Source organism: Elgaria multicarinata, chromosome 3 (assembly GCF_023053635.1).
Source record: "Elgaria multicarinata webbii isolate HBS135686 ecotype San Diego chromosome 3, rElgMul1.1.pri, whole genome shotgun sequence".
Classification (NCBI taxonomy): domain Eukaryota; kingdom Metazoa; phylum Chordata; class Lepidosauria; order Squamata; family Anguidae; genus Elgaria; species Elgaria multicarinata.
In genome coordinates, this window is record NC_086173.1 from 160,417,613 (window position 1) to 160,468,770 (window position 51,158).

General features: G+C 46.7%; 3 protein-coding genes across 5 annotated transcripts; 2 read left to right on the forward strand and 1 right to left on the reverse strand.

The window, feature by feature from the left end:
* Positions 1-961: 961 nt before the first annotated feature.
* LOC134396237 (zinc finger protein 501-like) lies at positions 962-9,337 on the forward strand. 3 transcript variants are annotated; one of them, XM_063122657.1, is made up of 3 exons: positions 962-1,014; positions 5,047-5,185; positions 8,037-9,337. In XM_063122657.1, the coding sequence occupies exons 2-3, from the start codon at positions 5,113-5,115 to the stop codon at positions 9,155-9,157; spliced, it is 1,194 nt and encodes a 397-aa protein (XP_062978727.1). In that variant the 5' UTR covers positions 962-1,014; positions 5,047-5,112; the 3' UTR covers positions 9,158-9,337. The 3 variants fall into 3 exon arrangements, 2 of the variants coding, with proteins under 2 accessions (XP_062978727.1, XP_062978728.1); XM_063122658.1 differs by lacking the exon at positions 962-1,014 and adding an exon at positions 1,299-1,332; XR_010025255.1 differs by lacking the exon at positions 962-1,014 and having other exon boundaries at positions 5,103-5,255; positions 8,037-8,070.
* Positions 9,338-19,846: 10,509 nt separating this feature from the next.
* Positions 19,847-29,077, reverse strand: LOC134396181 (zinc finger and SCAN domain-containing protein 21-like). The gene is made up of 4 exons (XM_063122585.1): positions 29,043-29,077; positions 27,292-28,100; positions 23,391-23,517; positions 19,847-21,016 (listed from the first exon to the last, which is right to left on the reverse strand). Exons 2-4 carry the CDS (start codon positions 28,087-28,089, stop codon positions 20,001-20,003), a joined length of 1,941 nt encoding a protein of 646 aa, XP_062978655.1. The 5' UTR covers positions 28,090-28,100; positions 29,043-29,077; the 3' UTR covers positions 19,847-20,000.
* A 5,586-nt stretch (positions 29,078-34,663) lies between these two features.
* Positions 34,664-49,756, forward strand: LOC134396194 (zinc finger protein 436-like). The gene is made up of 6 exons (XM_063122600.1): positions 34,664-34,745; positions 37,716-38,326; positions 41,807-41,936; positions 45,254-45,336; positions 47,056-47,176; positions 48,728-49,756. Exons 2-6 carry the CDS (start codon positions 37,853-37,855, stop codon positions 49,726-49,728), a joined length of 1,809 nt encoding a protein of 602 aa, XP_062978670.1. The 5' UTR covers positions 34,664-34,745; positions 37,716-37,852; the 3' UTR covers positions 49,729-49,756.
* Positions 49,757-51,158: the final 1,402 nt, after the last annotated feature.

Sequence of the window (51,158 nt, forward strand, 5' to 3'; positions counted from 1 at the left end):
GTGGACTTCTCCAAGTCATACATCTCTATGGCTGGGAGAGGTCTTGTATAAGTTGCGTGAGCATCGTTCCCAAACCAAAAGATTAATTTTTGCACAATGCATTTAAAGCCCTAAACGGCTAGGGGCCAGGCTATCTGAAGGAATGCCTCCTCCTGTATGTACCTGCCCGGACCCGAAGGTCATCCTCAGGGGTCCTTCTCCGCGAGCCCCTGCCAAAGGAAGTGAGGCAGGTGGCTACCAGGAGCAGGGCCTTCTCTGCTGTGGCACCCCGGCTGTGGAATGAGCTCCCTAAGGAGGTTCGCCTGGCACCTACACTATATTCTTTCAGATGCCAGGTGAAGACCGTTTTATTCTCTCAGCGTTTTAACAGTCTATAAATTCAATTTTAACTTTGCTGTTTTAAATTTGTATTTTAATTTTTTTTTATTTCTGCACTGCGGCTGATTTTTATCCTGGGTGTGCTTTTATATTGTATTTTATATCGTGTTTTTTAATACTGTTTTGTTTTATACTTTGAATGCTTTTAATTCGTGCGAACCGCCCAGAGAGCTTCGGCTATTGGGTGGTATAGAATCATAGAATAGCAGAGTTGGAAGGGGCCTACAAGGCCATCGAGTCCAACCCCCTGCTCAATGCAGGAATCCATAAAAATGCAATAAATAAATACATATTAAATCAATACATCAATAAATTATTGAACACCAGGGACCGATGAAGCTGAGAAGCTCCCCCTGGTGTGGGGTGGGTGTTTTTGGGTTTTTTAAGCATTGAGACAAATAAGGGTTAAATCGACAGAGTTCGAAAGCCTAGAGGGGCTTGGCAAAGAACCACCACCATATAGACCCGCACAAAAAAACCAACCCCACACCTATCTGAAAGAGGCGGGGAGATGCAAATAGTGATGTCCCTTCCTGTTCTGTTATTGGGCGGAGCTCCAGCCACTGGTTCTAGCCCGGAGGAGCAGCTGTAGCATCTGCAAACGTTTAAAGAATTGGTGGCCATCTCAAAGAAGGGGTGGGTGTGAGTTAAATGGGTGCAAGGGGAAGGGTTTGCTCTGCTGATCCTCGCAAAAACTGGGTGTTGGGGGGGCCTGTGATTTCATTTCCCCATTCATCCTTCCCCCACCTTGCTCACTGTGACTTATGAGACGGTCAGGAAGAATGATTATGCTACTTTAAGGGTTGCAACTTTTAAAATTTATTACACCCCTATTAAATCTGGGGTGGGGACACGTGTGTTAATCATGCTTGACATTTGTATGGTAGCTCTTTGAGTGTTCAAAAGCGCATCGCGTGCATTTTCTGCGTGTAATCTCTACAACAACCTTGCAAGGTAGGTCAGTACGATTATCCTCCGCAGTGCAAATGAGGAACCTGGGGGTGAGGAGGGGTTGGGTAGGGTGACCCTATGAAAAGGAGGGCAGGGCTTCTGTATCTTTAACAGTTGCATAGAAATAGGGTGACCCTATGAAAAGGAGGGCAGGGATCCTGTATCTTTAACAGTTGCATAGAAATAGGGTGACCCTATGAAAAGGAGGGCAGGGCTCCTGTATCTTTAACAGTTGCATAGAAATAGGGTGACCCTATGAAAAGGAGGACAGGGCTCCTGTTTCTTTAACAGTTGCATAGAAATAGGGTGACCCTATGAAAAGGAGGGCAGGGATCCTGTATCTTTAACAGTTGCATAGAAATAGGGTGACCCTATGAAAAGGAGGTCAGGGCTCCTGTATCTTTAACAGTTGCATAGAAATAGAGTGACCATATGAAAAGGAGGACAGGGCTCCTGTTTCTTTAACAGTTGCATAGAAAAGGGAATTTCAGCAGGTGTCATTTGTATATATGGAGAACCTGGGGAAATTCCCTCTTCATCACCACAGTTAAAGCTGCAGGAGCTGAGCAGGGGGTTGGACTCGATGGCCTTGTAGGTCCCTTCCAACTCTGCTATTCTATGATTCTAGAGTGACCAGTTTTAAAAGAGGGCAGGGCACCTGCAGCTTTAACTGTGGTGATGAAGAGGGAATTTCACCAGGTTCCCCATATATACAAATGACACCTGCTGAAATTCCCTTTTTGATACAACTGTTAAAGAGACAGGAGCCCTGTCCTCCTTTTCAGAGGGTCACCCTAGGGTTGGGTTCATTTCAGAGGTGAGATATGAACTGTTTTAAAAATTATTTTTGATGTTTAATATTGTATTATGCTGATACTTTTGTTGTGTGTGTGTGTGAGAGAGGGAGAGGAGTGGAGTGGAGTGTGTGTTTTAAAAATTAATTTATTGGGGGAGTTTATTGCTCATTTTTAGTTCTAGGATCGTAAACTTCTGAGAGTATTTGCCAGCTGGGTGGTGTACAAATACAATTGCTAAATACACTGGGCACTTTCCAATTCACGACTCAGTCTCATGTAGTGCAATCTTTTATGAGTCTACTCAGAAGTAAGTCCCAATAAATTTAATGGGACTTATTCCCGGGTAAATAGGTAGAGGATTGTAGCCTTAGGGTGCGATCCTATGCATGTTTAGGCAGAAAAAGTCATTTTATTTATTCCATATTTATACTGCCCAACAGCCTAAGCTGTCTGGGCAGTTTAACAACTAAAACCATAAAATCCAGATTAAAATTTTAAAATGTCATAAAACCAGAATAAATTACAGTCCAGGGAAGGCTTGTTTAAAAAGATATGTTTTTGGGAGGCGTTTAAAAGTTTATTACATTTTCCGCCTCCTTAACCGCACGAGGGAGGGTTTTCCAGAGGGTGGGGGCGGCGACAGAGAAGGCCATGTTGGGATGACGAGCAGGGCCTCCTCTGAAGTTTGTAAATGACGCCTGGGTGTATATAAGGGAAGGTGGTCTGCTATGTCCTACAACTCCCAGCATTCCTCAGCTGGCCCTGTTGGCTGGGAAATGCTGGGAGTTGTAAGACTTGTTGCTTGCTGGGGAATGCTGGGAGTTGTAGGACTTGTTCCTGACTGGGGAATCCTGGGAGTTGTAGGACTTGTTCCTGACTGGGGAATGCTGGGAGTTGTAGGAATTGTTCCTGACTGGGGTTTCAAGAAAGCTGATTTTAATCCACGCAGAGACTTGTGTGGTAGAGCAAATTAGGGGTAGGCCATCGGTGCCTTCCAGATGATTTGGACTACAACTCCCATCAGCTCTAGCCAGCATAGCCAAGGGTGAGCAATTCTGGGAGTTGCAGTCGAAAAAAATTTGCATGTTCCTGGGAGAAACGAACAAGGAAGGGAGACCAAAATGGTGGAGAGTTCTGATCTTCAAATAGGAGGATCTGGGAACCCTAAGAACATCAGAAGAGCCCTGCTGGATCAGACCAAGGGTCCAGCTAGTCCAGCATCCTGTTCACACAGGGGCCAACTGACTGCCCATGAGGAACCCACAAGCAGGACATGAGTGCAACAGCACCCTATGGTCCATGTTCCCCAGTAATTGGTTTACATAGGTAGACTGCCTCTGATACTGGAGGTTGCATGTAGCCATCAGGACTAGCAGCCATTGACAGCCTTGTCCTCCTTGAATTTGTTTAACCCCCTTTGCAAGCCATCCAAATTGGGGGCCATCGCCACATCTTGTGTTAGCAAATTCCATAGTTTAGCTCTGTGCTGTGTGAAGAAGTCGTTCCTTTGATCTGTCCTGAATCTCCCACCCATCAGCTTCATGAGGTGACCCCTTTGAGTTCTAGTATTATAAGAAAATGCCTCCCTCGCCACATTCTCCACTCCAGGCATAATTTTGTACCCCTCTATCAGGTCTCCCCTTAGGCTCCTTTTTTCCGAGCTAAACAATCCCAGCTGTTCTAACCTTTCCTCATAAGTGAGATGTTTTTAAAGCCCTCTTAAAACCAGCCCTCAGGGGAGCCAATCGTATATCTCTTTGTGGATGGGGAATCCACATAGGGCAGGCGCTAACACAGAGAATGCCCTGTCTCTATTCACCACCAACTTCCTGATCTTGGTGGTGGGCCATGTAGTAGAGCTTCCGAAGATGACCTTAAAATCCAGGAAGCTTCATAGTTGGTGGTCCTTCAGAAACCTGGTGCAGGGTTTCTGAAGGTTTCTGAAGGTGCAGGGAACGCTTATCAAATTTGCAGATGACACAAAATTGGGTGGGATAGCTAATACCCTGGAAGACAGAAACAAATTTCAAAGCGATCTTGATAGGCTGGAGTGCTGGGCTGAAAACAACAGAATGAAATTTAATAGGGATAAATGCCAAGTTCTACATTTAGGAAATAGAAACCAAAGGCACAGTTACAAGATGGGGGATACTTGGCTCAGCAATACTACAAACGAGAAGGATCTTGGAATTGTTGTAGATCACAAGCTGAATAAGAGTCAACAGTGCGATATGGCTGCAAGAAAGGCCAATGCTATTTTGGGCTGCATTAATAGAAGTATAGCTTCCAAATCATGTGAGGTAATGGTTCCTCTCTATTCGGCCCTGGTTAGGCCTCATCTAGAGTATTGCGTCCAGTTCTGGGCTCCACAATTCAAGAAGGATGCAGACAAGCTGGAGCGTGTTCAGAGGAGGGCAACCAGGATGATCAGGGGTCTGGAAACAAAGCCCTATGGAGAGAGACTGAAAGAACTGGGCATGTTTAGCCTGGAGAAGAGAAGATTGAGGGGAGACATGATAGCACTCTTCAAATACTTGAAAGGTTGTCACACAGAGGAGGGCCAGGATCACTTCTCGATCCTCCCAGAGTGCAGGACACGGAATAACGGGCTCAAGTTAAAGGAAGCCAGATTCCAGCTGGACATCAGGAAAAACTTCCTGACTGTTAGAGCAGTACGACAATGGAATCAGTTACCTAGGGAGGTTGTGGGCTCCCCCACACTAGAGGCCTTCAAGAGGCCGCTGGACAACCATCTGTCAGGGATGTTTTAGGGTGGATTCCTGCATTGGACTGGATGGCCTTGTAGGCCCCTTCCAACTCTGCTATTCTATGATTCTATGATTCAATGAACCTTCAAGCACAGAATGTTCTGTAAGATTAATTCAATTAATTCAATTTAATTAATTAATTACCATTTCAGGAGGTCGTTTTCATTTTGCCCAGGTGGAGTGTTCTACGTACACTTTGCAGCTGAACCAAAGAGGTCATGCAGGAGAATTTGGAGACTGCCACCATTCCAGGTCCAGATTCTTTACAGCGCTCTGCACATGCTGAAAGAGGTATGCAGAAAACTGAAACTTTCTGGGCCAAAGGAGACAGAAAAAGAAATGGGTTCACCAAACTTTTTAGGTTGGTGTGCACAATTTGGAATTTTTGAGTGAGTGTCGTGGGTGCGCTCACAAAATGGCTGCCATGGGGGAGGGCATGCCGTTCATAAAATGGCTGCCGGGGTGGTCACGGCTGGTCACAAAACACTAATTTCACAGAAGGCAAACTGCTGAGACTAAAAGGAAAACAATTATGTAACGCACAGGACACACAACTACTAAACTTATAATAATATACAAAACTGGGGTGAGAGGGTTTTTAAAAAAATCTTTTATCACATTCCTGCATTGAGCAGGGGGTTGGACTAGATGGCCTTGTAGGCCCCTTCCAAATCTGCTATTCTATGATTCTATGATTTTTTTTTATCGCCTATAACAATTATTTAAATTCTATACACCTCCCCTACAAGGGAAGGTTACATCAACTGGGATTGTGTAGCTTGGAAAAAGGAGGCTAAGGGGAGAAGTGACAGAGGTGTACAAAATTATGCAAGGGGTGGAGAATGTGGACAGGGAGACATTTTCCTCCCTCTCTCAAAATACTAGAACCCCAAGGGGTCATCCCATGAAGCTGATGGGTGGGAAATCCAGGACAAATAAAAAGGAAGGACTTCTTCACACAGTGCAGAGTTAAGCTATGGAACTCACTACCACAAGATGTAGTGATGGCCACCCATTTGGATGGCTTTAAAAGGGGGTTGGATAAATTCCTGAAGGCAAAGGCTATCTATGGCTACTAGCCCTGATGGTTGTGTGCTATCTCCAGCATTGGAGGCAGTAAGCCTGTGTGCACCAGTTGCTGGGGAACATGGGTGAGGAGGGTGCTGTTGCACCATGTCCTGCTTGTTCATCCCTGGCTTTAAAAGGGGGTTGGATAAATTCCTGGAGGAGAAGGGTATCAATGGCTACTAGCCCTGATGGCTGTGTGCTATCTACAGTATTCGAGGCAGTAAGCCTGTGTGCACCAGTTGCTGGGGAACATGGGTGGGAGGGTGCTGCTGCACCATGTCCTGCTTTGTTGTTCCCTGGCCGACAGCTTTTTGGCCACTGTGTGAACAGAGTGCTGGACTAGATGGACCCTTGGTCTGATCCAGCTGGGCCCTTCTGATGTTCTTAACATCATCACTGAGGCTGAGATAACATCATTACAGATACGGCTGAATAAGAAGTGTTCCCTCACCCCCAGTTTTGTATGTTATTATAAGTTTAGCACTTGTGTGCCCTGTGCATTACATAATTGTTTGACTTTGTCAACTGCTGCCTCCTACATTGTTTTCTGAGGCCAAAAGGAAGCCAACTTGCCCCAGAGCCTAAATTCAAACCAGGCTTGGGGTTTCAGGTCCAAAACACAATGCAACTCCTTAGAACCCAAATAAAGATGACACTTCCTTAATTAAAATTGTATTAATTGGAAAAAAAAGTTAAATAAAATGAAAATCAAGAAAGACAGAGAGTGTGTTGGGGACCAAGATAGTGTTTGCGTGCATATTGTGCAACACGTTGGAAATCTGTGTAATAAGGACACAAGAAGCGCCATGTTGGATCAGACCAAAGGCCTAGCTACTCCAGCTTTCGGTTGCCATAGTGACCAACCAGCTGCCCCAATGGGAGGCCCACAAGCTAGGCATGAGTGCAACAGCACCCTCCCAACCATGTTCCCCAACAATTGATGTACACAGGCATACTGCTTCTGATGCTGAAGGTAGTGCATAGCCATCAGGGCTACTAGCCATTGATAGCCTTCTCCTCCAGGAATTTATCCAACCCCCTTTTACAGCCATCCAAGATGGTGGCCATCACTACATCTTGTGGTAGTGAGTTCCATAGGTTAGCTGTGGAGATGAATGAAATCGGCTGCATCGTTTGTTCATTCATCTTTTCCCTTCACTGATAAAGCAGGCATGGGGTTCTTTTTTAACCAGGGATGGGGGTTGGACGTTGTCAACACACAATGCAAAATGGGTTTAAGAGAGCCTGTAAATTCAGATGGAGCTACCGTAAAACAAACTTTAAAAACATATGATAAAATAACTAATCCGTATTACAAAACGTAAAACAGTAATTGTAAAGATTTAGTTATATAGCAAACAGTCAAACCATTGGTACATTTTTTTTAAAAAAAAAATCAGTTTATAACAATGTTGGAGGGATGGCTAACCTGAGGTCTTTTTCTTGAGCTGCTTGTTTTCTCAGTGCAGGGAATTCTGTTAATATTGGGAGAGCATTCAAATCCTTCGCCGCACCCAGTCTGAATAGGACTGTCTGGAAATTAACATGTTGCACAGGACAGCTGATGGTGCGTTTTGTTTCTTAAGCTAGTGAACATCTCAAGGTCTGATGGGAGAAAATTCCATAGGCAAATGACGCAGTTGATGAAAAAACTTTACTTCTTTTTTGCCACTCCTGAATGTATGGCCAATCAGCTTCATTGAGAAGAAACGCCCTTCCCCTTGCCACCGAAATCCGGCCTATCCATTGCAGGAAAATGTGCTATTCCTTCAAAAGTGTGATTTGTGCCCTATTTTCACACTAGCATGTCCTTTGTTTATTTGATTATTTGGTGTACGTCCTCTGGATTCTGTGTACAGCTCTTAAAAAAATAATTAATTAGGGACAAAGGATGGGCATTTAGACCTCCATGTGGAAAACTAGCATATTGGGGGAGAAAGCTCAAAATCTTTCCCCTGACATGCTAGCTTTCTGCCTGCAGGGATTTAATTTATTTTTAGCAAGGGCGAAAACAGAGTCTGAAGAAAAGCAGACGTGGATTTGGCGCATTATTTCTTTTCTTTTCTTATTCTAGTGGAAGTGGACCCCCTTGAAACGTTCAGAGGAGGGTGCCCTGAAGAGAAAGTGACCTTTCTTCCTCAGCAAAAGCCAGAGACACAGCAGAGAAGCCATCTGTTGGAGGGGGTGGGAAAATCTCTACCTTGCTGGGGAAGCTCTGAGGGCCTTAGTGAACCTACTGTCCAACAGAGAATCCCCACAGGAGAGATCCAAGAGAAGCAAACTGAGAGCAGTAAAGACCACAGCTGGCGGCCCGACTTTGTGATAAGCAGGAGACACCCTAAAAAACGGGACAAGCCGTATAAATGCTCTGAGTGCGGCAAAAGTTTTAGTGTGAGCTCGGACATTATCCGGCATCAGAGAATCCACACGGGAGAGAAGCCGTACAAATGCCTGACGTGCGGGAAAGGCTTCAACCAGAACTCCCACCTCACTGCACATCAGAGAACCCACACGGGCGAGAAACCATACAAATGCTGGGAGTGCGGGAAGAGCTTCAGCCTGAGCTCAGACTTCACCAGGCACCAGAGAATCCACACAGGAGCAAAGCCGTATAAATGCTCTGAGTGTGGGAAGGGTTTCATTCAGAAGTCGCACTACATTACGCACACAAGGAACCACACGGGGGAAAACCCGTTCAAATGCCCCGAGTGCGGGAGAGGATTCACTTCCAGTACACTCCTCATCAGACACCAGAGAATCCACACGGGCGAGAAGCCATTCAAATGCTCCTTCTGCGACAAGAGGTTCTGTGCCAGTTCGAACCTGGTCACACACATGCGGACACATACTGGGGAGAAGCCCTTTAAGTGCCTGGAGTGCGGGAAGAGCTTCAGTCAGAAATCCACCCTGATCGCTCACGAGAGAACGCACACGGGCGAGAAACCGTACAAGTGCTGGTGCGGTAAAATGTTCAGCAAGAGCTCCGACCTCCTCGCTCACGAGAGAACCCACACGGGAGAGAAGCCGTACATCTGCCCGAGCTGCGGCAAAAATTTCCGGATGAGCTCACACCTCATCAGGCACCAACGGATTCACACGGGAGAGAAACCGTATAAGTGTTCGGAGTGCGGAAGGAGCTTCAGCGCCAGTTCTCACCTTATCAGACATCAGAAAATCCACCTGGGAGGAAACTGACAAACAAGCAAAGGCCCAATTCTACCACCCTGCTCCAAAATAAAATATCCCACCGCTGACACAAGGCAGGATGCAATTTTGCGCAATTTCTTGGAAGTTCCATTCATTGAAGTCAATGGAGTTTACTTCCAAATTAGCATATTTTTGGATTGCTGTATTGGGGTGTGCTGGGCCGCAATCTTCCCCCCCCTCCCCAATCTGTGGGCTTGTATTAATAAGGTGAATGTGTTATGTAGAGTGTGGGAAGAACTTTGGACAGATATCTGTCCTAATTTCACACCTGGGGAGAGAAAACATACCCAGGATCTGCCTTCCGTAAGGAAGGGTTCAGTTTGTGGAATGTCGCTTGGCCCAGTTTTGGAGGGACCCCCTTGCCCCACACCACAACTCACCTCATTCAGTAGGGGGCCCTGACTCTCTAGTTTTTTTAGGGGACTGGAGGGGTTGTCCTGGGCAGGAGGGTGCCAGGAAGCCCACTTCCTCTAGTATAAATCTGGATCAACCTGTTCATACGGGTGAGCCCCATACCTAGAATCCTAGAATAGTAGAGTTGGAAGTGGCCTATAAGGCCTTCGAGTCCAACTCCCTGTTCAATGCAGGAATCCACCTTAACACAATTAGGGTGCTTAGCCCTCAACCACAAAAACTCACATTTAAAGTGGAAAATAAACGAACATTTTTATATATTTCTGCTGTGGGTGAATCATATTTGCAACAGCCCTCCGTATGCTGCCTGAAGATACTATTATATAATGGTCGTAATCAAACAATGCAAAAAAATTAATATGCTCCTCTTGTTGATACACAACCTTGAACGCGTAGAAATAAAGCTGTTGAATCCACGCTTTAACGCAGTAAAGCAAAGCCTCCAACAAGGCGGAAGCCTTCAATGCGTAGGTAAATCAAAAATAGATCATACCGGAATAATATACAATATAGACATTAATAAAAGGAAAGTAGACAGATTCACAGAGGATAAGGTGATAGTTGCCTGTATACGCTATACCTCCAGAATCAGATTTTGGGGATGCCGGGGAGCAACATTGGGAAAGGTCTTTGGCTTATATTCTGCTTGTGGGCTTCATGGAATCATAGAATAGCAGAGTTGGAAGGGGCCTATAAGGCCATCCAACCCCCTGCTCAATGCAGGAATCCACCCTAAAGCATCCCTGACAGATGGTTGTCCAGCTGCCTCTAGAAGGCCTCTAGTGTGGGAGAGCCAACTTCCCTAGGTAACTGATTCCATTGTCGTACTGCTCTAACAATCAGGAAGTTTTTCCTGATATCCAGCTTCATGGAATCATAGAATAGCAGAGTTGGAAGGGGCCCACAAGGCCATCAAGTCCAACCCCCTGCTCAATGCAGGAATCCACCCTAAAGCATCCCCGACAGATGGTTGTCCTGCTGCCTCTTGAAGGCCTCTAGGGTGGGAGAGCCCACCACCTCCCTAGGGAACTGGTTCCACCTCGGTATCTTCCCCAAATGTGGCAGACCCAAGGCCTATCCAGTCCAGCATTTTGTTCCCACAACGGCCAACCAAGTGCCCCAGCGGGAAACCCACCGATAGGACCTGAGCCCCACAGCGTCCTCCTGCTCCTGTTTACCAGCAACTGTTAGACAGGGACAAACTGCCTCTGATACTGGAGGTCATATTTAACCATCAGGATCTGTATAATAGCCGCTGACAGCCCTCTCCCCCATGAATTTATGCAATCCCCATCACTAGCCCTCCCAAGTATTATTATTATTTATGTAGCACCATCAGTGTACATGGTGCTGTACAGAGTAAAACAATAAAATAGCAAGACCCTGCCGCATAGGCTTACATTCTAATTAAATCGTAATAAAACAATTAGAAAGGGAAGAGAATGCACCAAACAGGCACAGGGTAGAGTAACAGTATAAAAGTCAGATCAAAATCAAGTTCTAAAAGCTTTAGAAAAAAAAGTTTTTAGCTGAGCTTTAAAAACTGCGATTGAACTTGTAGTTCTCAAATGTTCTGGAAGAGCGTTCCAGGCGTAAGGGGCAGCGGAAGAAAATGGACGAAGCCGAGCAAGGGAAGGAGAGACCCTTGGGCAGGTGAGAAACATGGCATCAGAGGAGCGAAGAGCACGAGCGGGGCAATAGTGTGAGATGAGAGAGGATGTAGATGGCCATCACTATTTATTTATTTAAAACATTTATATCCTGCCCTATATCATTAAGATCTCAGAGCGGCGTACAGATAAAAGCATACAGTATGAAACAATAAATATGCACAGTTAAAAACAAATTTAACCATGATCCAAGTTAAAACAATATATAATTTAAAAGCAGTTAAAACCATGTGCCATCTTAGTGAGTTTAACCATCAAAGGTTTTGTTAAAAAGCCGTGTTTTTACTTGGCGTCGAAATGAAAACAGTGTTGGTGCCAATCGGGCCTCCACTAAATCTTCATGAAGCTCTCTGGGTCACCTTGGACCAGTTCATCTCTGTCTCTCAGCTTAACCCACCTTGCAGGGTCGTTTTGAAGATGGAGTGGGAGAACTCTGTATTCCACCTGAGGTCCTTCGGAGGAAGAGTGGGATAAAAAGAAGGAAAGATAATGTATCGGTGTTAAACTAGGAACGTAGGAAGCTGCCTTATTACACGGAGTCAGAACGTTGGTCCATCTAGCCTAGGATTGTCGACACTGACTGGAAGCCGTGGTTCTCCCGGGTTTCAGGCAGGGATTTTTCCAGCCCTGCTTGGCGACGCTGGGGTTGGAACCTAGCACGGGTTCTATTGCTGAGTTATTGCCCCTTACTTTAAAATAAAGTAAGGTTCCAGTCCTCATCGTTCTGGATTAAGGGGCTGAATTAAATTTGAAACACAGAAAGCTGCCTTCGACTGTCAGAGCCTTCGTCCATTGGTGACACTGACTGGCAGCCGCTCGCCAGAGTTTGAGGCAGAAATTTTTTCAGCCCTACTCGGAGATGGCAGGGATCGAACCCATGACCTCCAAATGCAAATCAGAGACTTTACCATTGAACCACAGGCCCTCCCCTTTTTGCAGCCGTCCTATAGCAGTTTCACTCTGGAGAAACCATGAAGTGACCACTCTGGGAAACCTACATACAATGTTCTGTGTCCCCATCGGTGGTTTAAAAAATTAAATAAATAGAAACTTGGGTTGGGGTGTTTTGCTTTGTTGAACCCTGTATGAACACATCAGTTCCGAATGAAAAGAAATCCCTCCCACCCCCTGCAAAATCCCCATATGTAGCAGAAAGCAGTTATTTTGACAATCACCCAAATTTCCCTAGGGGAAGCCAGACAAATTTATATATAAATGGAGAAAAACAAACTCCATAGTAGGGTTGGAGAGCAGAGAGCTTCAGCTATTGGGCAGTACAGGAATGTAATAAAATAAATAAACTTATGGCCCCTCTATGTGTTTTTGAGCTCCAACTCCCATCTGCCCCATTTTGATGGGGAGTATGGGAGTTGTAATCCATCTAGAGCTGTTGGTCAACAGGTTGTCCACCCTTACCCTATTTGTATTCAACTCCACACACCTCCACTTCCAGTTTACTTCAGTGTTAAATAAGCTGTTTCTTCATTTGCAGGTTTGGACATTTTATTCGGTTTTCTGGATTATAAAAAGAACTGCCATTTCTCTCCCTGTTTGTGGAAAAGGTGGATTTCCTTACGTTTGGGAACCTGAAACAAACTAGATGACGCCTAGGAAGTATTGACATGTATTTATTTTATCAATTCATGAATCACCTTTCGACCTTAATAGGATTGCCCTAGGCGACTTACAGTTAAAACTTAAAAACGTTTAAAAAGAGCTCATTTACTCTGCAGTAAGTATATAATTATTGCCTTGCTCGATCCTCGCAAAGGTTCATCTAGCCCCGGCTTCCCCACTCTGATAGCCACACTGGCTGGGGATAATGGGAGTTGTAGTCCAAGACACTTCGAGGGGAAGGCTGGGCCTAGAAAGTGGTTGGGTGGACAATGACAATGTGTGGCTCTCCAAAAGTTGACTTGACTACAACTCCCATCAACCCTAGCCAGCATGCCCAATAATGAGGGATGATGGGTGTTGCGGTATCTGGGCGGCCACACATTCTCCATCTCTGTGCTATTTGGGAAAGCCCTGTATTCTGATGGGCGTGATTTGGGATGTGTCTTCTGGGTAGGCATGGTGGGGCACCTATTGAGGGCCCACACCCCGGCAGTAGTTGTGAGGAGATGCTGCAGCCATCTTGCTCACTGGCTCTCTACCTGCCACGATGTAGGCAAGGGTCTGGCCATCCCTTCATTGTCTTCATAAGAACATCATAAGTGCCCTGCTGGATCAGACCAGGGGTCCGTCTAGTCCAGCACTCTGTTCACACAGGGGCCAAACAGCTGTCGACCAGGGACCAACAAAGCACACCACGGTGCAACAGCACCCTCCCACCCATGTTCCCCAGCAACTGGTGCACACAGGCTTTCTGCCTCGAATACTGGAGATAGTACATAACCATCAGGGCTAGTAGGCATTGATGGCCTTCGCCTCCAGGAATTTATCCAACCCCCTTTTAAATCCATCCAAATTGGCAGCCATCACTCCATCCTGTGGTAGGGAGTTCCATAATGTGTCATGAGTGGGCAATGGATGGACACCAGCCTAGGGCAGGCCCACACCCCAGCAGTGTCCCTCTGACTACTACAGACCACTGGACTTGGTCCTCTTTGCCATGGCAACCAGCTTCTCCTGCCCTCTCTCTCCGACCCAAATAATGGTAGTGAGGAGGCGAAGGAGCACCATGGCCTCCTTGCTCACCTATCAAGCAAGTGCGACCAAGGAGGAGAGTTGAGCAGCAATGTGAACACAGACTCACTGAGGGATGGAGGCTTGTTGGGGGTGTTTTGCCCTCGGGCCCTCGGAAACCTGCCTCCGAGCCCGATTCTCCCCCTCCCCCCCCCCTCCAGTCTCACCTCTGTCCTTTCAACGTCGAGATGATTTGTGGGCGACTCGCCATCCTTCCTTTTTCAGGTCACGAAAACACAGTGTTAGGAAATGTTGCTGTTTAGTTTAACACAGCGATTTTCTTTCTTTCTTTCCTTTGTCTTCCACACTCATGGAGGCCAAAAGACCAGACACATCAGCTCACCGTTTGGCAATGCTCTGTAGCTGACTGTTCCGTACGGTTAACCCTATGGAAAGGAGGACAGGGCACCTGTAGCTTTAACAGTTGCATAGAAAAGGCAATTTCAGCAGGTGTCATTTGTATATATGGAGAACCTGGTCAAATTTCCTCTTCATCACAACAGTTAAAGCTGCAGGAGCCCTGCCTAGCATGACCAGATACCAAAGAGGGCAGAGCTGCTGCAGTTTTAACTGTTGGGATGAAGAGGGAATTTTACCAGCTGCTGCATGCCTACAAGGGACACCTGCTGAAATCCCTTTTTCTATGCAACTGTTAAAGATACAGGAGCCCTGTCTTCCTTTCCATAGGGTCACCCTATCATTCAGCATTCAATAGCAGCATTATTATTAAATAGTCGTAAAGCAGCCCACATTCGCTGCACTGTTCATTATTCACTTTAAGAACATCAGCAGAGCCCTGCTGGATCAGACCGAGGGTCCATCTAGTCCAGTACTCTGTTCACACAGTGGTCAACCAGCCATCAGGCCAGGGACCAATAAGCAGGACATGGTGCAACAGCACCCTCCCGCCCATGTTCCCCAGCAACTGGTGCACACAGGCTTACTGCCTCGAATACTGGAAGTTAGGGTGACCACATGGAAAGGAGGACAGTGCTCCTGTATCTTTAACACTTGCATAGAAAAGAGAATTTCAGCAGGTGTCATTTGTATATATGGAGAACCTGGAGAAATTTCCTCTTCATCACAACAGTTAAAGCTGCAGGAGCCATGCCCTCTTTTAATTCTGGTCACTCCAGTATAGCTCCTGCAGCTTTAACTGCTGTGATGAAGAGGAAATTTCTCCAGGTTCTCCATATATACAAATGACTCCTGCTGGAATTCCCTTTTCTATGCAACTGTTAAAGATACAGGAGCACAGTCCTCCTTTTCATATGGTCACCCTACTGGAAGTAGCACACAACCACCAGGGCTAGCATTTTAACTATTTAGAAATCTTTCTAGACTGCCTGCCATATATCCAGGTGGAGCACAGTATAAAAATATTAATCTACATTATCAATAAAACCAATCAGCTATAAGAGTCTTCCTGAATCTAATGCCCTCCTGATGTTTTGGACTACAAGTCCCAGCATGCCTAACCATTGACCATGCTGCCTGCAGCTGAAGGGAGTTGAGGTCCAAAAAGGTTGGAGACTCCTGTCTTAGACAGGCTTTTTAAAACACGTACACTGCTGTAAAATTCTATAGTACGTGTGATATAAAAAAAATCTTTTCATTACAATGAATATAATTGCCTGCCAGAGACAAGTGGCAGACAGCAGTGTCTCATGTGTGTTTACTCAGAAGTAAGTCTCATTGTGTTTCCCGAGGCTTTCTTCCAGGTAAGTGTGGATAGCACTGCAGTTAATTCCATATTCGTATGGCTTTCATCCTTGGAAAACACATACACACACGTTTTTACTGCTACCACCTTTGGCTTTCTTGCAAAATTGGCCCTTATTTTCATCATTCGATGGCTGACCTTTCCCCCTCAGCAAGTAGCGAGTGTTGATGAATATTCCATGTCCCCAAACAGAGAAAGTCTTCTAAGGTGCTTGAAAAAAAAACCCTCAATATATATCAATACAACATTCCCAACTGTTTTAATATTTGCTTGCACTCTGTATTATTTCTCGTTGTGGTGAATATTACCACTAATACAGTTTTGCTTCATTCCGAATTTATTTTGCAACCATCGACGAGGTGGACTTAACATCCGTCCACAAAGAAGCGTTTCCCCTGTCAAATTCATGCTTTTCCGGAAAATTCTGCTTTTGAGTTTCTGAAGTCTCCGGAAGGATTGTTCCCCACAATTTCTACAGAAACAGGCCGTCGTTACGTTTCTCAGTCGTGAGAGTCACATGCAGAAGGCGTCCTCACCTGCAGCTGGTTGCACATACATGTTTATTTATTATTACATTTATATCCCATCGTGTTTTCCCCCTCTTGCAAAGAACCCTAGGTGGCTTGCACAATCCTCCACTTTGTTTTATCCTCACAACAACCCTGTGAGGTAGGTGAGGATGAGAGTCAGCGACTGGCCCAACGTCACCCAGTCAGATTCCATGACCGAGCAGAGACTAGAACTTGGACGTAAGAACTACAGCCGGAACTTGGTTAAGTAAAAAGCAGCCTCCCCTTGTCAGAAGCAAAACAAGTGTCTCAAATATAACACAACTCTTGGCCCAAAACATTGCAATCCCTTCAACTCATGCCCTGGGATGTGTCATGTTATGTGACCTGTGGTGCTGTTAGCACTCAATCCTGATTCTTGTGGTGAATGTGAAGTCCACGGCACTCCCCCATTTAAAGAAACTATTCTTTGGGTTGTTTTTGCCATGTGGCCACAGGAAATCTAAATCTGTTCAAAGCGAGATTTAGTTATTTATTTATTACATTTATATACCGCCCCACAGCCAAAGCTCTCTGGGCGGTTCACAATAGCTAAAAACAGAAAACATTTACTGTTCAGAGCAAGATTGGAGGAGGAAGAGGAGGAAAGAAGTAATTAACTCTGCGAGATCGCCTTCTCCTATACAATCTGCCCTGCACGCTCAGGTCCTCTGGGAAGCCAAAATTAGGCTGACAGGTATTACCCAGATGACCTTCTCTTCTGCTGCTCCCAGACTGTGGAACAGCCTGCCGGAGGAGATTCATCAACTTAACAGTCTTTTAGCATTTAAGAAAGCGATAAAGACTGAGCTCTTCCGGCAGGCCTACCCAGTGGAATTTTAGGATGCTTTTAGGATGTTTTAACAGTGTATACTGTTTTTAATCAGTATTTTATGTATTTTATACTTGCTGTTGTTCTCTGCCTCAATCAAAATGGAGAGGCGGGTAAGGAATAAAATAATAATAATTTCCCTGCCATGTATGTTCACTAAAAATTAGCCACTCCGAATTGCTTCTCTCCCCCAAGGGGGGAACAAAAAGACAAGTTGACCACTGGGGCAGCTTGTAGAAGAGTCTTATCCCAAGTTTGTAGGGAAGCAGTTAAGTAGGGTGACCATATGAAAAAGAGGACAGGGCTCCTGTATCTTTAACAGTTGTACAGAAAAGGGAATTTCAGCAGGTGTCATTTGTATGCCTGCAGCACCTGGTGAAATTCCCTCTTCAGCGCACCAGTGAAAGCTGCAGGAGCCCTGCCCTCTGTTCTACTTTTCTATCTGGTCAAGAGGGAAGGGCTCCTGCAGCTTTCACTGGTGCGATGAAGAGGGAGTTTCACCAGTTGCTGCAGGCGTACAAATGACACGTGCGGAAATTCCCCTTTTCTATGCAACTATTAAAGATGTAGGAGCCTGGTCCTCCTTTTCACAGGGTCACCTTAGGTTAAGCACTCTCACATTGCTACACTGATCAAATTCAGAGCCACGGCTGCATTAAACTAAAAACAAAACGAAGCGAACCACAAGAAATGCCAAGGAACACCACCTTCACAATCTCGCCCCCTGCCCTAAGTTCGCAAATCTCCCCCAAACCAACACGAAGATGCCTTTAGAAAAGGAATTGGTCAGAGGGGAGTTATGACCCAAAAGAATCAGTAGCACTGCTGGTCCTCGTCCACCTCTTCGGTCCCCTTTTTATAGTATTGGTCTCTGGCCCCACCTCTTCCTTTCCTGATTGGCTCTCCTGACAACTTCCCCCTGGATTTTAATGCCCATCTAGTTTCTCCACCCTCCCCTATACTCAACTGCTCTGCCTACCATTCCTTCCACATGAAGGTGATGCTGTCATGCCATAGCCTTCAGATTTCATTGCAATACGACGTGTGGGCGGGAACTAGAGAAGAGAGAATCCCTAAAATGCCCTAAAACAGCCTTGCGGCTGGACAGCCATCTGTCAGGGATACTTGAAGGTGGATTCCTGCATTGAGTAGGGGGTTGGACTTGATGGCCTTAGAGGCCCCTTCCAACTCTACTATTCTGTGATTCTATTCTTCTATGAACTCGCCTGGTCACCACAGGCGTACAGGAATTCCATGCAGGTGACTGAGCAGGATAACAGAGGAAGAGCAGATCACTGCGTCCTTTCTCCCCATGGCAGGAGACACATTTTCTTCAAGCCTGCCAAGACACGAGCAGCCTGCATTTCCAAGCTGAGCAGAGAACGGAGCTCTCCTTCCTCCCTGGTCAGGATGGAAACGCCAGGGACTACCCTCTTTGCAGGCTAGAAAAAGAGTTTGCAAGCTAGTAATTCTCGTGGGTTTATTGACAAGGCTAAGCTAAAATGAAAGTTTATCTAGACCGCTGCATTCTGGACATATTCTCCGTCAGGGGGCCCCAGTGAAACAGAACCATTTGTATTTTTGGCATGCTCTGTTGCAGGGGTAGGCAAGTAAACAGGAAGTCGGGACCTACCCGTTGATCAAGGGATGATTATCAGTAAGTCAGCTAGGCTTTATGACTTCCAGTTACCTCCCACCATGGCAAAACAACTCCTTAAATAAGCAGCCAGAATCTCTGATCTGTAGTAACTCGGATACAGATTGGCATTAGAAGATGATTCCATTGTAGGGCATATCAGGTGCAGTAAGGAACTGGCCCCGCCCCTCCGCCCCCACCATTTTCACCTGGCCCCGCCCCCTTCAGACCTGCCATTTTATACCTGGACCCACTTCAAGTCTCCACTTTGCATATGCCCCGGTGCTAATTGATGGATGTTAGCATTCCAGTGAAAACGCAGGCGTCAGACCCTTTTCAGACGGCCGGCCGAATCCCATTCCGGAGCTCTTGAGGGCAGCATTCCAGTGGCTGGGCTTCCAGCTTTTACCGCCAGTAATGAAGCCTTAGGACAGGTGTTTCACCCTTTTACGACGGGAACAAACTCCATGAAAGCTGGCAACCCACTGAAAGATCAGAGTTCAGGAAAGGCACTGGGGCCTTCTGGGTCTCTCTGGACAGCCGGGTTTGACAACGAAAGCCAAGTCGATCCCACAGGGCTGAAGTCCACACAGGCCAAAGAGATTCACCAATGGAATCACTCTGTTCCGCTCTCTATCCCAAATGTGTCGAGACCGAATAATTTATATTTCACTGTACTTTCTCACCCGTAGGGCCTTCCCCTTCCTTTCTCCTTCGCTTGTAGTTTGGGGAATTTGCGTTCGCCCCTTTTCATCGCTTGCCTCAAGGTCAGGGCTGTCCTTAACAAAATAATAATAATTCTTTGCCCCAATAAAATTATGCAAAATTGTTACGTTTGGCGTACCAGTATTCTATTTCGGTCATTGGGAAAGGATCTACATCCCCTGGGTGGTGTAAATCCTGCTCAGCCTCACACACCTGTCCTGTTCACTCTGCCTCTACCCCTGGTTGGCTTCCGATATTTCACCCAAAACTGAGTATGTATGTTCAAACCTATCAGGGCAGCGACGTTCAAACCTATCAGCGATGAGGACTAGAAACTTGCTTTAAAACAAACAAACAAACAAAGAACAACGAATAGGAGGCTCCCAAAATGCTGAATTCTGCATCAAATTCCAATTTCGGCATATAGTGTAAAAATCATTAGTCCACGCAAAAACATTAGTGAGTATATGTGGGCAAGCAGGCTATGTTAGTCCTTTATAGAGTGAAGAGAAAAAGAGAGAGACACAATCCGTTTTTTAAAAACTCCCCCTGCCGCTCGCCTGCGGCGAGTTAAGAATTGTCTCCAAGTGACCATGCGTTCACAAACAAGCTTGACTATAAGTAACCCCACTCGGTGTGGAGAAGGACGCACATGTGCCCCATTCTCATGTCCTTCTGGGTCACAAGCCTTTGAGCAGTTTCGGCCGTTTCATCCTTCACAGGAAGCCCGATCTCGGCCCCGGCAAAGCTGTTCCCATTATCTGAGTGTTGCGGGTACAGTTTCTGCCTCATGTGCCTTCTCTCGTGCGTGCTGCAGTGGGACCTCTGGCTGAAGCTTTTGCCGCAGTCGAGGCATGTGAACGGCTTCTCCCCCGTATGGGTCCTCCGGTGTCGGACGAGATCCGAGCGGTGGCGGAAGGTCTTCCCGCAGTCCGAGCAATTGTACGGCCTCTCTTTCGCGTGCATCCGCTGGTGCCGGCCCAGGAGCGAGGGTTCACTGAACTTCCGGCCGCAATCCGGACACCGGTATGGCTTGTCGCTCGCCGTGTGGGTCCTCTTGTGTACGACCAGGTTGGAGCTGTCGCTGAAACCCCGGCCGCAATAGGAGCACTTGTACGGCTTCTCGCCTGTGTGAGTCCTCCGGTGGCGGACCAGGTAGGAGTTCTGACAAAAGCTTTTCCCGCAGTCCAAGCACTGGTAGGGCTTCTTGTCGGCGTGAATTCTCCGGTGTGCAATGAGGTTGGAGCGGTCACTGAAGCTCCTCCCGCAATGGAGGCACTGGAATGGCCTCTCCCCAGTGTGGGTTCTCCGATGTTTAAGGAGGTCGGAGCTCCGGCCAAATGACTTCCCACACTCGGTACAGACTTTTTTCCTCCGGTCCTTGTGGATCCTCTCCTGGGCAATGGTTTCGCCAAATTCCCGCCCGAGTCCAGGACAAGAAACCGGTTTACACTCTCCCTCCCCTAAGTGGCCGTCGTACCGATTCTCCGATTTGCGTTCATTCTCAAAAGCGTCCAGCTGTTCCTGGCACAGAAAAGCCGTCTCTCCAAAGGCCCCGGACGGCTCCATTTTCTCCGAACATTTCAGTTGAGGTTTCTCCTCCTCGTTCTCACTCACCCACCCCTCTCCTGCTGGAAATATGGAAAAGGGGGAGAGAGACAGACACGCACTAGTCATTCCTCGTAACAAAGCTGAAAAATCTGGCCACAGCGATACATACCCTCGTAATTGGATTACCACAATACTCTGTATATGGGGCTGCCCTTGAAAGGCGTGTTTGGAAAACACCACAGCTAGTTTGCTCTCTGGCTTACACATTTTAAACCAAATTGCACCGCTCTTATGTCAACTGCACCAGTTTCAGATTCATTTCCGGGCCCAATTCAAGGTCCTGGTGCTTACCTATAAAGCCCTAAATGGCTTAAGACCAGGATACTGGAAAGACTGCTTACTTCCATATGAACTTCCCTACAGGTAGAGATCACCTGTGGAGGTCCTGCTTTGAAATTCTACTATCCAAACCACTTTTGGTGTTAGGACATGCCACAGGGCCTTTTCTGTGGCAGCCCCCATTTATAGAATTCCTCCTCAAAGGAGGTGAGACTAGCCACATCCCTGGTGGCGTTTAGGCCGGCAGTGAAAACATTTCGACTACTTGCCTAGTAATAGCTTTTAAAATCTTTAATTCCATCTCTTTTGTTTCGCAGGCTTTAAATTTTTTGTTACTTGGTGACGTGTTGTGTTATTTGATGATGATGCACAGGCACAACATTGGAGAATCCAGAGTTTATTAGTATGTATGGGGTTGACAACCTTTTTGGGGTGTGGGCACCACCACAAAATAGTTGCCATGGGAGGCACGGCAAAGGGAAAATAACCTGCCCAAAAGACTGAGTTCAATGCAGAGGTGGGGGCTGAGCCCCCTGCAGACTAAACCAGTGAACCCCAACGTGGCGCCCACAGATGCTTCCAAGAGTACCCACGAAGTTCTCCACTCCCTGTCCCCTTTAAATCATTTTTTGGGGATAAAAACCTTGGAAAATCTTAGGGCAGTCCTCTTTCTCAAAGCCTCTAGCCTTGCCCTTTCTCTTTGCCTTCCTGTTCCCGCCTCCATCCCAGCCTCTAGCTTTGCTAATCTTTCTCACTACCTCTTTACCTAGGGTGACCATAGGGAAAGGAGGACAGGGCTCCTGTATCTTGAACAGTCGCATAAAAAAGGGAATTTCAGCAAGTGTCATTTGTATGCGCGCAGCACTTGGTGAAATTCCCTCTTCATCGCAACCGTGAAAGCTGCAAGGGCCCTACCCTCTTTTGTAACTGGTCCCTCTGGGCAGGGCTCCTGCAGCTTTCACGGTTGGGATGTAGAGGGAATTTCACCAGGTGCTGCATGCCTACAAATGACACCTGCTGAAATTCCCTTTTCTACACAACTGCTGTTTCTGCCCCTGTGCTTTGACGCGGACAGCCCCTTTGGACTTTCTACCTGCTACTAGCGGCGGCTTACCTGAAGGCAGAAATCAGAATTAGCTTTGAGAAGCGCCTTGCCTCAAGGCCGGAATTAGATCACTTGGCAGAAGCACTGTACAAATGGCCCCAGTCCTGTTGCAAACAACAGGACGTAAACTTTTGACTCCTCACCGGAGTCTCCGTACGAAGAGCCCTGCTGGATCAGACCACGGTTCCATCTAGCCCAGCATTCTGTTCACACAGAGGCCCACCAGATGCCCCATGGGAAATCCACAAGCAGGACATGAGTGCAATAGCACACTCCCACCCATGTTCCCCAGCAACTGGTGAATGCAGGCATACTGCCTCTGATACTGGATGTAGCACATAGCTATCAGGGCTAGTAGCCGCTGAGAGCCTTCTCCTCTAGGAATTTCTCCAACCCCCTTTGAAAGCCATCCAAAGCGGTGGCCATCACTACATCCTGTGGTAATGAATTCCATAGTTTAACTCTGCACTATGTGAAGAAGTCCTTCCTTTGACCTGTCCTGAATCTCCCACCCATCAGCTTCCTGACATGACACCTAGTATTGTGAGAGAAGGAAAAATATGCCTCCCTATCTACTTTTTCCACAACATGCATCATTTTGTACACCTCTATTATGTCTCCCCTCATTTACCTCTTTTCTAAGCTAAACAATCCCAGCAGGGTGCAAAGTTTTCTCACAGAACTGTTGCTATTATTTATTTATTTATTTATTATTGCATTTATATCCCCGCCTTTTTCCTGCAAGGAGCCCAAGGCGGCGTACATAATCCTCCTCCTCTCCACTTTATCCTCACAACAACAACCCTGTGAGGTAGGCTGGGTGAGAGAGTCTGTGACTGGCCCAAAGTCACCCAGTGGGTTTCCATGGCCGAGTGGGGACTAGAACCCAGGTCTCCCGACTCCCAGTCTGACACTCTAGCCACTACACCACACTGGCTCTATGCCAGTAGCGACATGGATTTTTCAACCCCCTGCAGGAGAAGGCCTCAGGTATCATAAGAAATACTTACCCAGGGAACTGTTATCTGCATCACTATCCTGCTTGGCCTCTCGGTAGACTTGCCATTGCCCACTGCCTGATGGGACCCGTTCTGCCTTGGGGACGTTCCCAGGCGTTTCCGGAAAAGGTCGTGACACCTAGAATGACAATGAGTAAATAGCCACAGGTAGCGTTTCATTTACACCTGGAGCCAGTGAGGCCAGGTGAAAATTCTTCCACAGAAAAGTTTTTCAGTGGCCCCATTCAGAAGGCACCTTAAACCATGGCTTTAACCATGGTGGTTAAGCCAGAAAGCCAGGCCGTGTTCACAAGACACCTTAAACCATGGTTTGAACCATGGTGGTTAAGCCAGAAAGCCAGGCCATGTTCAGAAGACACCTTAAACCATGGCTTGAACCATGGTGGTTAAGCCAGAAAGCCAGGCCATGTTCAGAAGACACCTTAAACCCCGGCTTCAACCATGGTGGTTAAGCCAGAAAGCCAGGCCATGTTCAGAAGACACCTTAAACCATGGCTTGAACCATTGTGGTTAAGCCAGAAAGCCAGGCCATGTTCAGAAGATACCTTAAACCATGGCTTGAACCATGGTGGTTAAGCCAGAAAGCCAGGCCATGTTCAGAAGACACCTTAAACCATGGCTTGAACCATGGTGGTTAAGCCAGAAAGCCAGGCCATGTTCAGAAGACACCTTAAACCCCGGCTTCAACCATGGTGAATAAAACAAAAAGCCTTATTCACCGTGGTTAAAGCCATGGTTTAAGGTGCCTTCTGAACACGGCCTGGCTTTCTGGCTTAACCACCATGGTTCAAGCCATGGTTTAAGGTGCCTTCTGAATGGGCCCAGTGCTTTATTTTTCCACAGAATTCTTTTGTTTCCTTGTTCCAAAGTTCATTAGCAACGAGGAATGAACGAGTCTCTCTCAGCATATCACACAGAGTTCTTTGGGTTCCTAGAATTGTGTCAACAGCTTTTTTAGTACGTTTACTTTTTCCTGAAATTCAAACATTCAAAGGGAGGGAGGTACGTGCTCTTGTCTTCAAAAGTTTACAAGTATTCCAGTAAAGAAAGTCTACCTCATGTAACACTTAAATCACTTTAAGGCTGCAATCCTACAAGAATGGAAGAACTGGATCAGACCAAGGGTCCATCTAATTCACACAGTGGATAACCAACTGTCTACAGGAAACCCATGAGCAGGACATGGGTGCAACAGCACTCTCCTGCCCATGCTCCCCAGCAACTGGTGTACAAAGGCACGCTGCCTCTGATACTGGAGGTAGCATGTAGCCATCAGGACTCATAGCCATGGATAGGCTTCTCTTCCAATAATTTGTCCAACCCCCTTTGAAATCCATCCAAACTGGTGTTCATCGCTACATCTTGTGGTAGTGAGTTCCACAGTTTGCACTATGTGAAGAAGATGTCCTTCCCTCTCCCTGTTCTGAATTTCCCACCTCTCAGTTTCAAGGGATTATTATTATTATTATTATTATTATTATTATTATTATTATTATTATTTTATATAGCACCATCAATGTACACGGTGCTGTACAGAGTAAAACAATAAATAGCAAGACCCTGCCGCATAGGCTTACATTCTAATAAAATCACAATAAAACAATAAGGAGGGGAAGAGAATGCACCAAACAGGCAGTATAAAAGTCAGAGCAAAATCAAGTTTTAAAAGCTTTAGGAAAAAGAAAAGTTTTTAGCTGAGCTTTAAAAGCTGCGATTGAACTTGTAGTTCTCAAATGTTCTGGAAGAGCGTTCCAGGCGTAAGGGGCAGCCGAAGAAAATGGACGAAGCCGAGCAAGGGAAGTGGAGACCCTTGGGCAGGCGAGAAGCATGGCATCAGAGGAGCGGAAAGCACAAGCGGGGGAATAGTGTGAGATGAGAGAGGAGAGATAGGAAGGAGCTAGACCGTGAAAAGCTTTGTAGGTCAACAGGAGAAGTTTATATTGGATTCTGAAGTGAATTGGAAGCCAATGAAGAGATTTCAGAAGTGGAGTAACATGGTGAGAGCGGCGAGCCAAGAAGATGATCTTAGCAGCAGAGTGGTGAACAGAAACCAATGGACTGATGTGAGAAGAAGGAAGGCCAGTGAGAAGAAGGTTGCAGTAGTCTAACCGAGAAATAACCAATGCATGAACAAGAGTCTTGGCAGAAGAGACAGACAAAAATGATCGAATCCTGGCAATATTATACAGGAAAAAACGACAGGATTTAGCTACTGCCTCGATATGAGGAATAAAGGAGAGCGAGGAATCAAATATAAAGCCAAGACTACGAGCTTCCTTGACTGGAGTAAGCTTCCTTGACTGGATGACCTCTTTGGGTTCTAGTATTGTGAGAGGCGGAGGGAAACGTCTCCCTGTCTGAGACACTCACGCCCATGTTCCCCCAGCAGCTGGTGTACAAGGGCCAAACTTAGTTTCAGAAGAGCTCTTCGGAGGTACATTCAGGTGGTGGGAGGGGCCAAAGGGAAAAAGGGTGAAGCCAAAACAGCAGCTTATTTTAGCTTAATGTTCTTCTTGCTAGTAACTAGACCTTAGATAGTAGAAACGTTTCAGCCTTTGAGGACTACCAAATGATTGGCGGTCCGGGGAAAGGGGATGAGGTTATGGACATCTGGGAAACCTGGTAGGCCACATTTGGTATCCGGGAGGGCCGGATTTGGCCCACGGCCCTGAGGTTCAACACCTCTGAGAGAATGCATCTGTACCGTAGAGTGACCCTATGGAAAGGAGGACAAGGGCTCTGTGGCGTTACACCCCACAAGTCAATTCCAAATGTATGTCTGCGGTTTGTAAGTCTGTGGTTTTTAGAATGTTGGCCTGAGTGGGCGGAGTTAGAATGTCTGGGGAGGGGGAGGAGTCATATATAAGGGAAGGATTGAGGGGGACTTGTTAGGTACTCTTAGAGTCTTTAGTGCTCTCTGTGTGTAGAGTACTTAAGTTCTGGGAAATTTGAGAGTCAGCGTAGTGAGTGGTGTCTAGAGTGTGGTGTGCACGTAGTGGATGTATATTAAACAATACTGATAATAAAGAAAGTTCAAGAGTGATTGTGTGAGAAAAAGGAAAGCGCGAATGTGAATGAGTGACCGGATTGTATGAAAGGTTTCAAAAAGGGGTTTTAAATGTTGTTATTTGAAACAAAGCTTATGAACTTTTAAAAATAAATTTTGATTGTTTGTTTTAAAACTACCACAAAAATCCCACGTGTCTGTTTGGCATTTATCATCTTAAGTTTACACATTCAGCACCCACTTCTGACAATCATTCACCTAAGCAGATATAACTCACAGCGCATTATTGTATATATTAAAATCCATTCTCCATTTTAAACCCCTTTCTCCACATAGTTTGGAGGAAGGTGGGTTTTATCCCTTGCCTCAGGCGTATCAAGCGGTGGTGCTTGGCTTGAGCAGGGAGTAGCCTCGGCCGGGTCTGGTGTTCAGAGCCTGTGTCGCCCCAGGCTCCTGTACCTTTAACAGTTGCGTAGAAAAGGGAATTTCAGCTGGTGTCATTTGCAGGCGTGCAGCACCTGGTGAAATTCCCTCTTCACCACAACAGTTAAAGCTGCAGGAGCCCTGCCCTCTTTTGTATCTGGTCACTCTAGCTATACCCCTGCAGCTTGAAGTGTTGGGATGAAGAGGGATTTCACCAGCTGCTCCTTGCTGCTGTTGCCATTTCCCGGAGAAGGCAGGGGAAGGGCGACTAGGTTGGCAGGTAAGATTTGTGGGACACAGGGGCCCCTGACAAGTGCCCAAGGCTGCCGACTCCTTTGCCGGCGCCACAATATTTCAGAGCCGGCCGTCTACTTTGGGTGGTACGTTCGTGGCGTCACTGCCGTGGCCCCCTTGTGCCTAAAAAGTTTCCCCACCTAAGATGTTGGGTGAAGATCCTCTCACCTGCTGCTCCCAGTCCTTGGGCTCTCGCTGCCTCCTCAGGAACTCCTCCGCCAGGACCACCGCCTGGGAGCTGGTCCCTGGACCGCCTTCCCGGACCCAGCCCTGCATCTCCGTGGGCAGGACAGCCAGGAACTGCTCCAGGAGCACAAGCTCCAGGATCTGCTCCTTGGTGCGTCTCTCTGGTTCCAGCCACTGGCGGCAAAGGGCTCTAAGTCGGAGGCAGGCCTCGCGGGGGCCCTCGGCCTCCCGGTAGCAGAACTGCCGGAAACGCCGGCGCTGGGCCTCGGCGCCCAGCCTCGAGACCTCCGCCTTCAACTTCCCGCCGTCTCCCCTGTCTCCAGCCTCCGGGCTGTGGGAGGGCTGTTGCACTTCTCCTGTTAAGGGCCGTGCCGCCCAGTCCCCCCTCGGCCATATCCAAGCATCGCCGGCGCCCTCAAAGGGGCTGGCAAATGCCTTGCTGTTCTCTTCCCACGGCGTGGGGGCGGGCAGCTGTGGGTTTCCCCATCCGGGGTGAGGCGACTGGACCGCCTTCAGGAACTCCTGCCACGGGCCGTCCCAGGCCTGCGGCATCCCTTCGGCTGGCTCCTGCTTCACCTGCTGAGGGGCTGCCCACGGCAGGAGCTCCTTGGCCACCCCCACCTCGAGCGCTTGGCCTGCCCTTCTGGCGTCCTTGCTTGGCTTGGGGCTGGTCGGGTCGTCCTGTCCTCCCGCTTTCCTTCCGGGCTGGGCCCCTTGCTCCAGCACAGCCTGGAAATGTAGGCCTAGGGAGGTCACCGCAGCGCTTCCCACGGCAGCCATTTTCTCTCCACCTGGAAACAGAAGAACGCCACAATTGCCTTTCCAGATCAGACCAAAGGCCTTGCTAACCCAGTTCTCAGCCTCCAATGGAGGCCAGCCTAAAGTCCCTGAAAAAGTCAAACCAGGGGCTAAAGGTAACGGCTATCCCTAATCTTTCGTCCTTTCCAGCATCTAAGATAACTTGCATTTGGACAGGGAAGCCTGTCACGGCCGTTTGGCATCAATAAACCCATTCTCCTTCAGAACAGATTTAGTTTTGGGTTGGGACATATATAGAGATCAGGAGAAAATTGCCAATATTTCTCCCCCCTCTTCTCCCTGCCAGGGTGCCTGTGCTGTCAGTGGCTGCACAGTGGGGCAGGCTTGGTTTTCCTTCCCTGCATCTGAGGGCAGGAGGACAGGACTCCTGGGATCTAGATCAGTTCCCCCCCTACATCAAACCCTCTAGATGTTTTGGACTACAACTCCCACCACATCAGGATGATGGGGTTTGTAGTACAATACATCTGGAGGACACCAGGTTGGGGAAGATAAGCATAGAAGAAGGAGAGAGAAAAAGCTGCAACTCTTAAACTCCCCTCTTTTACAATCACAGGAGCCCCAGTTCTTCTGCTGCACCTGTTGAGCTTCTGCCTGCCAGACTATTCTTTTTTTTCTTTTAAAGACACAGGAACCCCATGGAGGGGGGGGTTGATGTTAGCAGCTGGAGATGGGAGGAAGGTCAGCTGCACAAGCACCTCCACCTCCCAGCCTGCAAGGGATGTGGGTGACTCTTTTCAGCCCCCCCACCCCACCCTCTGCACCCCACCATTAGCTGCTTGTCTCTGCTAACTCTCTAGGGGGGGATTTCTCTAGCCACCCCATTTTGCAGATCTAAAGGTGCTGCTTGCTTCTCCTCCTCCCCCTGTTCCCCCTTGATGGTCCCACACAGCGGCCCCTACTTTCAAGCTCACCCCCTGCCAGACAGCTTCCCCCACGTGGGAGGCAGGGGGCGTGGCAGGAAGGAAGGAAGCCCCTCTATTTACCTACCTTTACTGCTCCCAAGGTTCCCACGCCTCCTCTAGGCATTGCAGCTCTCTATCGCTTTAACTCCTTTGGTGCCATGTAACGTGTGGACGTGGCTAGGCTGGATTTTTTTTTAAAAAAAAACCCTTTGACTATTTTCTTGATCTGCTGCTGCATCTTTCCTTATTGTGATTTTCTTTCCACGATTCGTTGTTCTTGATGATGATGATGATGATGATGATGATAATAGAATGTATAATAATATTATGCATAAATAATGATGGACTTGTAATGCATTTTAATAATTTAACAATTATGCAATATCAGTTAATTAATAGTCTTAAGTAGGGTGACCATATGAAAAGGAGGACAGGGCTCCTGTGTCTTTAACAGTTGTATTGAAAAGGGAATTTCTGCTGGTATCATTTGTATATATGGAGAACCTGGTGAAATTCCCTCTTCATCACAACCGTTAAAGCTGCAGGAGCTATACTAGAGTGATGATGATGATGATGATGATGATGATGATGATAATAATAGAATGTATAATAATATTATGCATAAATAATGATGGACTTGTAATGCTTTTTAATAATTTAACAATTATGCAATATCAGTTAATTAATAGTCTTAAGTAGGGTGACCATATGAAAAGGAGGACAGGGCACCTGTATCTTTAACAGTTGCATAGAAAATGGAATTTCAGCAGGTGTCATTTGTATATATGGAGAACCTGGTGAAATTTCCTCTTCATCACAACAGTTAAAGCTGCAGGTGACCTGCCCTCTTTTAAAATGGTCACTCTAGTATAGCTCCTGCAGCTTTAACTGTTGTGATGAAGAGGGAATTTCACCAGGTTCCCCATATATACAAATGACACCTGCTGGAATTCCCTTTTCCATGCAACTGCTAATGATACAGGAGCCCTGTCCTCCTTTTCATATGGTCACCCTACTTAATGGTGATCTCCAGGGGAATTTTAAGATGTTTTTAGGATATTTTAACAATGTATAATTATGTTCTTAATTCAGTTTTATGTATTTTATATTTACTGTTGTTCCCCGCCTCGATCAAAATGGAGAGGAGGATAAGAAATTATTATTATTATTATTATTATTATTATTATTATTATTATTATTTTATTAACAATAATAATAATAGAATGCATAATGTTATGCATTAATAATGATGGAATTATAATACATTTTAATCATTTAACAGTTAATGTCTTAATGGTGATTTTATTATTATTAACAATAATAGAATGCACAATATTATGCATTAATAATGATGGAATTATAATGCATTTTAATAATTTAACAGTTATGCAATATCATGATTATTAAACGGTTAAATTAAGGGTTTAATGGTGATTTTATTGTTATTAACAATGATAATAGAATGCACAATATTATGCATTAATAATGATGGAATTATAATGCATTTTAATAATTTAACAATTATGCAATATCATGATTATTAAACAGTTAAATTAATATGTGTTAATGGTGATTTTATTATTAACAACAATAATAGGATGCTTGTGGCTTTGCTTTCTCACTACTGACCATCAACTATATGATTTCTGGGAGTTGTAGGACTTTTTATTCCATCTAAATTTATTATTTATTTATTACATTTTTATACCGCCCAATAGCCGAAGCTCTCTGGGCGGTTCACAGAAATTAAAACCATAATAAAACAACCAACAGTTTAAAAACACAAAAACAAAATACAGTATAAAAAGCACAACCAGGATAAAACCACGCAGCAAAAAATGATATAAGATTAAAATACAGAGTTAGAAGAATAAAATTTAAATTTAAGTTAAAATTAAATGTTAAAATACTGAGAGAATAAAAAGGTCTTCAGCTGGCGACGAAAGGAGTACAGTGTAGGCGCCAGGCGGACCTCTCTGGGGAGCTCATTCCACAGCCGGGGTGCCACAGCGGAGAAGGCCCTCCTCCTAGTAGACACCTGCCTCACTTCCTTTGGCATACAAAGGATTGGCGTTAATGGTCTATTTCACCTTTCTGCTAAAAATAGTTGTGCTCAAATGACTAACAAGAAAATAAGTAAATGTATAATTAAAACTCAAATAAAAACACACAAATAAAATCATATTAAATAAGTAAGAAATAATAGCACCCACTAGATTAAAACCTATTTCAGCAGTAAATTAGCTTAAACATTTACCTTTATTTCTATTATGATTAATATGTTAGATTAATATCAGATATATTAACTGTTTAATCATCATCATCATCTTACGTAAGTTACATCATTCCTATTGACAAGTTATGTCACACTGCTTCAAACTATTTAAAATATTGTTTATAATTCCTAACCAATCACATCAGTATACAAACACATGTCATATCACAAAATTAAACAAAATACTTATAGCCAATTATTATATTTCAAAAGTATATCTATGTATTGGTGGCGTGTAGTATACATTAGTAGTAATCAAAATAAAGTACATCCATATGATGAAAACAATTATACATCGTGTGGTAATTCAATGACATTCATAAAATCATAGAATCATAGAATAGTAGAGTTGGAAGGGGCCTACAAGGCCATCAAGTCCAACCCCCTGCTCAATGCAGGAATCCACCCTAAAGCATCCCTGACAGGTGGTTGTCCAGCTGCCTCTTGAAGGCCTCTAGTGTGGGAGAGCCCACAACCATCCTAGGTAACTGGTTCCATTGTCGTACTGCTCTAACAGTCAGGAAATTTTTCCTGATGTCCAGCTGGAATCTGGCTTCCTTTAACTTGAGCCCGTTATTCCGTGTCCTGCACTCTGGGAGGATCGAGAAGAGATCCTGGCCCTCCTCTGTGTGACAGCCTTTTAAGTATTTGAAGAGTGCTCTCATGTCTCCCCTCAATCTTCTCTTCTCCAGGCTAAACATTCATATGATGAAAGTAATTATACAGAGTGTGGTAATTCAATGAACAGGAGTCTGGTACACAAGACCTGTTTCGCTGGGAATGCTTCCTCAGGACACGTTTTTTTTTAGGACAAATCCAAGACCATTCACAAAGTCTCCCAGTATATGCAATCCGATCTGTTTCTGGCCAGAGTCTCAAGGCTGCAGGATCCTTGCCCTCTTTTGTATCTGGTCACACTAGGCAGGGCTCCCGCAGCTTTCACTGTGGTGATGAAGAGGGAATTTCTCCAGGTGTTGCATGCATAACAATGGCACCTGCTGCAATTCCCCTTTCAATACAGCTGTTAAAGATACAGGAGCCTTGTTCTCCTCTTCATATGGTCACCCTAAGTAGGACTAAGTAGGACAGGGGTGGGGGGAGTCCTACAACTCCCAGCATTCTCCAGCTAGCCAGGCACCCTAAAGGATGTTTCCCCAGGGTAGGGAACTGGGTGATCAATGCCCAGCCTTAGCTGCCTCTCTAGGAGTCAGTCATCTCTTATTTTAACCATATGACAGTTGGGCAACACCTTTATTAAAACCAACCATTATTTGCCCCTGCCCTCAAATGTGCAAGCTGTCAGGTTCTGCAGGACTCTTAATCAGGATCGAGTGGTACAATAAACATGGAACTAGGGAGTTGAATCATACTAGATTCAACTAGTCATTTTTCTCCATCTCTCATAATGCTAGAACCCAAAGGGGTCATCCCATGAAGCTGATGGGTGGGAGATTCAGGATAAATAAATAAATAAAAGGAAGGACTTCTGCACACAGCGCAGAGTTAAACTATGGAATTCCCTACCACAAGATGTAGTGATGGCCACCATTTTGGATAGCTTTAAAAGGTGTGTGTGTGTGTGTGAGATTAAATTCATGGAGGAGACAGTTATCAATGGCTATTAGTCCTGATGGCTATAGGCTACTTCCAGTACCAGAGGCAGTACACCAGTTGCTGGGGAACATGGGTAGGAGGGTGCTGTTGTGTGTTTCCCATGGGTAGCTGGTCGGTCTGATCCATCAGGGCTCTTTCTTATGTCCTTATGTTCATTCAGCACATAGTTAAACAACAGTAGCTAGTGCAAGACGTAGTAATGGCTACCGCTTTGGATGGCTTTAAATTGGACAAATTCGTAGAGGAGAAGGCTATAGATGTCTACTAGTTCTCATGGCCATGTGCTACCTCCCATATCAAAAGCAGTATGTCTATGTACATCAGTTGATGGGGAACATGGGTGGGAGGGTGCTGTTCCTGCATAGGTAGGGTTGCCATATGTCCCGGAAAACAGGAAATGTCACAGTTTCCAAGCATTTCCAAAATGTCCCGGCCAGTCAGTCAAGAATCCCGGATTCCTGTTCCAGCCGACCAGAAAAATTCCAACCTCCAAAATGGTGCCTTGAGCCTGCTCAGTGGAGTGTAAGTCTCCATATTGAAGCCTCCTCTAGCTTTTGGGAATGAGTGGACAAATATAATTTAGTGTCATTTTTTTCAGTTTGTTTGCTTAAACTGTTCTTTGCCTATTATTTATTTGCAGGTGCTTAAGTGCTTTAGGCTGCAATCCTATGCATACTTACTTGTAGGGTAGGGTGACCATATGAAAAGGAGGACAGGGCTCCTGTATCTTTAACAGTAACGTAGAAAAGGGAATTGCAACAGATGTCAATTGAAGTGGGTGAAATGCCCTCTTCATCACAACAGTTAAAGCTACACTAGCTGCAGTAGAGTGGCCAGATACAAAAGAGGGCAGGGCTTCTGCAGCTTTAACTGTGTTGATGAAGAGAGAATTTCACCCTCTTCAATTGACACCTGCTGAAATTCCCTTTTCTACGTTACAGTTAAAGATACAGGAGCCCTGTCCTCCTTTTCATAGGGTGACCATATGGAAAGGAGGACAGGGCTCCTGTATCTTTAACAGTTGCATAGAAAAAGGAATTTCAGCAGGTGTCATTTGTATATATGGAGAACCTGGTGAAATTCCCTCTTCATCACACAACAGTTAAAGCTGCAGGTGCCTTGCCCTCTTTTAAATTTGGTCACAGTATAGTTGCGGTATAGCTCCTGCAGCTTTAACTGTTGCGATGAAGAGGAAATTTCACCAGGTGCTGCATGCATACAAATGACACCTGCTGAAATTCCCTTTTCTATGCAACTGTTAAAGATACAGGAGCCTTGTCCTCCTTTTCACATGGTCACCCTACTTACCTGGGAATAAGTCCTATTTAACTTAATAGGATTTGTTTCTGAGCAGACACACATAGGATTGCAGTGTTAGATAACTAAAGCTTAGATAGCTTTCTTTCTTTCCCTAGACCTTTACATATTGCTCAGGGTTTTCTTTAAAAAAAATCCTACCCCCACCCCCCAAAAAAACACCCCTGTCCTGGTTTTGTGGATTCAGAATATGGCGTAGGGCTTTATGGGGAGTGGGGCTGGTTGCCACTGTGTGACCAGAGCTCTGGACTAGATGGACCCCTGGTCTGACCCAGCAGGGCTCTTGTGCACCAGGCAATACTCTTTTATTTGGAGAGAAAATACTCTTTTATTTGGAGAGAGAGAGAGAGAGAGAGAGAGAGAGAGAGAGAGAGAGAGAGACCAGCTGTCTAAGGGTTAAAGCCACCGGGCTCTGCAGTCCTAGGGAAGCCTCTGTAGGCAAAACCACTTCCTTTCCTCCTCCTCCTCCTCCTCCTGTTCCTTGGGAAAGCTAAGGGGGGAATCTGGTGAGTGTGATGTGGGTCTGGGGATGCCCCCTTTGCAAGGAAGAAGGGGGGACTGCATGGAGGGGTACCCTCCTTTGCAAGCAGCAGGGTCCTGACATGGACCCATGGATCTCTCGGGAGCTGGGAAACGCCCGTCTCAGTCACTGCAAACCTGGTGCCAATGGGGTAGATAGAAGTTTCTTTGGGGCAGGGACCAGAGCCTGGGGGTAGACCATGAAGAACTACCCCCCTTCCCCGGTGAAATCCCCAGTAGTGCAAAGACTACGGTGGGTACAGATTTATAGAGCAAGGGTGGCGAACCTGTTTCCCTCCAAAACATTTTGGACTCCAACTCCCATCAGCCACAGCACAGCTAGTGGTCCGGGAGGATAGGAGTTATTGTCTCCCTCCCCCCAACAACAACATCTGGAGGATGTTTTCTTTTTAGAGGAGGTCTAGGGAACTGGTGGCTTCCTGAATGATGTGGGACTCCAGCTCACATCATCCCTAGTCAGGAGGGCCAAAGGCCACTTAAGGTGGGAGTTGTAGTCCAGGAGGGAGTCTGCAAGGCTCGCAGGTGCTATGGTGACCTTATCAAAAGGAGCACAGGGCTCCTGTATCTAACAGTTGCATAGGAAAGGGAATCTCAGCTGGTGTCATTTGTATGCATTTGTATACATTTAAAACTGCAGGAGCCCTGCCCTCTTTTGTATCTGGTCACTCTCACTATAATCCTACAGCTTTAACTGTTGTGATGAAGAGGGAATTTCATCAGGTGCTGCATGCCTACAAATGACACCTGATGAAATTCCCTTTTCAATGCAAAGATACAGGAGCCCTGTCCTCCTTTCCATATGGTCCCCTTACCCAGTGCCACTCTATTTGAGATCCTAAACACAAAGATGTTTTAGTCCCAGGAGCCGCTATCCCCGGAGCTGCAGCCTCTCATCTTTGTAAATATGTAGAATATTATTATTATTAATAATAATACGTGGCCTTTTCTCCAGAGAAACTTGATGTACTAAAAATGTGGGCACCACACCCACCCTGTGGCACACCAGTTGTTTTGGACTACAACTCTCCTTAAGCCCCAGCCAGCATGGCCGAAGGTCAGCTATTTTGCAAGTTGTACATTATTACATAAAAACCTTCATTCTTCCTATTTTGAGTGAGGAAGGGCGCAATCCTATGGGAGGCTTCTGTGTATCTAACAGTGCCGTACCGGGCTGAAGCTAACAGTGCGGAGGAGCAGCAGAGGTGATCTTCACCACCCCATCGTCAAATCGTTGGATTTTTTCACTAGATGGGCATTTTTTGCCCATCTAGCAACAGGTTTTGAAGTGGAAGGGAGGGAAGCTGGAGGACGCTCAGGATAACTTGTATCCTGGCCTCTCCAGCCTTCTCTCTGACCAGACCACCCCCTGTTTCCCCTCTCTGAGGTTGATTTTTTTTACTGATACTGTGTATGACTCTGGATATGCTAAGCCACAGTAGTGGAGCATTTTGAGCTAATCATGGCTTGGCATGTTGTATAGGGTGACCATATGAAAAGGAGGACCAGGCTCCTGTATCTTTAACAGTTGCATAGAAAAGGGAATTTCAGCAGGTGTCGTTTGTATATATGGGGAACCTGGTGAAATTTCCTCTTCATCACAGCAGTTAAAGCTGCAGGTGCCCTGCCCTCTTTTAAATCTGGTCACTCTAGTATAGCTCCTGCAGCTTTAACTGTTGTGATGAAGAGGGAATTTCACCAGGTTCCCCATATATACAAATACAGGAGCCCTGTCCTCCTTTTCATATGGACACCCTAATGTCATGTGAACCATGACTTAGCGTGTCGTGTGAACCATTCCTAACCACGGTGGCTACATATCCCCGGTTTAAACACGAACACTAACTACTTGCTCCAAAAGAGTTAGCGGCCTAACCATGGTTTAGTGTGTCGTCTGAACAGGGTCATACAGTAAAAGAATAGATTGGACTTAATGAGGTTGGCGTGCAAGCTTTTTGGACATGTGGGTGTGTTTGGGAATTTGAAAAACTGCTGTAGGCACCACCATAAAATGCCTAATCGGTGGTTTGCCGCGTTAGGGTGACCGGGGGCGGATCCGCATGTTGGCCCCAGAGCGCATTTATGTGACTCTAGGGCACCCCAGAAAAGATAGTCTGTACTTGCCTGTAAAAAGAAACTAGGAAGAGACGGAGACGCCAACACCGACACCCGGCTCTCCCCGGCCGGCTCCTCGACCGGGACGGAGAGTTCGGCGGAAGAAGGTTGGGTGGACAGCGGAAGAAGCTCTCTACTCCCGCCTTCTTCAAAAAGAGCTCTCTGAGCCGGCCGGGGAGAGCTGGGTGGCGTCGGCGTCTCCGTCTCTTCCTAGTTTCTTTTTACAGGCAAGTACAGACTATCGTTTCTGGGGTGCCCTAGAGTCGCATAAATGCGCTCTGGGGCCGACTTGCGGATCTGCCGCATATGAAAAGGAGGACAGGGCTCCTGTATCTTTAACAGTTGCATAGAAAAGGGAATTTCAGCAGCTGTCATTTGTATATATGGAGAACCTGCTGAAATTCCCTCTTCAACACAACAGTTAAAGCTGCAGATGCCCTGCCCTCTTTAAATATTGTCACTCTTGTATAGCTCCTGCAGCTTTAACTGTTGTGATGAAGAGGGAATTTCAGCAGGTTCCCCATATATACAAAAGACACCTGCTGAAATTCCCTTTTCTGTGCAACTGTTAAAGATGCAGGAGCCCTGTCCTCCTTTTCATATGGTCACCCTAGCTTTGGGGCCTATTAGTCACATCTGTGTACCTTAGGCCGCGTCGTATTCAGCGAAAACGTGTGTTTCATGTCTCTTGCACATGGCAAGTTTCACAAGGAAATTAAAAAAGAAATACTGATGAGAAGGAAGGAGTTCGTTTGAGGTGAAATGTTTTGGTTTGTGTCACCCTCTGACTCCTAAGTCCAGCTGTTTTATTTTCTTTCCCTCAGGGACCAGCTCAAATTGACTTTGAACCGGAACATCCAGTTTTGCTCGTAAAAGATCTGCTGGTCTGGAGACCAGGAGAATTTTTAACGTGACTTCGCAAAGAACTTGTTGGCCTCGTGAGAAACTCAGCTCAGCGGCAATGAAGGTAGCCTTGGAGCAAGGGCATCTTCTGGACCCGTTTGGAGCAGCACTTCCACGCAGAGAGAAAATGGACGCCGTGAGGAAAGGGGCAGCAAGAGGCCCTCGCTGTGTTGAGGCCGGGAGCAGTGGAGCATTCTGGGAAAGAACCGCCCGGAGGAACCTGGCCAAGGAGAAGGGCAGCTCAGACACCGAGCGCCAACGCTTCAGGGCGTTCCGCTACCAGGAGGCCAAGCGGCCTCGGGAGGTTTGCAGCCAACTTCACATCCTTTGCCGCCAGTGGCTCAAGCCGGAGCACCACACGACAACTCAGATCCTGGACCTGGTGGTCCTCGAACAGTTTCTGGCTATCCTGCCCCCGGAGATGGAGAACTGGGTCAGAGAGAGTGGAGCAGAGACCATTTCCCGGGCCGTGGCCCTGGCGGAAGGCTTCCTCCTGCGCCAGGAACAAGAGAAGAAGCCGGACGAGCAGCAGGTGAGAGCGTTTAACTCCTGGTAGCTCCAAGGAGTAAGGAAGGCATGAAAGAACCTAAGATGAGCCATGCCGAATCAGTCCAGCATTCTGTTCCCACAGTGGTGAGCCAGCTGCCCACGGGAAACCCACAAGTAGCACATGAGTGTGACAATACCCTCCCACCCATGTTCCCCAGCAAGCACCTTGCTGGAGGCAGTACCTAGCCATGAGGACTAGTAGCCATTGATAACCTTTTCTTCCAGGAAATAGAAAGGATATTGTATTTTTAAAAACATCTCCGCCATATGCAAGTTCAGTTCTTCCTGGGACCCATCCTAAGGATCCTGAAGAGCTGGAGGAGGTGCAGAAAAGGCCAAGCAAAGTGATAAAACAACTATTATTTATTTATTTATTTATTTTATTACATTTATATACCGCCCCGCAGCCGAAGCTCTCTGGGCGGTTTACAACAATTGAGAATAGTAAACATTAAAAGTATACAAAAAATTTTTAAAAAACATAAAGACAGTATAAAAACAACAGTATCCATTTAAAAACAACAATTCTGGGGTCCATTAAAAACAAACTTAACGTTGTTAAATGCTGTTAAAATGCCTGGGAGAAGAGAAAAGTCTTGACCTGGTGCCGAAAAGATAACAATGTTGACGCCAGGCGAGCCTCATCGGGGGGGATCATTCCACAAATGGGGGGCCACCACCGAGAAGGCCCTGTCCCTTGTTGCCATCCTCCAAGCTTCCCTCAGAGTAGGCACTCGGAGGAGGACCTTAGATGTTGAGCGCAGTGTATGGGTAGGTTCATGTCGGGAGAGGCGTTCCATCAGGTATTGTGGTCCCAAGCCATGTAGGGCTTTATAGGTTAAAACCAGCACCTTGAATTGGGCTCGGAAATATATAGGCAGCCAATGCAAGCGGGCCAGAATCGGTGTTATATGCTCAAACCTCCCTGTTCCAGCTATCAATCTGGCCGCCGTATTTTGCACAAGCTGCAGCTTCCAGACCTACTACTACTACTTACTACTACTTTCGTGGTACCGTAAAGACAGATTGACCATGACAGAAGCTTTTGTGCATTCCAGTCTACTTCGTCAGATGAAGTGGCGTGGAGTCCATGAAAACATCATTATTATTATTATTATTATTATTATTATTATTATTATTATTTATATAGCACCATCAATGTACATGGTGCTGTACAGATTACACAGTAAATAGCAAGACCCTGCTGCATAGGCTTACAATCTAATAAAGTTGTAGTAAACAATAAGGAGGGAAAGAGAATGCAAACAGGCACAGGGAAGTGTAAACAGGCACCGGGTAGGGTGAAGCTGACAGTATAGGGTCAGAACAAACTCAATATTTGGAAGTGGAGTGACATGGTCAGAGCGGCGGGCCAAGAAGATGATCTTAGCGGCAGAGTGGTGGACAGAGACCAGCGGACTGATGTGAGATGAAGGAAGGCCAGAGAGAAGAAGGTTGCAGTAGTCCAACCGAGAGATAACCAGTGCGTGAACAAGAGTCTTGGCAGAAGAGACAGACAAAAATGGTCGAATCCTGATTTCTTACCCGCCTCTCCATTTTGATCAAAGTGGGGAACAACAGTAAATGTAAAACACATAAAACTGAATTAAAAACATAATATACATTGTTAAAACATCCTAAAAACATAGGATGGCAACATTTATGGCAACATAAATTTGTTAGTCTTTGAGGTGCAGCACTGCCTTACCCCTGTGGCAATTGTCAGACCGATCAAGGAGCTGGTGCAACTCCCCTATAAAGGATGTGGTGGTGGCCACCGATTTGAATGGCTTTAAAAGGATGTTGGATAAATTCATAGAACCGTAGAATAGCAGAGTTGGAAGGGCCTACAAGGCCATCAAGTCCAACCCCGTGCTCAATGCAGGAATCCACCCTAAAGCATTCCCGAAAGATGCTTGTCCAGCTGCCTCTTGAAGGCCTCCAGTGTGGGAGAGCGCACAACCTCCCTAGGTAACTGATTCCATTGTCGCACTGCTCTAACAGTCAGGAAGTTTTTCCTGATGTCCAGCTGGAATCTGGCTTCAACTTGAGTCCATTATTCTGTGTCCTGCACTCTGGGAGGATCGAGAAGAGATCCTGGCCCTCCTCTGTGTGACAACCTTTTAAGTATTTGAAGAGTGCTCTCATGTCTCCCCTCAATCTTCTCTTCTCCAGGTTAAACATGCCCAGTTCTTTCAGTCTCTCTTCATAGGGCTTTGTTTCCAGACCCTTGATCATCCTGGTTGCCCTCCTCTGAACACGCTCCAGCTTGTCTGCGTCCTTCTTGAATTGTGGAGCCCAGAACTGGATGCAATACTCTAGATGAGGCCTAACCATTCCTGGAGGAAAAGGCTATCAAGGGCGACTAGCCTTGAGGGCTGTGTGCTGCCTCCAGGATCAGATGCTGGGGAACATGGGTGGGAGGGTGCTGTTGCACCCGTGTCCTGGTTGTGGGTCCCTGGTGGACAGCTGTTTGGCCACTGTGTGAACAGAGTGCTGGACTAGATGGACCCTTGGTGTGATCCATCAGGGCCCTTCTGATGTTCTTAAGAAAAGGTTACGTTTGATACTTTTTAGCTTGGAACAAAAGCGAATAAGAGGAGAAATGGTAGAGGTGTCCAAAATGACGCATGGTGTAGAAAAAGTGTCCATTTCTCCAATTATCCTAGAGGCCCAAAGGGGTCCTCCCATGAAGCTGATTGGTGGGAGGTTCTGGTTGGATAAAGGAAGGAGTTCGTCACACAAGTGCGGAATTAAACTGCGGAATTCGCCACCACAAGATGTAGTGACAGCTGCTAATGCGGATGGCTTTAAAAGCGGGTTAAAAATATATGGAGGAGAAGGCTATCAATGGGTTTCTTCACACAGCGGATGTGGAATTTGCTACCACAAGACGTAGTGATGGCCACCAATTTGGATGGTTTTAAGAAAGGATTGGACGAATTCATGGAGGAGAAGCCACCAATGGCTACTAGTTCAGATGGCTCTAGTATTAGAGGCAGTATCCCTGTGTACCCCAGTTGCTGAGGAACAAGGGTGGGAGGGTGCCGTTGCACCCATGTCCTGGTTGTGGGTCCCTGGTCAACAGCTGGTGGGCCACTGTGTGAACAGAGTGCTGGACTAGACGGACCCTTGGTCTGATCCAGCAGGGCTATTCCTATATTCTTATGTCTAGATGGAGCGTGGTCTGATCCAACCCAGTTCTTATATCCTCGTATGATGAGATTTCACTACTTTGTTTTAGAAAATGGTTCCATAGCTTCGCCCCACTGATTTCTGCATTGAGCAGGGGGTTGGACTCGATGGCCTTGTAGGCCCCTTCCAACTCTGCTATTCTATGATTCAATGATTATTGCAGCAATTTGCAGAGTTGGGTACGAGGGGAGGGGGTGGTGGAAATCCTCGTGCAGTTCCTCTAACCTCTCTTCCTGTTTCCTGTCTCGGATCCTGGCCGCTGTTTCAGGTGCACGAGTCCTACCTGGAGGGTCTCGCTCATTCCCCCAAGTCAGAGAACGATCCGTCGATCGCTTGCCAGAAAGCGCTCCTTGTGGGGGAAGTGAAGGAGGAGGCCGCAACTCAGCACACGGCACTGGGTAAGAATGGATTCCCTTCTGCTGGAGTTTCCGAGGGCCATGAAGTTCCCAGGAGGAATTCCTGATTACTTCTCCCTTTGTGGGTGCTTGAAATTTCTGGAGCGGTTTTCGTAATAATACTTTGGCCCTTGGTATGTTTCAAGAGGCGCTTGTGTCTAGCGACTCCCAGATTTCACGAACGCTGCTTTAAAACAGGGGTGTTGAACATAGGCGTACATAGCACATTTCATTAGAGTGTACACTCGGGAAATTGTATTAATTATTTTATTTTTTAAAGGCAACCGTTTATTGAATACTCATTATTTTTATTCATTTATTTATAGGGTGACCATATGAAAAGGCTTCGGACCGGGCTCCTGTCTCTTTAACAGTTGTATTGAAAAGGGAATTTCAGCTGGTGTCATTTGTATATATGGGGAACCTGGGGGGAATCCGCATGTCGTTCTGAGATCGCTTCTAAGCGACCCCAGTGCGGCGTGAAAGCGAGCGTGTAACTTGCCTTTTGAAGAGCCGACGAAGAGACATCCTTCCCGCCCCCGCCACCCGCAGACCTCCTCACCGACCGGCGAGGAGAGCTCTGCTGAAGAAGGCGGGGTTGCGAGCAGAAGAAGTTCTCCACCCCGCCTTCTTCCCCCGAGCTCTCCATCCCAGCCAGTGAGGAGGGAGTTGGGTGGCGGCGGGAAGGACGTCTCTTCGTCGGCTCTTCAAAAGGCAACTTACACGCTCGCTTTCACGCCGCACTGGGGTCGCTTAGAAGCGATCTCAGAACGACGTGCGGATTCCCCCCTGGTGAAATTCCCTCTTCATCACAACCGTTAAAGCTGCAGGAGCAATACTAGAGTGGCCAGATTTAAAAGAGGGCAGGGCACCTGCAGCTTTAACTGTTTTGATGAAGAGGAAATTTCACCAGGTTCCCCATATATACAAATGACACCTGCTGACATTCCCTTTTCTAGGCAGGGTGGCCCTATGAAAAGGAGGACAGGGCTCCTGTAGCTTTAACAGTTGTGTTGAAAAGGGAATTTCTGCAGGTGTCATTTGTATATATGGAGAACCTGGTGAAATTTCCTCTTCATCACACCAGTTAAAGCTGCAGGTGCCCTGCCCTCTTTTAAATCTGGTCACTGTAGTATAGCTCCTGCAGCTTTAACTGTTGTGATGAAGAGGGAATTTCACCAGGTGCTGCATGTATACCAATGACACCTGCTGAAATTCCCTTATCAATACAACTGTTAAAGATACAGGAGAGCCCTGTCCTCCTTTCGATATGGCCACCCTATTATTTATTAAACACTGTTCCATTGATGCCCTACTCTGCGTTCAGAGTAGGGCTGTTGCAGGTGAGGGGGTGGGATGAAGAGGCCTTCCTCAAGCCTTAGCATTGGTGGGGCTTTGTGGTGACACTGGCTGGAGGAGGGATTTACGCTATTTCTTCGATTCTAAGACACTTCCCCCCCCCCATATAAACATCTCTAAAAACGGCGTGCGTCTTAGAATCGCGGGGGAGATTCTTATTCTCAGAATCAAAGCTTGTTTTTCTGTTGGTGGCACTGAAATGAGTGTGCGTCTTACAATCGATGGTGTCTTAACAATCGAAGGAATACGGTACAAGGCGATATTAGCCTTTGGGCTCTCCTCCTCCTGGCCTTTTTGAAATGTGGCTCCCAGCAGGGAGACAATATTCCTTGAGACATTAGGGTGTGGCTGGGCACACCGGGCACACCCCTTGCGCACACCTATGGTGTTGAACCCCCAACCTGTGGGCAAAACCTGGCCAGCCTAATTCGGCTCTCTTGGGTTCGCCAATTGGCCACGCCCCCTGCCCCACCCATTTCCCCCTGACCATCAATCATTGGTTGGTTTCCCATCTTTTGTCTTCCCCGTTCTCAGATTGACGTTCCCCCGCTAAAGCGTCGTCGTTACTGGCAGTTACTTCTCTTTATGCTAAAACTAGTGCAAAGCCCATGTTGAGATGGGCACTCGTAGTCCGGCTCTTTTCCCGCTTTTTTGCCCCTCAGTCCCCTCACCACAGAGGGGCTCATGAATGATGCAAATGTGGCTCATGCATAGTGAATATCCCCCTCCAGAATTCGCATGTGGTACGGCCCCCCCCCTCGCGCACCACAATGGGCCTCCTCTGTCCCCTTCCCCCTCCCCTTTGGCGTTGACAGCCTAACCGTGCGGCTGTGCCCGGGGCCCGCCTTTGTGCCACACCGATTGGCCCAACAGGGCTGTCTGTCATCCCACTCGCAGAGGGGCGGCCCTGACTGTTTGGCCTGGAGGAAATTAATTGCGATTAAAGCTAGAGCCTTGCACTTTTTTTTGAACTTTTAAAATTTTCTGCACGGCTACGCTGCTCAAGCTTCAGTTTAAACCAAAAATGAGCAAGATCGCTCTGGTAGATCTGTAATAATAAGCCTTACACTACTGTTGACTTATATAAGATCTGCTGGTTTTTTGGCCCCACGCACCAGTGGAACATAGAATCATAGAATAGTAGAATTGGGCCTATAAGGCCATTGAGTCCAACCCCCTGCTCAGTGCAGGAATCCACCTTAAAGCATCCCTGATGAATGGTTGTCCAGCTGCCTCTTGAATGTCCCAGGGAGAGCCCACAACCTCCCTAGGTCATTGGTTCCATTGTCGTGCCGCTCTAACAGTCAGGAAGTTTTTCCTGATGTCCAGCTGGAATCTGGCTTCCTGTAACTTGAGCCTGTTATTCCGTGTCCTGCACTCTAGGCTGATTGAGAAGAGATCCTGGCCTTCCTCTATGTGACAACCTTTTAAGTATTTGAAGAGTGCTCTCATGTCTCCCCTCAATCTTCTCTTCTCCAGGCTAAACATGCCCAGTTCTTTCAGTCTCTCTTCATAGGGCTTTGTTTCCAGACCCCTGATCATCCTGGTTGCCCTCTTTTAAACATGCTCCAGCTTGTCTGCGCCCTTCCTGAAGTGTGGTGCCCAGGACGGAACGCAATACTCAAGATGAAGCCTAACCAGAGCCAAATAGAGAGGAATCAGTATCTCACGCGATTTGGAAGCTATACTTCTATTAATGCAGCCCAAAATAGTTTTAAGGGTACCCTGGAGGAAGAATCATAGAATAGCAGAGTTGGAAGGGGCCTACAAGGCCATCGAGTCCAACCCCTGCTCAGTGCAGGAATCCACCCTAAAGCATCCCTGACAGATGGTTGTCCAGCTGCCTCTTGAATGACTCTAGTGTGGGAGAGCTCGCAACCTCCCTGGGTCATTGGTTCCATGAGAAATCTGAAAGGGCTGCTCTAAAATATATGCTTCACTCCTCTTTGCCTCCTTTACAGGCAACGGAATGACATCGCTGAGACACCCCAAAACGTCTCCTCCTTGGGATGGAGCGCAAACAGCGGTTGGCCAACCAGCTGAGGTAAAGGGAGAGGCACTGCGTAACCCTGTGGACAGGGTGGATGGGGCCACTCCTTCAGTTTCCCTAGATGTCACCACCGCTCCTGCTCTGGAAAAGGTTCAGGAGTTGTGCTCCTCTGTGTTCCCCCTCCATTATACCCCTACTTGTGTTTGAGTGTGTGTTTGTGTGTGTGTGTGAGAGAGAAACAGTATGGTGTAGTGGCTAAAGTGTTGGACTGAGAGTCGGAATATCCGGGTTCTCGTCCCCACTCATCCATGGAAACCCACTGGGTGACTTTTGGCCCATTACAGACTCTCAGCCCAACCTACCTCACAGGGTTTTTGTGAGGATAAAATAGAGAGGAGGAGGATTATGTACGTCGCCTTGGGTTCCTTGGAGGAAAAAAGGCGGGATGTAAATTATTATTTTGTTAGCTACCAATTACCACGTGTCAGCTTGGCATTATTTACCTGCCTCACAGTTATCAAACACCCTCACCAGAATATACAAACAGTATTTTTAAAAACAGATGCTATATGTAACTTGTTTCCCTCATAGCTAAGGGAAAGGTTTTATTTCATAGAATCATAGAATAGTAGAATTGCGCCTACAAGGCCATCGAGTCCAACCCCCTGCTCAATGCAGGAATCCACCCTATAGCATCCCTGACAGATGGTTGTCCAGCTGCCTCTTGAAGGCCTCCAGTGTGGGAGAGCCCACAACCTCCCTAGGTCATTGGTTCCATTGTCATGCCGCTCTAACAGTCAGGAAATTTTTCCTGATGTCCAGCCAGAATCTGGCTTCTTGTCACTTGAGCCCGTTATTCTGTGTCCTGCACTCTGGGATGATCGAGAAGAGATCCTGGCCCTCCTCTGTGTGACAACCTTTCAAGTATTTGAAGAGTGCTCTCATGTCTCCACTCAATCTTCTCCAGGCTAAACATGCCCAGTTCTTTCAGTCTCTCTTCATAGGGCTTTGTTTCCAGACCCCTGATCATCCTGGTTGCCCTCCTCTGAACACGCTCCAGCTTGTCTGTGTCCTTTTTGAAGTGTGGAGCCCAGAACTGGACACGATACTCTAAGATGAGTATGACTGTCAGAGCAGTACGACAATGGAATCAGTTACCTAGGGAGGTTGTGGGCTCTCCCACACTAGAGACCTTCAAGAGGCAGCTGGACAACCATCTGTCAGGGATGCTTTAGGGTGGATTCCTGCACTGAGTGGGGGGTTGGACTCGATGGCCTTGTAGGCCCCTTCCAACTCTGCTGTTCTATGATTCTATGATTCTCTGAGGCCTAACCAGGGCTGAATAGAGAGGAACCAGTACCTCACGCGATTTGGAAGCTATACTTCTATTTAACCCTTCCCTCAGGTTTTCAAGTGGTGGCGCTTGGCCTGAGAAGGGTTTATGCGGTGGGCCTGGTGTAACGTCGCAGGTGTAACGTCGCAGGTGTAACGTCGCAGTCATCCCTACAGCATCTAAAAGACGAACAAAAATCGCCAAATCCAGAGAAGCAGTTCAAACCGGCAAACACTTAATAAACTTTGGCCCCGAACATGCCACGAAACGCAAGCTGTGAGCTCAGCTTCTTTGATCAAATCAAGGTCTGAAGCCTGCCGTAAACATTTTTTAAAAATGCCCATTTCCCCCCTTCCAAACGTCTCTTTTGGGATTTGGGACAATTCCACCCTCTCTCTAGACTGACCTCTTAATAAGGATTTCTTTCCTTCCTCTTTCAGGGTCCGGCGTCCTTTGATGAGGTGGCTGTGGATTTCGCTGAGGAGGAGTGGGCTCTGCCGGATCTGGACCAAAAAGCCCTGTGCAGGGAAATCACAGAGGAGGACTTTGGGGACTCTTTGGGTATTTATTTATTTATTTATTTAAAATATTTGTCGGCCACCTTTTAGGATAAAACACTCCCAAAGCGTTTTGCGGCATATACATTTACAACATATCAATCAGTCTTCCTCAACCTGGGGACTTCTAGATTAGGGTGACCAACTGTCAGGATTTCCCCGGATTTGTCCTGGTTTTTGTTCTTTCCATGGTGGTCAGGGGGGATTTTCTGTAATTTTCAATAATGTCCTGGAATGATACACCTTCCTCTTTAAGGCTGCCATTAGCATGGCAGGAGGGAATGACATGCTTTCTTGAGGCACATCATTCCCCCACCCCGAGCTCCAATTGAGGTCTTAAAGGGGAAAGTGGGTCATTCGTGGACATTATAGAAAAGGCCCCAATTGGAGTGGATGGTGGTGGTGCAGAATGAAATCCTTTCCCCTCCTCCACTCCAATCGGGTTCTTTAAGGTGGCGGAGGAATAACGTACTTTCTGCAGGACTCAGAAAGCTGCTTCCCCCCCCCCCCCCCACACACACTAGGTGTCCTCTTTTTTGGTTTCCCAAATATGGTCACCCTATTCTAGATGTGTCAAACTCCAACTCCCATTATTCAACTCCCATCGAGAATGATGGGAGTTGCAGTCTGACACATTGGTTGGGGGCGGCAGCAGAAACCAAGTTGAGGCAGGCTGATGTAAACAATAAATTTTAAAACCACGGAACACAGTAGTAATATTTTTATATTTATAGCATTGTATATTTGTACCATATTTATTTTTTATACTGTAATCTTAATGAATTTTGGGATTTATTTGTTCCAGCCAGAGAGCTCTGGCTATTGGGCGGTATTATTTATTTATTTATTTATTTATTTATTACATTTTTATGCTGCCCAATAGCCGAAGCTCTCTGGGCGGTTCACAAAAATTAAAACCATAATAAAACAACCAACAGGTTAAAAGCACAAATACAAAATACGGTATAAAAAGCACAACCAGGATAAAACCACGCAGCAAAATTGATATAAGATTAAAATACAGAGTTAGAACAGTAAAATTTAAATTTAAGTTTAAATTAAGTGTTAAAATACTGAGAGAATAAAAAGGTCTTCAGCTGGCGACGAAAGGAGTACAGTGTAGGCGCCAGGCAGACCTCTCTGGGAAGCTCATTCCACAACTGGGATGCCAAAGCGGAGAAGGCCCTGCTCCTAGTAGCCACCTGCCTCACTTCCTTTGGTATAGAAATGTAACATATGAATACATACATAAAAAGGTTAATAACTAATAAGAGCCAGGAAGAATGCTAAAACAGGTAACATATTGGAAAAACAATACAATTGCAGCTAAAGCCGAATCATCAAATTGTCCAATAAAATCCATGTTCCAGTGAAAGCAATCCCAAACTTTGCTTTGCTGTAGAGATAATGAGGAATGGTAATGGGGAACTTCCTTTCTGTTGAAGGCCATATTCCCTTGGGGGTAATAATTTGGGAGTCAGAACTAAAATGGGGTAGGGAGCCCCATAATTTCCTGGAGTGTTCATACCAGATTTTTCTGTCTCTATTCTAACAGATGATGGGTGGGATACTAAGGCTGATGAAGGGCTGCATGAGAAAATCAAACTTCAGGAGATGGAAGAGAACTTTGTGAATCAGAATGGACCTAAAGTTCAGGAGGGAAACCAAACAGAGAGGTGGAAAACTAAATCCATCACTTCCCAGGCTGGTAATTTCCATGATATTCCAATTCAGCAAGAGAAACAGAAAGGAACGAGAAAGAATGCGTGCTCAGCCTTTGGGAAAAGTTTCAGTCACAAGTCAGATCTTAATGTCCATTGGAGAATTCAAACAGAGGAGAAGCCATATAAATGCCTGGAATGCGGAAAGAACTTCAGCCAGAGTACACACCTTAGGTTACATCAAAGAATCCACACAGGGGAGAAACCATATAAATGCTCTGTATGTGGGAAAAGTTTTCACCGGAGCTTCATCCTTACCGCCCATCAAAGAATGCACAAAGGAGAGAAACCCTATAACTGTTCAGAGTGTAGCAAGAGCTTTTACGATAGATCACATCTTATTAGCCACCAAAGAACTCACACTGGGGAGAAGCCATATAAATGCCTGGAGTGTGGAAAGAACTTCAGTCACAAGGTCAACCTTACCTCTCATCAAAGGATCCACACAGGAGAGAAGCCCTATAACTGCTCAGAGTGTGGGAAAAGCTTTTGCGACAAACAGAACCTTCTCAGACACCAAAGAATCCACACGGGAGAGAAACCGTACAAATGCATGGAGTGTGGAAAGAACTTCCGGCAACGTGCAACCCTTACTTCACATCAGAGAGTCCACACAGGGGAGAGGCCGTACCAATGCGCGGAGTGCGGAAAGAGCTTTTATAGGAAAGCGGATCTCAATAGACATGTAAGAACTCACAACGGGGTAGGGAGCCCCATAATTTCCTGGAGCGTTGAAATGGCTTCAAATGGCGTATCAATCTTATGTCCCAACAGAGAATTCTCACAGGACAACCAATCTATAACTTCTGACATCAAGCAAGAACTGAACTGCTAAATCAGCCCTTATTAGTCCTCAAGGAATTTGTGCATGATGCTCCCTGTCGTGATTCCATACGAGACAATAAAGAAGTCTGCCATGCAATCCACAAAGCTTTATTCAGTAAATAGACACCTCTTCACACCCGAAGGGAGTGTGACTGCTAGGAGCTATCCTCTAAGGTTAATTAGTCTAGCAAAGTAAGGCAGCCGTGCCTGACAGGTTTTTACCAGACCCCTCCTTCAGGGAGGGTCTTCAAGTTATAACCTCTGGTGTGTGGCTAGTCTGACGGACTGCCTGCCACCAGGGCCGGTGCTACCATTAAGGCCAACTAGGCATCTGCCTAGGGCGCAGACATCAGAGGGGCACAGACTTCCCCCTCTCCCCACTCCTGGGGTCAGAGGTTTTAGGGGTGGGTCGGGGCTTGGCTTGCATGCGCCCCCAGCCTTCTCCTGCAGCTGCCATCAGAGGCCCAGGAGAGACGCCGCTTGTTTCCGCTTTGTGCAGGGGCGTGTGTTGCTTGTTGCAAAACCCTCGGAGACAATGCAGAAGAGATGGAAGAGGAGCGGGCTGGGGACAGCTGAAGGCTCTGTGAGCCAGGGACGTGGGCGAGGAGAACGCAGAGACAGGCAGCCCCCGCAGAGCCGCAGCAGCCCCGGCACGCCACCTTCCCTGTTAGGGGTTGCAGCCACTGGAGACCGAGCAGAGACTGCGGGGCAGAGACCATCCCCTCCCCCCAACTAGCCAACCAGCCAGCCAGCGCTCGTTCGCAGCCCCTCCTCACAGGGTGTGCAGAGGCACAGGAACAGCCGCACGGGTGGGGGCAGAAGTAGCATGCCCGGCCTTGGTGCTGTGCCCCAAAGGACCCTCACACACACCACCGTGAGGTAGCCCCCCTCCCTGCCCGCACCCAGAGCTCGCCTTGCCTAAGGCGCAAAATAGTCTGGCACTGGCCCTGCCTGCCACCTCCTCTCAACTCTGCCCACTTGACCCTGAGGCGGATTCTGGGATCTGTCCATTGCTATGCTCCCTCCCCCTCTGACAAAGGCTGAGTTCCCAGGGGTGGGGAGAATGATCTCTGAGCCTGAGCCTCCTGTTCGATAAGCTCCTGCGAAGATTCCTCCTTGTCTCTTGGAGACTCTTAGAGAACTTCCTCCCCTGCTTCCTGTCTTGGCTGGTCATCTTCAGGTTCCAAGTCCAATTCCGAATCCACAACAGGGAGACCAGGCCTGATCCTGACAGGAAGCATGTCTCTGAATACCAGTTGTTGATGAAGAACAGTGAGAGAGGACTTCCACGAGCCCTCAGACGATTTGTGCAGGATGCTCCCCTCACCCCGCCTTCCCCAATAAATACTTGGAAATAAATGCGAAAATAACTTTGGCCAGAACAAACTATAAAAACAGAAGAAGATCCCTGCTGGATCAGACCAAAGGCCCATCTTGTCT

Bases quoted from the DNA above. Each gene is read 5' to 3' on its own strand.
- LOC134396194 (XM_063122600.1), top strand. From the start codon at position 37,853: ATGAAGGTAGCCTTGGAGCAAGGGCATCTTCTGGACCCGTTTGGAGCA. The intron at 41,937-45,253 runs GTAAGAATGGAT...CCTCCTTTACAG, and splicing joins AACTCAGCACACGGCACTGG to GCAACGGAATGACATCGCTG. The intron at 45,337-47,055 runs GTAAAGGGAGAG...TTCCTCTTTCAG, and splicing joins CGGTTGGCCAACCAGCTGAG to GGTCCGGCGTCCTTTGATGA.
- LOC134396181 (XM_063122585.1), bottom strand. From the start codon at position 28,089: ATGGCTGCCGTGGGAAGCGCTGCGGTGACCTCCCTAGGCCTACATTTC. The intron at 23,518-27,291 runs GTGAGAGGATCT...TTGTCATTCTAG, and splicing joins CCAAGGACTGGGAGCAGCAG to GTGTCACGACCTTTTCCGGA. The intron at 21,017-23,390 runs GTAAGTATTTCT...CCATATTTCCAG, and splicing joins TGCAGATAACAGTTCCCTGG to CAGGAGAGGGGTGGGTGAGT.
- LOC134396237 (XM_063122657.1), top strand. From the start codon at position 5,113: ATGCAGGAGAATTTGGAGACTGCCACCATTCCAGGTCCAGATTCTTTA. The intron at 5,186-8,036 runs GTATGCAGAAAA...TTCTTATTCTAG, and splicing joins CTCTGCACATGCTGAAAGAG to TGGAAGTGGACCCCCTTGAA.